Source organism: Dendropsophus ebraccatus, chromosome 5 (assembly GCF_027789765.1).
Source record: "Dendropsophus ebraccatus isolate aDenEbr1 chromosome 5, aDenEbr1.pat, whole genome shotgun sequence".
NCBI classification, from domain to species: domain Eukaryota; kingdom Metazoa; phylum Chordata; class Amphibia; order Anura; family Hylidae; genus Dendropsophus; species Dendropsophus ebraccatus.
The window spans coordinates 142,846,072-142,918,160 of record NC_091458.1 but is presented as its reverse complement, the minus strand read 5'-3'; the positions used below and the strand labels follow the sequence as shown (position 1 = coordinate 142,918,160).

Genomic DNA, 72,089 nt, shown 5'->3' with positions numbered 1-72,089 from the left:
GAGCAGTGGGGATTGATTTTCAGGGGTTCTGCTTAGGCAGGAAGTAGGCACACGCCATCCACTGCCATCATATACAAGCCTGCCCTGTGCCCTCTGTATGCTTGCCATCAGCATACACCCTGTGCTGACATCCTGTTTCTGCCAGGCTCTGCTGTGCCCTACAGCAGAGACTGGCACTGTCCTGGGACCCCATTGCACAATCAAGGCCAAGAGTGGCATATTGACCTATGGAAGGTATGTCCCCTTCCAGCCGTGGCATGGCTATTCCCCTTTTCTCAGTGTTTGGCAGACACTGTTATTGAAGATGTATGCTAGGATTCATGGGGCACCATAGCAAAAAACAGTAATGTTTTTACTGCATGTTTTTACACATGCAGAACGAAAAATACAGCTGAGCGATAAGGTGGGGCGACTTCAGTGGCGTTACTGCTAAGTGTCGGCCAAACCAAAAGGGGCCAAATGTTGCTGGGCTTTTGCAGTCCAGAGGAACACACACTGGGCTTTATTTCCTAATTTGTATAAAACTTCTACAGCTTATATCTCAGTGCTGGAGTGATAGACTGAAATAAGAGTTATAACTCCTGATTCAGAAGAAGCCCTGTACGCTGCGTTTATTTTATTCAGCAAAAAGTTGCTGACAGGTGAACTTTAACCCCTTAGTGACCGCTGTGCTGCCTTTTCACGGCGGCCACTAATGGGCTTTATTCCGATGCATACGCCTTTTAACCCCTAAACGACCCTGGGCGTAACTGTACGTCCTGGGTGTTTCTCCCGCTATGAAGCGCACTCCGGAGCGGAGCGCGCTTCATAGCAGGTAGGGGCCGGCTGCAATCAGCAGCCGGCACCTCACCATTAATGACAGGCTGCAGCGATCGTGCTGCAGCGTGTCATTAACTCCTTAAACGCCGCAGCGTTTAAGTGTAAGTGACAGGTGGAGTCCCCTGTCACTTACCGATCGGTGAAACAGACCGCCGGAGGTCTCTCACCTGCCTCCATGCGGTCTGATTGGCGCTCTGGTCACTGGCTCAATGAACAGATCGTCGATAACACTGATCAATGCTATGCCTATGGCATAGCAATGATCAGTGTGTGTAATCACATAAGTGTATGTAAAAGTCCCCCAAAGGGACTACAAATGTGTGTAAAAAAAAAAAAAAGTTAAAAACACTATTACACTACCCCAAAACCCCTCCCCCAATAAAAGTTGAAATCACCCCCCTATCCCATTATATAAATAAAACATATAAAAAAAAATAAATAAACATATAATATACCGTAGCATGCGTAATTGTCCGATCTATTAAAATATAACAAGCGTCATCGCGAACGGAGTACATGAAAAGAGGGAAAAAAGTATGCGGGTTACCAATTTTATGTTACATTTTATATATATATATATATATATATATATATATATATATATATATATATATATATATAAATTATATAAAATTAATAATAAATTAATAAAAAGTGATCAAAACGTCCGATCTTCACAAATATGGTATTAATAAAAACTAGAGATCATGGTGGAAAAAATTACACCCCACACAGCCCAATAGATAAAAAAAAAATAAAACCGTTATAAGCGTCACAATAGGCCCATTTTATTAATTAATTGCCAAAAAAAAGGATTTAATTAAAAAATATATATATATCATTAGAGAATCTGTGTAACCTGCATATGGTTGTGTTCGGACTGACCTATAGAATAGTGGTATCATGTCGCTTTTACTGTATAGTGCATTACGTAGACACAGAAACCCCCCAAACGTTATCATATTGCATTCTTTTTTACGATTTTATCAATTTATATGTTCATAAATAATATATTTGGGATTCCGTCATACATGTTATGGTAAAATGAAAGACGCTATTACAAAGTACAACTATTCCTGTAAAAAACAAGCCCTTACACAGGTAGATAGAAAACTGAAAGTTCTAGAGCGCTTAGAAGAGGAGGAGGGAAAAACAAAAACACTAAGATCAAAATTTGTGCGGTCCACTGGGTCATTTTGTGCCTGGTCCTCAAAGGATTAACGGCGTACGCATCGGAATGAATTCCCGCCCGGCGGCGACAGCAGTGCGAGGGATCAGCTGTCAGTGTGACAGCTGACCCCCCCGAAACTGCTTGTGAATCCACAGTGAGAGGAGATGAAAACATGTCCCCCCCCTGTCCCCAGAATTAACCCTAGTGACCTGGTCACTGACCCTCCCCTCCCTTGGCGGCCATCTGATCCAAGATGGCCACCGCCATCACTGTGAACAGACTCTGTTCACAGTGATGGATTCCTAAAAATGATCAAAGCCCCATTCTCTCCACCACCTGAGGTGGTGGAGAGCATGGGGTAATGATCGGGGTCCACCCGGTGTGGTCCCAGTACAAGCGATCAGCGTTAAATACTATATACCGCTGATGGCTTGTTCCAAATGCTGCTGGCACTTTTTTACCCCTGTCACCAAAGTCAAGTGCCCCTGATTACCCGTAACCACCCCTGATTACCCGTAACCACCCCAGATTACCCATAACCACCTCAGATTACCCGTAACCACCCCAGATTGCCCGCCACCACCCCAGATTGCCCGTCACCTCCCCAGACTGCCCGTAACCATCCCAGACAGCCCGTAACTATCCCAGACAGCCAGTAACCATCCCAGACAACCCGTAACCACCCCAGACAGCCCGTAACCACCGCAGATTGCCACAGACTTCCCGTAGCTACCCGAAATTGCCTGTCACCACCCCAGATTGCTCGCAACCTCCCCAGATTGCCTGTCACCTCCCCAGATTGCCAGTAAACACCCCCATATAGCCCGTAACCACCCCAAATTGCCCATAACCCCACCAGATTGCCTGTCGCAACCTCAGCCAGTAAACACACAGAGATTGTCCATTACCACCCCAGATAGCCAGTAAACACCCACATATTGCCTGTAATTAAAATGACACTCTTTCCCTTCTGAGCCCCGCTGTGTGCCCATACAGTGGTTTCTGCCCACGTATGGGGTATCGTTCTACTCAGGAGAACCTGCGTTACATATATTGGGGTGAGTTTTCTCCCCTGTTCCTCGTGAAATTGAGAAATTTCAAACTAAACAAACATATTATTGGATTTTATTTTTTCATTTTTACTGTCTTCTTTTACTTTCCTCCAATACCTGTGGGGTCAAAATGGTCACCACACCCCAAGATGTATTCTTTGAGGGGTGTACTTTCCAAAATGGGGTGACTTCCAGTATACAAGCCTCCTAAATCAACTTAAAAAAAGAAATGGTCCCTAAATAAAATCAGTTTTGGAAATTTAATGAAAATTTGATAATTTGCTGATACATTTCTAAGCCCCGTAACACCCTAAAAAAGTGAAATATGTTTATGAAATGAAATCAGAATAAAGAGGACATATTGATAATGTGACTTACTAACTAATTTTTGTCATGTGACTTTTTTTTTTTTTAGAAGCAAAGAATTTCAAAGTTTGTAAAGTGCAAATTTTTTATATTTTGATGTTTTTAAAAAAAACACACAAGACAGTGATCAAATTTTGCCACTAACATAAAGTACCATATGTTACGAAAATCAATCTCAGAATCGCTAGCATATGTTAAAGCATCTCTGAGCTATAAGCGCATAAAGTGAGACAGGTCAGATTTTGAAAAAGGAGCCTGTTCATTTTAAGGTCCAAATAGGCTTGGTAGCTAAGGGGTTAAAGTGACTGTACTACCAGGCCCAGGCTGAAGCACTGGAGGCGGGCCGACCCACCCTTAGTGGGATTAAACCCTAGCCCCTCTATGATAGGGTTCCATTGATTCTAATGGAGTCACGTCATGGAGGGGCTGGAGTTTCTTCCCACTGGGCGTGGGTCGGCCCGCCTCCAGTGCTTTTGCCTGGGCCTGGTGGTACAGTCACTTTAAGATTTTCCTTCAACCAAGGGAAATATGCCACAGCATTATTCCTTCTTCCTTAAACTTGGCACAATGCTGCAGTCCGGCAAGTAACTTCCTGCTGGCAATCACCACGTCCAGTGGTGCTTGGCATTGTGCTCAGTGATTGAAGGTTTGCATGTAGATACTTGGCCATGGTAACCCATGCTGTAACGCTCCCGACGGGGGTGGAAGCACAAGTTTTGTCAGATAAAGATTGACACTCTGTTGGTGACTTTTATGCACATACTGTAGGCCTGGGCTTACTAACCTGTGTGAAACAACCACCAATTTAATTTGCCCATATGAACCAATCCCAGCTCAGCTTTGCTGAACACATTTAGTTAAAGTTATACTTAAGCTGTTATTGATGTGTGGTGTCCCACTATTAGTGCCTTAGGCACCTGTTGCAAAGTCCTCATTCCAGGTGAAGTAGTCTGCAGTTTCACCACTAGGTGCCAGTGTTATTTATGAGTCTTGTTGTTCCATGCACAGATAAAGGAAGGTAATGAATGGGTTGTTGTACTATGTGTTCTGTGCCAACCCATAGGAGGTGCTTTCTCTTCCTCTACTTATCCCTGCTCTCCACACACCCTTATCCCTGGAGGAGGAGTTAGTTAGCTCCGTGTGGGAGGAAGTCAGTTCAGTCAGTCTAGTCTAGACACGAGTGTGTATGGATTCATCTAGAGACAACCAGTTCTTTATTTACTACCACTACATTCAGTATGCAGTGCTAAGCACTTTAAAGGGAGAGGAGTCCAGGAACACCCTAACTCACGCCGAGAACACATCTATATATTTACCCCTAGGCACTCGTGGTCCGGTGCCTGGGGCGGCACCAGGGAGTAGGGGGAAAAAGAACTTTCCTATTTATTTATTTTTTTCACCCTTCCACCTCCCTCTCCGACATTCTTTCAAGGGGGGGGGGAGGCGTCACAGATATGGGCAAAGAGTATGTAGTGAGAGAGAGGGTCAGGAGATAAAGCACCTCGCAAATCGTTCGCATTGAATAAGACATCGTTCGGTCGTTTGCAATAGATACGAACGCAATAGCGAATAAATAGCGAAGACAAAACTATCGCAATTACGATCATAAGCTCCATGGAAATGAGTGAACGTTTTCAGGTCTTTCGCAATAGCGGTCGTTTGAGCTCGTTAATTGTTAACGATTATGCAAACGATAATCGTCCGGTGGAATAGGGCCCTAATGGTCCTTTTACACGGAACGATCGTTCGTTTTTGCACAATAACGGTCGAATTCGAACGATAGTCGTACGTGTAAACGCAGCGAACGATCAAAAGACGAGCAAAAAATCGTTTATTTTGATCTTTCAACATGTTCACAAATCATCGTTGATCGTTCGCAAAAAATTCGCAGATCGTTCAGTGTAAACAATCTTTCAACGATTTCACCTGTGTGTGAGAGGTTTAAACGATCGCATAGCGAATTTTCCATACGATGTATCGTTCCGTCTAAACGCTGATCGTTATAAAAAAAAACATTGTTCATTTAAAATCGTTAATCGTGCGATCGGGCGAATTATCGCACCGTGTAAAAGTACCATTAGTTCTACAGGAGCTGTGACAATGTCGGATATACAACTCCAAGCGTCGTCTGGCTGTTGTCTGTGCCCCCCCTTTCCCTCAAGATTCAGATTTGAATGAGACAAAGGCTTCATAGACAGAACGACAGACCACACTGGGAGTTGTAGTCCTACACTGTGTACAAAGTTCTGCAGCTTATATAATTATATAATATACTAGAACATGTACCTGTCAGTGTGTTAATTTGATTTGTTCTAAGGTCACCCAGGAGGCAAATCTATGCCCTTGTTTTTTGTGTTTAAGGGGAAATCGCCAGGAGCCCTATATATCCCTTTATACTTTATATACACCGACAGTTCTGCACTGTTTATGTAAATTGTAGGTTAGAAATAAACTAAAAACTTTAAACATCCTAAATACCTAATAGCCAAACTGAGATGTCATCATGTGATCAGACTGTATACAGAGCCTGGTTATATACAACATTGGCAGTTTTATATACAGAGCCTGGTTATATACAACATTGGTTATATGCAACATTGGCAGTGTTATACACTATACAGCCTGGTATACAACAATACCAGTGTTATACTGAGCCTAGTTATATACAACATTGGCAGTGTTATATACAGCCTGGTTATATACAACATTGGCAGTGTTATATACAGTCTGGTTATGTAAAACATTGGTAGTGTTATGCTGAACCTGGTCATATACAACATTGACAGTGTTAGTGGAGGTCCTGTATACATGTTGTATATAGTTGGTGGAGGTCCTGTATACCTGTAGTGTATAGTTCTGGGGTCCTGTATACAATTAGTGTGTAGTTTGGGGGTAACCCCCCCCCCCTGTGAGGACAACACAGAAGAGGTTTCAAAGTCTCTAATACTGTATACACTCCCCCCCCCCTGCAGGTAGCCCCCGTACTGTATACACTTGCCCCCTTGCAGGTACTCCTATACTGTATACACTCCCTCTTTGCAGGCAGCCCCCATATTGTATACACTCCCTCTGCAGGTAGCCCCCATACTCTATACACCCCCCCCCTTTGTGGGTAGTCCCTATACTGGAAGTAAGCTGGAGCGGTGCAGCGTCCAAAGCCGTGAGGAGAGAGCTGTCCCCGGCAGCAGCAGCACAGCACTGAACACACTGGATGGGAGCTTGCATGATCTAACAGCGGTCTGTGCGGGTAGGATGATGGGTGCGTCTGTCAATGTAAGTTACACTCCGGCCGTCGAGGGGGTTAATCTACATAATCGCAGCGGGATGTCAATCCCGCTACGAGTATGTAGTGTCATAGGATTGAATTACTCTGGATCCACAGCGGATTTTGCTGCGATCCGGTAGGTGTGAAGGCATTCTTACTGTATTTATTTCTGTGGATCTGTTGTGAGGCAGCTGGCCCTAGCAACCAATCAGATTCTAGCTAACTTTGAAAATGAAAATAGTAATCCTATTGGTTGCTAAGGCTTCCAACTGCCGTTTTTGCTGGAGAGCTGCAGCGCTAATTATATCACCGGTGTGCAGGGTGGAGATTCTCCCATTCATCTTTATGGGGCGCCCTTCCCCCTCCCCTCCTGTACTTCTGGCGGGGACGGGACCTTTGCTCTAACCTTCCTGGGCACCCAATGTATCTGTGTGCCAAATTTGGGGTCAAACGGTTCAGGCGTTTAGAAGTCTATACGAGACAGAGACAGACAGACAGAAAGAAAGACAGACTTTAATTTTTATGATATATATAATTATATAATAATTGCCCCATAGGGAAAAAAACTTCAGAAGTAAATAAAAATATTTGGTATTCCCACATGGGGAACTTCCAGGGTATGAAAAAGAATAGTATTCATCCTGTGTGGTGAACAAGTACTTAATGAAAGAATTATTTTTATTTTATGGTATGGTATGACGGTATTATCCAGTCACAGTATGATAGTATTGGTCAGGTCTGGTGTGGTGCAGTTATCCAGTCACAGTATGGTGGTATTAGTCAGGTCTGGTATGTCGGTGTTATCCAGTCACAGTATGGCGGGATTGGTCAGGTCTGGTATGGCGCAGTTATCCAGTCACTGTATGGTGGTATTGGTCAGGTCTGGTGTGGCAGTGTTATCCAGTCATATTATGGGGGTGTTGGTCAGGTCTGGTGTGGTGGTGTTATACCGTCACAATATGGTGGTATCAGGTCTGGTATGGTGCAGTTATCCTTTCACAGTATGGTGGTATTAGGTCTGGTATAGTGGTATTATCCAGTGACAGTATGGTGGTATTATCCAGTCACAGTATGATGGTCTTGATCAGGTCTGGAATGGCGATGTTATCCAGTCACAGTATGGCGGTATTGGTTAGGTCTGGTGAGGCAGTGTTACCCAGTCACAGTATAGTGGTATCAGGTCTGGTATGGTGGTATTGTCCAATCACAGTATGGCAGTATTAGTCAGGTCTGGTATGGCAGGTTTGGTATGGTGGTTTAATACCCATGTTCCATGCACCTGACATATATATGGACATCAGTGTCAATACAGTCCCACGAAGATTTAAACGCTACATGATTCCGGAAGTTCCGAAAATCTATTCCGCTGCACACGGTCCATATGTATGGCAGGTGCCTGGAACGTGGGAATAAGGAGTGATCAATTATTAATATGATTGTTCATAAACTAGGTCAGTAAAAATGGGGCGTCTTCAGGTTTAGTGCCTAGGGCAGCAGGAGCTGTAAATACAGCCCTGGCGGTACCGATAGTCTGGGTGGGTCATATTTAGTTTACTAATCTTTACTGGGCCAACTGACATAAATTCCTGCATTTGGTATTTAGTGGCTGAATTTGTAGCATTATATTTAATATGGAAACAGGCACAATCCTTCCCAGGTTACTTTACCAAATCAAGGCCCTGCAGATCAAGTTTACTACGTTTTTCTCGGCCCACAAGCTGTCCCCGTTTAGCTAAGACCATATTGTATCATTCCAGTCGGTCTTCCTAATCTCTACCACTATTATGCTGCAGCCCATCTTTCCACGACCCTTAAAGGGGTTATCCAGCGCTACAAAAACATGGCCACTTTTCCCCCTCTTGTCTCCAGTTCAGGTGTGGTTTGCAATTAAGCTCCATTTACTTCAATGGAACTGAGTTCCAAACCCCACCCAATCTGGAGACAAGAGAGGGGGAAAAGTGGCCATGTTTTGTAGCGCTGGATCAAAGGATTAAGGATCTCTTGAATCCCTGTCCTTTGGGGTCCTAGAGAGCTCTACAGCTTCATGACTTTCTTCTTCTCTACCCTTCCCATATCCACAGGATATTGCCCGATTCTCTGTCAAGGGTCTGGGGATAGATTAAAATGAAAATGTTTCAATATGCCATGATTTTATATAATCCCATAATCAATATATATATATATATTTTCCTTAATGAATATATCAGATATGCTTTTTGCTTAAAACAGCTCAGTGCAAGATTATGCCTCCTCCATAAACCTACATTTCCTGTGTGGTTGACAAAGGAAGTTTGAAGGCCTGCTGAAGAAACTAAAATTCAGGAAGTCGTTCATATGAGACATTGCTATGCAACAATATATTGCACACTTATAATATAACAAATATGGATAGAGATCAAATGTATCCAATCATGTTTTGTCAAATATATCCGTGTGACTTAATAACCACATCTTTTGTCATCGCATATAAGAAGAATGTGAAACTTATTAAACTAGGAAATACCCACTATTTGTGTCCAGAGTATCTGTATCGAGCTCCTTCTGATGCAGGGTTCTGGGGGCGGCCCGGTACTTCTTCTTAGAATTAATCAGGACAGAGACAGTTAATTGAAGCAAGGGGGACTAAAAATAGGACTACCACCTTGACATTTGGTGCCGAAACCCGGGAACTGATTTATGGAAATGCAAGGCCCCAGGGCCTGGGGGACCCCCGGTTGCCTCCTGGAACGATTCCAGGGACTGTCTGACACTGGAGCCTGATCACCTCCACTAACACGGTAAGTCTGCTGAATTTATGAATCTGTAGCTTGCCTGTGTCGGACGGTCTCTGGAAGAGGCTGAGGGTGTGTGACTCTGTCCCCCTCCCTGTGGTCACCTTCTTTAACCCCTTAGCGACCCATGACGTATCTGATACGTCATGGTGCCGCTCGGGGTGTTCAGAGCGGGGTCCCGCCGGGACCGCGCTCTGAACGGCGCTGATCCCGGCTGACACGTGCAGCCGGGCAGTGCCTCTATTAGCCGGCGCGGGTCCCGTTGCCGCGCCGGCTAATTAAGCCTCTAAGTGCAGCTGTCAAACCTGACAGCTGCACTTAGAGGCTTCAGACCTCACGTCCCTGGTGTCTAGTGGCACGGATCTCCCCCCCGCGATGCGATCGCGGAGGGGAGATCCGTTCTTCTGCCCGTGCCGGGCCTCAGCGTCGGAATGACGCTGATCCCGGCTAGGCAATAGATTGCTATGGCCTGCAGCAGGCCATAGTAATCTATGACCGATCTAATCGATCTTTGCTGTGTATATACACAGCATTGATCTCTATGAGAGATCAGTGCTGTCTATATACAAGTCCCCCAGGGGGACTTCTAGTTACAGTATAAAAAAAAGTAAAAAAGTGTTTTTATTAATAAAAAATCCCCTCCCCTAATAAAAGTCCAAATCACCCCCCTTTTCCCATTTTATAAATATAAATTAATAAATAAATAAATAAACATATTTAGTATCGCCACGCGCGTAATCGCCCGAACTATTAATTAATCACATTCCTGATCTCGCACGGTAAACGGCGTCAGCGCAAAATTGTGCATTTTTGGTCGCATCAAATCCAGAAAAAATTTAATAAAAAACGATCAAAAAGTCGTATATGCGCAATCAAGGTACCGATAGAAAGAACACATCATGGCGCAAAAACTGACACCTCACACAGCCCCATAGACCAAAGGATAAAAGCGCTATAAGCCTGGGAATGGAGCGATTTTAAGGAACGTATATTTGTTAACAATGGTTTGAATTTTTTACAGGCCATCCGATACAATATAAGTTATACATGTTATATATCATAGTAATCGTAACGACTTGTGGAACATGCATAGCAAGTCAGTTTTACCATAGGACGGACGGCGTAAATGCAAAACTCCCTGAAATCAAAACAAATTCGTTTTTTTTTTTTAATTTGACAGCGCAAATGATTTTTTTCCGGTTTCGCAGCATATGTTATGGAAAAATAATGCCTGTCATTGCAAAGTACAATTGGTTTCGCAAAAAATAAGCGCTCATATACGTCTCTAGGTGAAAAAATGCAAGCGCTATGGACTTTTAAACTTAAAATGGAATAAGCAAAAGCGCAAAAACGAAAATAGGCTTTGACCTTAAGGGGTTAATGACAAGGTATCTCTCCCACTATCAAGTTCCAAGAACCCATACATGTATTTATATGCATGTATAAATTGTCGTTACCAATTAACTGTCGTCTGATAACTTGAGTGAGACCCTAGCAGCACGTGGTTTCTTTTACTGCTTTAGCTCTAGCTTTTTCTAATTTGCCAGAACTGATATTGTTGCATAGATATAGATATATTGATGACAGCACAAAATATTTCTTTCACTGCAGAGATCGAAATTGTGACTGTAAGGCCCCGTTCCCACTGAGGAAAGGTAGCGGAATTCCGCGACGGAATTGTCCGCCGCGGAATGCCGTTAGCCTCCCGCTCATAATGGGAGTCTATGGGAGGTGCGCGCTCCTGCTCTGTACGCGCTGAAGAATGAACATGTTCATTCTTCAGCGCGGACAGGGCAGGAGCGCGCGCCTGCCATAGACTCCCATTATGAGCGGGAGGCTAACGGCATTCCGCGGCGGACAATTCCGTCGCGGAATTCCGCTACCTTTCCTCAGTGGGAACGGGGCCTAAGTTGTTGTGTCATCCTTTATTCCAGCCAGCAGGTTAGCCCTGGATATGGCACATTGGATAAGATCAGTTCTGAAGATTGATATTTTGGGCGGCTGCAAGCTAGATTATAAGTAGGACTACCACCTTGACAGCTCCGCCGTTGTGCTGGAGGAATTGTGGGGAAGAGGGTTCTCTCCTCCACTTTTTGGGGCTGTCCAAAGCTTGTCCCTTTCTGGAAAGAAATCTGGCGGATAGCCTTTACCTTTAGGGATTACCAGATACCCTTCACGTTTTCAAAATTCCTCTTAAAACTTACTGCCAGTCTGTACCCTATGGAGGTGCCCTGATACTCCATCAATTTCTATGTGGTTACAGAAGGTTCAGGACATTAGGCGAATGGAGAACCTCATAGCCCAGCTGAACAATCGGTCTCCCAGCTTCTGGTATTACATGGACCAATTTGTGGAAACAACCGAATATGCAATCCTCCTGGCTCAGTAGGTTGGTTTCCCTACTCTGAACCCCCCACCCCTTTTCTCCTCTTCTCTCTCAGCCCTCTCACTCCTTTTAAGGTTCTCTCTCCCCTTCGTTGTTGGATAACTGCTAAAAACTAAAGGAAAAGTCCGGCCAAAATAATTTTTTTATATGTTATTACTTATGGAAAGTTATACAATTTTCTAATGTACATTAATTATGGGAAATGCTCATATACTGCTATTTCCCTTAATTTAGTGTATCAGGAAGTGTTAGAATTATCTCTGAAGCAGTGACGTCACAACGAAAGGTGTAATTCCTATGGAGTGTCCAGCAGGGGGCGCTCTATATATAGAAGTCAATGAGTACCATTGACTTCTATATATAGTGCGCCCCTGCTGGACACTCCATAGGAATTACAGTGTATGTAATGTAATGTTATGCACTGTACTTTTGTGACTATATGAATACATTTATGGAATACTTTGGGGAGCAAGTGTCCTTGCTCCCCAAAGTATCCCATAAATGTATTCAATAAATACATTTGCTGGGCACTGAGCAGGGAGGGAGAGAGGTTCCATCTACCTCCCTGCTCGGTGCTGGGAACATAAACAAAGTACTACTCCCCCATTATCTGCAGATAATGGGGGAGTAGTACCTTTTGCTATCCCTATCACCGCCCGCTCTGCCGCTCACACAGGGGCTGCTTATCATGCCCCCCGCCGCTCCCCCTCCTCCTCCCGGCTTCAAATTTAGGCCGCTGATTCCCCGCCTCCCGCGCCGGCCCCGTTCCTCACACTATCTGTCCGCCGCTCTCTGCTCTTGCATGCCGGCCGCGTCAGCCCGCCCCCACCCCAGCCGGGGACACCAGGAAGCGCCGTGCTCCCGGCCGGGCATGCAAGAGCAGAGAGCGGCGGCCAGATAGTGTGAGGAACGGGGCGTGCGAACGGGCGGGCGGGAGTCAGCGGCCGGCCGGATGGTAAGGAGCGGCGCAGGCGGCGGGGAATCAGCGGCGCGATAGTATATTTGAAGCCGGGAGGAGGAGGGGGAGCGGCGGGGGGCATGAAAAGCAGCCCCTGTGTGAGCAGCGGCGCGGGCGGTGATAGGGATAGCAAAAGGTACTACTCCCCCATTATCTGCAGATAATGGGGGAGTAGTACTTTGTATATGTTCCCAGCACCGAGCAGGGAGGGGGGAGGTAGATGGCACCTCTCTCCCTCCCTGCTCAGTGCCCAGCAAATGTATTCATTGAATACATTTATGGGATACTTTGGGGAGCAAGGACACTTGCTCCCCAAAGTATTCCATAAATGTATTCATGAAGTCACAAAAGTACAGTGCATAACATTACATATACTGTAATTCCTATGGAGTGTCCAGCAGGGGCGCACTATATATAGAAGTCAATGGTACTCATTGACTTCTATATAGAGAGCACCCCCTGCTGGACACTCCATAGGAATTACACCTTTCGTCGTGACGTCACTGCTTCAGAGATAATTCTAACACTTCCTGATACACTAAATTAAGGGAAATAGCAGTATATGAGCATTTCCCATAATTAATGTACATTAGAAAATTGTATAACTTTCCATAAGTAATAACATATAAAAAAATAATTTTGGCCGGACTTCTCCTTTAAGAAAGCAGGCACAAAAATCTGGTGTAGACAGGGGAAACATAATAAAGAAGCAGCGTCACCGGCTCTGGCAGCCACCAACGTCCTCCAGCTCCTGCTATGTCATGTCCCGACTCGGTAACGCACCATTCAGGCAGTCATTGACTGGGGAGGGACACCACTGTAGTCACTTACTGTCTGAATCCTGTATGCCTCCCCCCCCCCATAATCACATGACCTGGTGCATTTTCGCTGCATTTTCCCAGATCCCCAGCACACAAGTGGTCACTGGCGCATCGAGGCGCTGGAAGACTGTTCTGGGTCATGTATGTGCGTCAGGTGGGGAGCTCAGGGCTCTTGTGGATGGAGCTGCAATGCTGCTTCCAGCCACAGGAGACTGGCCCTGCTGCGTGGGCCTGTAGCAATTGAGTGGTCTGCCTCCATGGTAGCTACACCACCGTTGAGCTGGTATTTTCTGACAAAACATGACCAAGCAGGGATCCTGGAGAAACAGCAGACTCGCGTCTGTCAGAACTGCGGGGGAACCGGGAAGGGTAAGCATAGCTCCCCCTACCATATTTTCAGATTTAGCTGGAGTACCTTCTTCCTGCTCGTTTGCCTAATTGGTGAGGGTCTCAGAGTGTATGATATACAGTAGCACATAATAAAGATTACAATAACTTTTTTTTTTTTTTAAGGCATCATTGGTGCAGGTTTTCAACCACACACAGAAATGATTTCTGGCATTCATAAGGTTTCTTGCTGTAGCTCAGTGCTATCCCTTCCATATGTACCTATAGGATAGGAGGGCATTTCTATCACAAACACAAGGTAAGCACCGGATTTATACCAGACGCCTTCATAAATGGTCAGTGAGACACTAGGGGACTTATTTGTCCAACTAGTGTAAAGTAGATCTGGCTCAGAAGTGTAATGTCCTACATGGGGCGACGTCTAAGGAAATAAGGACAGATATAAAGCAGATTCTCCTGTGTGTGCACATTGAATGCAGCCAGTCTCCAGCCTCCATGTCCTTAACAACTCCGAACTAGACTAGATGGACCACGTGGTCTTTACTGCTGACAATCTTCTATGTTTCTAACTAATATTCACTATACACAAATAAACACTGCTAACAATACCAACAACTGTGATAAAGAGGGGTCAGCTATAATGATATAGGGGGGTCAACCACAGTGATACAGAGGGGTTAGCCATAGTGATATAAAGGGATCAGTCATAGTGACACAAAGGGGTCATACATAGTGATAGCCATAGCCTACATAAACAAACAGCCTGTTGTAGCCATAGTGCGCGCACACACCGCCTGCTATAGCCATAGCACACACACAGCTTGCTGCAACCATAGCACACACACAGCCTGCTGCTGCCATACCACACACACACACTGCTGTAGCCATAGCACACTGAAGAAAAAGCAAGAATTATTACTCACCGATAATTCACTTTTTATGAGTCCATCATGACAGCACCACATGGAGGATGTCACCCTTGACCTAACAGAAACAGGAAATACAGAGAGAGGTTAAAAGGGCACTTCCCCAATCCCACCTCAGTGTTATTATAACGAAACCATAGGATCAACAACACATAGGGAGGGAAATCTAAGGGTGCTGTCATGATGGACTCATAAAAAGTGAATTATCGGTGAGTAATAATTCTTGCTTTATACATCGTCCACATGACAGCACCACATGGAGACATACCAACTTAGACTTTCAGGGCGGGACCACAGCGTGTAGCACCTTTCTCCCGAAAGCCATGTCTTGGGAAGTACCCACGTCCAGCCGGTAATGCCTGAAGAAGGTATGAGGCGAGGACCAGGTAGCAGCCTTGCAAATTTGTTCAAGAGAGGCTGCTGATTTGGCTGCCCAGGAGACTGCAGTGGCTCTGGTAGAATGAGCTTTGAGACCCGATGGAGCTTCTTTCCCTTTGGCCGAGTAAGACTCACAGATGGCAGTCTTGATCCAACGGGCTATAGAACCTTTGGAGGCTTTTTTACCTTTGTTAGGACCTTGGAATTGGACCAACAGGTTTTCATCTTTCCTCCACGGTTTTGTGGTTTCCAGGTACTGAAGAATAGCACGTCTTACGTCCAGGCGATGAAATGACTCTTCCTTCTCATTTTTCGGATTGTCACAGAATGAAGGAATAACAATATCCTGGGACCTGTGAAAATTGGTCACAACTTTTGGTAGAAAAACAGGATTTAATTTAAATACTATTTTGTCATCTAGAATGGTACAGTAGGGTTGCATAATAGATAAGGCTTGAATCTCTCCTACTCTCCTTGCTGTTGTTATAGCAATAAGAAAGGCGGTTTTGATGGTAAGTAGTTTTAAAGAGATCTCATGTAAGGGCTCAAATGGTCTGTCTGAGAGGCCCAAGAGAACAGTATTCAAGTCCCAAGGCGCTGTTAGATTTTTTATCTTCGGCTTGATTCTGGATACTGCCCTGAAGAATCTTTTGATCCACTGATGCTCTGCAATTCTGGTATCATAAATGCATCCCAAAGCCGAGACCTGAACCTTCAAAGTACTTAAGGAGAGACCCTTGTCTAATCCAGCTTGTAGAAAGTCCAATATTTTAGGAATGTCTGGTTGTGTCAAATCCGGAGGCGGATCTCCACACCAGGAGCAAAACTTCTTCCATTGTTTAAGGTATATGGCAGATGTTATCTCTTTTTTACTTTTCATAAGAGTATTTACTACTCTAGAGGACAAACCTCTGGCTGTGAGGATGGACCTCTCAGTAGCCAGGCAGTTAAATGGAGGTTTTGAAGGTCCGGATGATGAAGAGGTCCCTGGGATAGGAGATCTGCTCTGAGAGGAAGCGGAAAGGGATCCTGAATTGACATGGAGGATAGGAGACTGAACCAACTCCTCTTTGGCCAGTGGGGAGCTATGAAGATAACCGTGGTATTGCTGGAGCGTATCTTTTGTAGAGCTCTCGGGATGAGAGGTAGAGGAGGAAACGCATAAGCCAGATGAAAATTCCAGTCTTGTTGGAGAGCATCCAATGCTGTTGGATAATCCCGAAGGTTCAGGCTGAAGAATTCTTCTGTCTTCCTGTTGGATCTTGAGGCGAACAGGTCCACCTGTGGAAAACCCCATCTGTCTGCAAGTTGATAGAAGATCTGGGAACAGAGTTCCCATTCCCCAGGGTGTATTATTTTGCGACTTAAAAAGTCTGCCAGTTTGTTGTCCACTCCCCTTAGATGGACTGCTGAGATAGATCTCACCTTGCCTTCTGCCCAAGAGAAGATTTTTCTGGATAGCAGCTGCAGAAGTTTGCATCTTGTCCCTCCTTGGTGGCGAAGATATGCTACCACCGTCGAGTTGTCCGAATAGATCTTTATATGGTTGTTGAGGAGCAGGTATTCCGCCATTTTCAAAGACTCCCAGACTGCAGCCAGCTCTCGAAAGTTGGAGGACTGGGCACTGATTTCTTCCGACCAACGACCCTGAAAGTGGAAGCCCTGAATGTGAGCACCCCAACCTGATTGGCTGGCATCCGTGGTCATCGTGACTACTGGATCCAGACTCCAAGGGCAACCCTTCTGTAGATTGGACTCCTTCAGCCACCAGAGGAGCGCAATCTTCACCTTTTGTGAAATCGTCATACGTTTGTCCAATGTTAAGGGGGATCTGTTCCACACATGAAGTATATCGCCCTGTAGGATGCGAACATGGTGTTGGCACCAAGGTACTGCTGGGATGGTTGCGGTCATAGAACCCAAGAGCGACATGGCCTTCCGGATTGTGGTGGATTTTTTCTTCCTGAAGGAGGCAATGTTTGTCATTAACATATTCACCTTGTCTTGAGGCAGGAAAGTTTTCTGCAGGTTTGAATCCAGGATCATTCCCAGGAATCTCTTCCTGCAGGCTGGTGTTAAATCTGATTTGTCCAGGTTTATTATCCAGCCGAGATCCTGTAGGATAGAAATAGTTATCTGAATCTGTATAGAAAGGATAGATGGAGATGGAGCGACTAACAGGAGATCGTCCAGATATGGAACAATAGTTATCTCTTGTTTCCTTAGATAGGCTACTACTTCCAACATAATCTTTGTGAATAGCCATGGGGCTGATGAGATTCCGAACGGTAGGGCTTGAAATTGATAGTGGACTAGTTGATGCTGTGTCTGAACTGCGAATCTGAGGTATTTCTGATGCGCAGGGTGAATGGGTATATGGAAGTAAGCATCTTTCAAGTCTAGGGTTGCTAGTGATGCCCCCTGATGTATAAGGGGAATGGTAGTTTTCACTGTCTCCATCTTGAATTTCTTGTGTTTGATAGATCGGTTTAGAGGCTTGAGATTGATTATTGTCCTGTAAGTCCCATTGGGTTTTGGGACTAGGAAAAGGGTTGAGTAATGACCCAAACCGATTTCCTCCTGGGGAACAGGGATGATTGCCCCTAATAGTAGCAGATCCCGAACCCCCTTCATCACACGATCCATCATTAGTTTTGATTTGAAGTGGGTTATACAGAATTTTTGGGGGGGAAGGGAGGAGAAGTCTATTAAGTACCCACTTTTCAGGATGTTTAGGATGAACTGGTTGTTTGTTATCTTCTCCCATTGACTGTGGAATAAGGATAGCCTTCCCCCCACTCTGGAGCTGTCACTTGTTTTTTCCCTCAGTAGAGGGATTAAGGAGGAATCCCCTGCCACGTCCTCCTTTTGGGTAGGCCCATCTTCCTCCTTTGCCTTTACCTTTAAACTCGTCCCTTCTGTGGGTGTACTGTGTATAGTGACGAAAAGGTTTCTTACCTTTCTCTTGTTTTGGTGTAGGGAAATCCTTTTTCTTATCAGCCGCCTTATCCAAGATCTCTTCAAGGAAAGAGCCGAAGAGGAGATCACCTTCAAAAGGAATCTGACACAGCTTTATTTTAGACGTTGCATCACCCTGCCAATTCTTTAACCAAAGGGCCCTTCTGGTTGCATTAGAGAGGGCAGCTGATTTGGCGGCAATTCTGACTGATTCGGCAGAAGCATCTGCCAGAAAGCTTGTTGCCAACTTCAGCATAGGAATAGATTTAAGGATCTCCTCCCTCGAGGTAGTACCTCCCAGGTGGCCCTCTAACTGCTCCAACCATATGAAGAGCGCCCTAGATACATTTGTAGCAGCTATGTTAGGATTAATCATGGCTGCGGAGGCTTCCCAGGACTTTCTTAGTAGTCCCTCCATTTTCCTATCCATTGCATCTTTTAGCTGAGAGGCATCTTCAAAAGGAAGCATTGTCTTTTTTAATATCTTGGATACTTGAAAGTCTACTTTAGGGATATTAGCCCATGTTGCAGTATCCTTTTCATCAAAATTTAATCTGTTACTGAATTCTTTAGGTATAAACAGCCTTTTTTCAGGCTCCTTCCATTCAGTTTTAATAAGATCTTTGATATTTTCGTGAATGGGAAAAAACTTTCTTTTTCTTGGGTTTAAGGCCTCCGAACATAGTATCCTGAATAGATACAGGCTGTTCAGAATCATCAATACCCATAACGCTTCTTATGGCTCTAATTAGGGTTTCTGAATCCTCAGAGGAGAAGTAAAACTTCCCAGACTCCTTAGGAGTGGAATCAATAGGAATTTCACCCTCCTCAGAAGCTTCCTTCTCTTGCTCAGAATCAGAATCTGATATAACATATCTGCGCTTCTTGGGTGGAGGAGCAGGGGGAGGGGTAGCAGAAGCTGAAGTAGAAGTAGTGGTAGAGGGGTTTGTTTTAGATATAGATTTGATCTCCTGACGGATAACCTTGCGCAGTTCCTCTGAGATGGATATACGTGAGGAGGGATGCAGCTTATTGTAGCACACTTTACATAGTTGTTTTGCATAATCATCAGGTATCTTATCATTACAGCCCACACATCTTCTACTTTTTGGTTTCTTTTGTGTCTCTTTTTCTCCCTAAGAGAAAGCAGAGAGCCAAAAACACAATTATAGGGAAAGGAATCAGCATAAAAGGATTGCTTCCTATGTAAAAGAGACCCCAAGGGGTTAACTCACGGAGCCGGCAGTAGCAGTAGACTCAGCAGCCTCTCCTATAGCAGCAGGAGAATCCATGGTGGCAAGGAGAGAGAGAGAGCTGGACTGGTACATCTCACCATTAAATACTGCTGGGCCCGACTGAACTTGGCGTCACCTGGCGCTACCGCCGAACTTCCGGTCCGCCTCCGATAGGCGTTTTGAATTTGGCGCCCAAAGACGTCATGCCGCGCTCCCGGCAATCCATGCGGGACGCGTGCGCCGGCGTCTGACGTCATCCGCACGTCACATCCGCCACGCGCGTAGGCCCAGGCGCACCGCAGCGTGCGAGGGGAAGCGGCAAACTGGATAGTCTCCCTGCATCAACCCGCTTTGAGCGCCGCAGGGAGACTGGGACCACGAGGGATCCACAAGGGACCCCTCACTGAGCCATGACCGGACCTTGGAGGGGAACAGAGGAACACCCCGGACCACCACCTGAGGCTATCGTCCCGACCCGTGACCGGGAAGGATCACAGGTAACTTCTGTATTCCTTTTGATCCTGACAGGAACAGGAAAAACACTGAGGTGGGATTGGGGAAGTGCCCTTTTAACCTCTCTCTGTATTTCCTGTTCCTGTTAGGTCAAGGGTGACATCCTCCATGTGGTGCTGTCATGTGGACGATGTATAAACACACAATCTTCTCTCAGAGAGAAAACTACACACTGAGGACAGAGGCTACTGCTACACTATGTATGGCTTCTCCTCCTCCTCTTACATATTACATAGGATTTCTTCATCGGCTGCTCATATACAATCATTCAGCATCCAGGAAGAGAACAGCACAGATCTTCCCCCACAAAATGGACTCTTCCAGCTCAGAAACAAGCTGCCAAATAGAGACCAGATTACTGATATATGGAGGAAACTATATGTGAGAAAGTGTTTTTCTGGTTGTTATAAATAAGGGGCTTAGATTGCTAGAACATAAACTGAATTAATGATGAACATTTATAAAATCCATATGAAAATTAAATTATAAGATTTAAAAAAAAAAAAATGTTTAAACTGGAGTCGGCACATTTTTTCAGACTCCAGACAAAACTATCTCTGACTCCAAGTCCACAGTCCTGATTTATTCATATAGTTTATTAATCTGTAAACATTACATGCCATAGTGTTTTCACATTTACTCTGGGAAGTAGAAAAGGGCATATTGGGTCATATAAAACAACATAACAAATACTGAAGTGATAGTAAAAAAGGGGATTTCTTGTTCAGGTAAATATTTGCAGTTATTCTTTGTGCACTATTCTGTATGACAGATAAGTAACACTGTCTATTATTGTGCTGATTACTGTCAGTTACCCTAAAGTGGTCAGTTTGTCGATTAAATCATCAATCGTGTAGACAAGGAGCTTTATGTCGTCTTTCTCGCTCATGCGATGTAGGCCGTGTTTGCGGAGAATGACATCCACATCATTACTGAGTACCCGGTCGGCAATCTGCATAGACACATGCCATGGCACATCCTCATCTTTCATGCCATGAATCAGCCGTAGAGGAGACGTTATGGGTATAGGGCTATTTAACAAGCAGTGGTTTTCAGCTTCTTTGATAAAGGAGTATGGTATTGTATAGAAACCTTCTTCACTGTATTTTGAAGCAAATTTGAATTCCCCGTTCTCTTCTGCAGATTTCTGTTCCTGAAAATAGAAAGAAATATTCAGTGTATTTATCATTTACATATTGTAAATTCTTTTCAAGGTTTCACTCTTTGTTGGTTCTTTGTGTCATATTTTGTGTTCAAAGTTCTTAAAGGAGAACTCCAGAAAAAATCCAGGGCAGACAGAGGGGTGTTGGAAACATAAGAAATGATAATTGCCCATCTCTGTGCCCCGACAGCGTCACCGCTCACGAACCAGCCTCCTGTATCTTCTGATCACTGCAGTCACTAGCTGGCTTGGTGGGTACTTCCCTCTGACTGGGAGAAAGATCAAGCTGGTGACATCAAGGCTACGGGTACACGGGCATGGGTTCTGGATTATGTTCCGGCCCCCCCCCCCCAACTGACCATCTATTTGTACTTTTCATATAAGTTATTACGGAAAGTTAGACAAATTCCTAATGTACATTAATTATGGGAAATACACATAGTATTATTTTCCTTAAAGCGACTCTGTACCCACAATCTGACCCCCCCAAACCCTTCAGATAGCTGCTTTTCAACCAAGATCTGTCCCGGGGTCCGTTCGGCAGGTGATGCAGTTATTGTCATAAAAAAAATATTTTAAAATTGCAGCCACGTGCCCTACAGGCATATCTGTGCTGTAACTTTGCACCACCCCCTCCCTCCCTCCTCCCCACCCTCTTCATCATTAGGAATACCACTGAAACATTTACTTCTGTTTGAACATTGCACAGGTGTCTCAATGATCCAGCCCATGTGCTGTGGTAACACAGGTGGTGAATAATAGGCAATCTGGCTGGAGCATTCCTAATGATGAGGAGGGCGGGGAGGAGGGACGGAGGGGTGGTGCAAAGTTAGGGCACAGATACGCCCGTAGGGCATGGAGCTGCAATTTTAAGAAATGTGGTGCATCACCTGCCAAACGGACCGCAGGACAGATCTTGGATTAAAAGCAGCTATCCGAAGGTACAAGCTGTTTGGGGGGTCAGATTGTGGGTACAGAGTCGCTTTAATTTTGTAGATCAGGAAAGCTTCAGATTCTCTAAAAAACTGTGACGTCACAAATCAGGTGGAGTGTCCAGCAGGTAGTTAGATGAATGGGCACCTCTCTCCCCCCCTGAGCACATGATGGGAGGAGTAGTACAGTGTGTATCTGTCCGTTGGCACCGACCAAGGAGGGGGGAGAGGTAGGTAGATGCACGGGCACCTCTCTTCCTCCCTGCTCGATGCCGTCCATTTCGGGAGCAAGCGTCCTTGCTCCCCAATGTATTTCATAATCGTATTCCATCAATAAAGGATAGTGTACTGTAACAACTCACTTACACTAAATTACATACAGTTCCATAGACTTCTACATATAGTGCGGGGGCGCACTGGACACTCCATATGAATTACACCTGATTAGTGATGTCACTTTTTATAGAGAATCTGAAGCCTGCCTGATCTACTAAATAAAGGAAAATAGCACTATATGTGCATTTCCTATAATTAATGTACATTAGGAATTTGTCTAAGTTTCCTTAATAAAATATAAAAAAATAAGTTTTGGCCGGAGTTGTCCTTTAAAGGAAACCAGTCACCCCCTGTGCCGGGGTGACAGGCTCCTGTGAGCACGCGCTCACAGGAGAGTCTGATGCCCATAGAGAATGACGGAGCATTGGACTCTCCATTCATTCTCTATGAGCATCTGACTCCTGTGAGCGCGCGCACCGGGCTTCGGGCGCTGAAATCTCAGTCACCCGACCGGCTCAGGAAGCGGGACCCGGCGCGATGAGGTATGTATAGGGGGATCTAACAGGGGGTCAGGAGCCTGTCACTCCGGCACGGGGGGTGACAGGTCCCCTTCAATAATAAGAGGTGTTCCCAGTTAATAAACATTGTGTATGTAAATGCGAGAAATTATATTACTGATAGAAAGCACATAATGACACAGTTTTTTTGTATTCACAGATTGTATTATTCGGTAAAGGATATTAATAGATGGAAAAGGGGGAATTCTGCTGGCTGCTACAAATGTGGGGCTGATAGTGTAGCACTTGAACATCACTGGTGGACATGTGAGGGTGTGAATAAATTTTGGTTGGAGATTTTCTTAGTTATGACACGTATATTTGATTTGGAATTAGAAGATGAATATATAGGTGCAATATTGGGGGTGTTTGAAGATCAACATATGGTGAAGAGTACAAATATGGTCATTTATAAATTACTCCTTGCAGCTCAGGTGATCATACTGCAGAACTGGATTTCGCCCAAAAATCCAAAGGTTAAGGAATGGAAAGAGCTAGGTTCCACAATTTTAAGGAATGAACTCTGGCACAATAACCATATGAAGAAAAATAAAGATGTGAAGTTAAAAGAACATGTGGCTCATTGGGAAAAATACTGGAATGATAATATTAATTAGGGTTGTTTTTTTTTCCTTTTCTCCCTGCCAGCTGAGAGGGGTGTGATAAGGGTGGGTAGAGAGGTTATGGAAGAATAATTGCTTTACGGTAATATAGAGAATAGATTCTGTTTTTCCAATTTAGAAATAAGAAGCTAGGAGGTGTAGAAATTGTAACTTGTGTGGTACTCTCAGGGCGCCTATGATGTTGTATCTATAAGGGAAGAATGATGAGACAGGTGGGGCGGCGGCAGAGTCGCGTTCCGGTCGGGTCAGGGGGTGGGCTGGTTGGCCGGGGCGGTCCACCACTGGATTATATGGCCAATAATTAAGACCAATTTAGGGTGTGACGGTTGGTCAGGATAGGAGTGGTTATTAGGCTACTCTCCGACTTTCTATGTGTTATGAAGCTAACTATAGCCTAATGCAGAGGTGTAGCTAGCCTTTCCTGCACCCTGGGCAAACATTAGTTTTTTTTTTTGTTGTGTCAGTTCCCATTTAACCTAACACAGCATGATTCCCTGCATAGAGAGACAGCAATTTATGGTCCCACGTCTTCTATCATAGCCAAAACCACTGTGTAACCCAAGGGTGTAGTAGTTTAGGGGGGGGGGACTACTGAAGACTCTAGAGGAGAAGAGCAGAGAAGGGGGATGTGCAGTGTCCCAGAACAGAGGTTCTCTCTAATTTCTCCTAAAAGTGTATATTGGTGTCAGGATTTGTCTGTATTCTATTGTTCCTGTTCTGGAAACTATAATGGTCACTGCAAACTGCTGGTATTATGTGGCCCCCAGTGTTCAAGTCTAGTATTTCTCATGCATATGTATCTGCCTATGGTTTAATGGAGTGATAATGTAATAGGCTTTGTGACACGTGACTTTCCCCTGTTGCCATGGCAACCCCAATAGCCATCGAGCTTTGGCTGGGGATGCTATGTCACTTCCTGTCTACCTCAGTCTTTTCCTCTACCTTCAAGAGGGAAGGGTGTGTGCGCCTTCTCTCCACCTCAGGCTTCTGCTGTTCAGCAAGATCTGGGTGCCGTTCTCAGTCATTACTCTCCTCATCATTCGTCCTCATCAACAGCAAGTATTTCAGTTAGCTTATTCCGCCCAGTATCATATCTCCAGCACTACTACTCCCATCATTCAGTTTCTTCTTGCTCACAGTAACGCTACCATCACAGCCTATTGCAGCATCACCGATTTCACAGTTATACTCAAGTCTGCCTCAATCCTGGTTGCATCCAGAGAGACTTTTGCTATTAGTTACCACCGTTACAATAAACGTTGTTTTTGAACCCTGGCATTGGTCTAGTTATTGGTGCCTTGACTAGGAAATATATAATTTATCTTTTATTCACATATATGTAGAAAAATAATATACAAAATACTTTAAAAACAGTATAGGAGCTGATACATGAACAGATCCCCAGGAATTGGTGGTAGTAGATACATAAACACAATAAATATCCACGATACAAAAAATGTATACAGTAAATGGTGTTAATAATCTACATAGGCAGAGCACTGGGCATTGGGCATATTATATGAAGTGATATGTAGAACAAATACAAAACCAATGTCTATAACCATAAATACTACCCATAGAAGTTGTCCTTAGTGCAATGACCACCTTAGCTTTATCGAGGGTGATGTCACAAGTGGCAAGCTCTCCTTATTTATATCACAGTCAACCAATCATGTACATACCCCACATGTGTTATATATAGATATAATCAATCGCGATTATGTGTCTGCGGTATCATCAATATTGTGGTATCATCAATATTGTGGTAGAATGTATACCATAGTTGATGTTTCCAGATATGTGGACATGTGACCAGAGTCTGGTCACCTGATTGCACATGTGATCCATGCCAGTACAACGTCCGGAATACTTCCGGTCCATGACGTTGAGTGTGACCAGCCGGGGTGATCACGTGACATTCCATCACATCCGGTTTGGCGTGTACTATGTAAGGATCACTTGTGAGTATTGTAATTCTAAGTAGGTGGGGGTTTATGTACGGTGCTCGGTTATATATACTCATATATGTTTATGTATTTATACATGTAGGTATATATATATATGTGTTGACTCCGGTCATGTGATTCCACGTGACTCGGAGATGACGTCACTTCCCGGTTGCCGAGGCAGACACATAATGGCGATTGATTATATCTATATATAACACATGTGGGGTATGTACATGATTGGTTGACTGTGATATAAATAAGGAGAGCTTGCCACTTGTGACATCACCCTCGATAAAGCTAATACGCGAAACGCACGTCGGGTGAGTGGTATGGTGGTCATTGCACTAAGGACAACTTCTATGGGTAGTATTTATGGTTATAGACATTGGTTTTGTATTTGTATTTGTTCTACATATCACTTCATATAATATGCCCAATGCCCAGTGCTTTGCCTATGTAGATTAATAACACCATTTACTGTATACATTTTTTGTATCGTGGATATTTATTGTGTTTATATATCTACTACCACCAATTCCTGGGGATCTGTTCATGTATCAGCTCCTATTCTCTTTTTAAAGTATTTTGTATATTATTTTTCTACATCTATGTGAATAAAAGATAAATTATATATTTCCTTGCATTTGGTCCTGCATTTGTTTTTTGGTGGTATCATCCCACCTTCTTTTTGGTTTGGTGTATAGGGTTTGCAAGAGGACCTGTTTATACATTTGGATCACATATAGGTATGCATAGTGCCTTGACTAGGGACAACAAGGAATTGCTCGGGCCCCGCATGGTCAGGATCCAGTGGGTTAGTCAGCTCCCCTCGTGCCAATACCGTGACCAAACATCTGGCAACTGGCTACCCGGGTCCTGCCCAGTACTACCATCCTCAGCGGGAGGCCCCAGCGCAGATGGACACACTGGAAATGGGGGGCACAGGTGAGAAGCATTTTCTGTATGTTTAGGGGGAAGAGTTATTCTATGTACTTCTCCTCACACAGCCCACCCTCTACATTATAATGTTCAGCAGCCAGACAGTAATCACTGTCGCAGCTGCTGCAGCTCCTCTTCATTCTCATCCAGGCTTGCTTCTCAGAGAGAAACAAGCAGAAGCGCGGGCAGGTAACATATTAGCCCAGCACCGGTGAGTTAAGTGGGAAGGGGCTTTAAATACTCGCAGTGGAATTAGAAAGCTGCTGCAAGTATGTACATCCATAGAAAATGACAGGAACTCACAGCGTGAAATCCGCTATGATTCCCTGTAATGTCAGTTTGAATGGGTTTACATACTTGCAGAGGAATTTTTACTTTACCTGTCCGTGCTCCGGCTTGCTTCTGTGGCTCCTAACTCCTCTAGGTCCCGCTCAGCCAATCAGTGGCTGGGGTGGGACAGCGCACTGATTGGCTGAGTAGGACCTACAGAAGCCCCAGAAGCATCCGGAGCACAGACAGGTAAAGTATTCTCCTACTGTATTCTCACATGGACAATGCACACAGAGCACATTCATATGCACATACAGTACATAGTACACAGACAATACAGAGTCAAATACATACAGTATACAGTACACACACGGACAATGCACAGTCACATACAGTACATAGTACACACACACAGAGCACATACATATATACATACAGTACACCGACAGACTATAAATACTGACATACATACTTTTTGTACACACATACTTCAATGAGGGCCCACAAAATAAAAGGAATCTTCTTCTCCAGGACCTGCTCCCTCTTCCTGCCTTGCGGGCTTAACCACACAAAGTGGTAGTATCACCAGTTGTTTATTTTTGGATATTGTTTTGGGATTGGAATCCAGAATAAAAACATAACTTCTGGGTGGGTGGGTGGTGGGGAATACTTTTTCACGTGATTTTAAAGTACATTGTTAATAAATGATTAAATATTTGTTGTTTTCATACAAATCACATAGAGAAAAAATTACAAAACAATAAGAATATGTGCAATGTAGAGGCAGCCATCCAGGCCCGCGCGCCAGCCCTACATAGCAGGAGGGATTTGGTACCTCCGTACCTCTAATGGTAGTTGGTTAAATACTGTAACAAAATGGTCTGCAGCAGGGGCGACCCCAACAAGAGCCGCAATCTTCTCAGGCCGGGCGAGAGCAGCAAGAAGCATAATCCATCCTCCCATGCTGGATCCAACTAAAATCTATTAGAACATACACACAGGTTAAAAAGGGTGCAACCACGTATTATTTTAAAAACATTGGGCCCTATAAACATGGAGCACTAATCTGCAGAACTGCGTAATAAAGACAAAGATTAGCCGATAAGAACAATCATTGGTTGACCACGTTATTTATTCCAGCCTAAAAGACATCAGCCTTTGGGCCTATGTTCAGTGTTTCGTGGCCAACAGCTGATAACAGTGTAAAAAAATAAACTTTATACATACCTGTCCATGCTCCCTGATGTCCTCCTGCAAGCTCCCTGCAGTGGCCGCTGGAACTTCTGAGCTGGTCTCTGAAATGACAGATCGCTCACTCAGCCAATCAGTGGTCATGACGGGACAGCACAGCAGCCAGTGATTGGCTCAGCGAACTGTCACTTAGGGCAAGGGCTGCACAGACATTGCTTACTAATATATATATATATATATATATATATATTTTTTTTTTTTTTTATATATATTCCAAGAATTCCGCAGCACAACCTTAAGAGGTACGTCCTCCTTAACCTGACCCAGGGATAGAACGGCGACGTCACGGGGAAGCAGTTGCCGCAGTCAGTTTTTTGAACCCCGGCCCGGTTCCCCTGTACAGCGCTGTTCTTTCCACGATTACCAGCAGGTGCTCAAGCACTGGAGGTATGCCGGCGTGCCCCCAGTGGGAGGGAATTCCCTCCCCTCTATGATGTGGCTCTGTTAGAATCAAAGGATCAAAAAATCAAAGAAGTCCATAATCCGTAAAAAATTTAATGCAACGTTTCGGTCTCGTGATGAGACAAAAACATTGCATGTAATTTTTTATGGATTATGGAATAAAAACACTTTGGACTTTCTTCACATTAAGGGTGCGTTCACACCTACAGGATCTGCAGCAGATCTGCAGCAGATTTGATGCTGTGTTCAGTTATTTAAATATAATCTGCTGCAGAAAATCAGCTGCAGATCCTGTAGGTGTGAACACACCATTAAGGTTGTGCTGTGGAATTCTTGCACTATTTATGGGGAGACGTGGATTCGGTCTCCAGCTTCCGGCACCCTGAACACTGCTTATACAGAGTGCACTCCATTGTGGAAATATATATATTAGCGCCCTTGCTGAACGATTATCAAGCTGTGTAATGGGGGGGGGGGGGTATTTCTCAAAGGACACGTCACAGATGTGTCAACGGTTTTTCTTTTTAAGTGACAGTAACATTTTTTGAAATTCTTGAACATTTACCTTTTATTAAATTTGCTTAAAGGGTATCTGTCAGGTCTCTACCAGGTGGAGCTGCAGAAAGGTGTGGCACTTTACATTCCAAGGAAAATACTACAAGCAGATAGCTGTGGCACTTCAGCTTCTAAGGAAAAATGCTATTTTATAATTTTATAACTTTGCAAATTGCCATAAGCAAAGACAAAAGCATCACTTGTTTTATCTCCCTACCTGCCTGTGTCTGCAGCTTTGTACCTGGTACAGACCTGACAGATTCCCTTAAAATTCTTTCATGAATGTTGAAATGCTAAAACAGAGTCCCTTCAGAGAGAGTTCCTTCAGAGTCCGGATAATCTAGGCGACTCCAGAAGAGTTGGGGCAGAAGGATGATGAGACATTGTGTATACACATAATAGGCTGGATAAAAGTAGAAATAGTAAAATAATTTTATACAAGGAAAGCCTAAACCGACCAACCTGGGGTCCTTCAGACACATCATCTAGAATGGACAACACGTCTTTCTTCCATTTTCCTATGGTGCACTCCTTCATATTGCCCTCAGAGTTTCCACATCCGGTGTAATCAAACCTGGCAGAGGAAATGCGGTTACAGCCATTGTCATCACAGCGCTATCCTGCTCATCCTACATCTGTATCACAGCGCTATCCTGCTCATCCTACATCTGTATCACAGCGCTATCCTGCTCATCCTACATCTGTATCACAGGGCTATCCTGCTCATCATACATCTCCATTACATCGCTGTTCTGCTCATCCTACATCTGTATCACAGCGCTATCCTGCTCATCCTACATCTGTAGCACAGGGCTATCCTGCTCATCCTACATCTCCATTACATCGCTATTCTGCTCATCGTACATCTGTATCACAGCGCTATCCTGCTTATCCTACATCTGTATCACAGCGCTATCCTGCTCATCCTACATCTCTATCACAGCGATATCCTGCTCATCCTACATCTCCATCATAGCGCTATCCTGCTCATCTTACATCTCCATCACAGCCCTATGCTGCTCATCCTACATCTGTATCACAGGGCTATCCTGTTCATCCTACATCTGTATCACAGGGCTATCCTACATCTGTATCACAGGGCTATCCTGCTCTTCCTACATCTGTATCACAGGGCTATCCTGCTCTTCCTACATCTGTATCACAGGGCTATCCTGCTCATCCTACATCTCCATCACAGGGCTATCCTGCTCATCCTACATCTCCATTACATCGCTATCCTGCTCATTCTACATCTGTATCACCGGGCTATCCTGCTCATCCTACATCTCCATCACAGCGCTATCCTGCTCATCCTACATCTTCATCACAGCGATATCCTGCTCATCCTACATCTGTATAACAGCGCTATCCTGCTCATCCTACATCTGCATCACAGCGCTATCCTGCTCATCCTACATCTGTATCACAGGGCTATCCTGTTCATCCTACATCTCCATCACAGGGCTATCCTGCTCATCCTACATCTGTATCACAGGGCTATCCTGTTCATCCTACATCTGTATCACAGGGCTATCTTGCTCATCCTACATCTGTATCACAGGGCTATCCTGCTCATCCTACATCTCCATCACAGTGCTATCCTGCTCATCCTACATCTGTATCACAGCGCTATCCTACATCTGTATCGCAGGGCTATCCTGCTCATCCCACATCTCCATCACAGGGCTATCCTGCTCATCCTACATGTGTATCACAGCGCTGTCCTGCTCATCCTACATCTGTATCACAGGGCTATCCTGCTCATCCTACATCTGTATCACAGGGCTATCCTGCTTATCCTACCTCTGTATCACAGGGCTATCCTGCTCTTCCTACATCTCCATCACAGGGCTATCCTGCTCATCCTACATCTCCATCACAGGGCTATCCTACACATCCTACATCTGTATCACAGGGCTATCCTGCTCATCATACATCTTCATTACATCGCTATCCTGCTCATCCTACATCTGCAACACAGCGCTATCCTGCTCATCCTACATTTCCATCATAGCGCTATCTCCTCTACCTATGTGATGATACTATTAGCCGTGCACCTATGTGATGATACTATTGGCTGTGCACCGATGTGATAATACTATTAGCCGTGCACCTATGTGATGATATTATTAGCTGTGCACCTATGGGATGATACTATTAGCTGTGCACCCATACATACTATTCACCTTCTTATCGTCAGTTACCCAGTTAAAGGGGATATCCAGCGCTACAAAAACATGGCCACTTTCTTTCAGAGACAACACGACTTTTGTCTCCAGGTCAGGTGCAGTTTGCAATTAAAGGGGTATTCCCCCCAAAATTATTTTTGCATTAATACGCTGCCCACCCGTAGCTTTCCATCTTTCCAATATAAAGTTATTACGGATTCTGCACAGTTTTGCTGTTATCTAGCTGCATTCACCCCCATGGATTGCAGAGAATCATCAGACCTCAGTCCACACCGACACGCTCCCTGCTCCTGGCCCCCACCCTCCGTGTCGGCATCACGTGTCCTCAGTCCCAGCACAGTGAAGTGACTGAGAACACTGATGCGGTGGCTGCTGTTAGAGAGGGAGACAGTGATCAGCGCAGCTGTGACTGCATCCCTCTCTAACAGCAGCCACCGGGTCACCCCCAGCCCAGAGCTCACCCCCTGTGTCCAGAGCCTCCCGGCAGCGCTCACCCGCATCACACAGCCCCCCCGCCCCACAACCAACCGCCCCCCCCCCCCATCACCCCTGGCAACCCCCACTCACCCGCAGCATAGCCTCCGCACTCACCCGCGGCCCCCCCCCCCCGCGGCAAGCTCCGCCCCCACGATCGCCCACGGCAAGCTACGCCCCCGCGACAAGCTCCGCCCCCGCAATCGCCCGCATCTCTCAGCACTGCTACACCGGCGTCCCCGCCAACTCAGCTCTGCTACACCGGCGTCCCCGCCAACTCAGCTCTGCTACAAGGGCGTCCCCGCCAACTCAGCTCTGCTACACCGGCGTCCCCGCCAACTCAGCTCTGCTACACCGGCGTCCCCGCCAACTCAGCTCTGCTACACCGTCACTTCCAACTCAGCTTTGCTACACCAACACAGCCATCTCAGCTCTGCTACACTGTCATCATCTCCTTCATTGTCTCAGCTCTGCTACTTCACCATCATCAGGCAGAAGCATTACATGATGGGAAATGTAGTTTCCTATCTTGGATATAGACCATGTTTTAGAAAAAGTTGTAACTCAGGAACGGCAGCAGCTAGAAAGATGGGAGACGGCTCAAAATACTCAGGGGGACTTGGTGAGTAAGGCCAGCTAGGTTTGGGAGCATTTCATTTTTTTAGCTCTTGGGGGGAATACCCCTTTAAGCTCCATTCACTTCAATGAAACTAAGCAGCAAAACCCCGCCCAAGCTGGAGACAAGAGCGGTGCTGTCTCTGGAAGAAAGTGGCCATGTTTTTGTAGCGCTGGATAACCCCTTTAAATAAAAGTCTCCTTTAGCAGGTAAACTTACAATTTTGTGGTGGTTTTTATTGGTACATAAATTCCTATATATAATTGCAGATTTTATACCGTATAAATGAGTGTCCCAGAGATTTGCAGAAGTCCTCGAGGGCCACGGCTTTCTGAGCGTTCATATCGGAGGCAAAACCAGGCAAGAAGAGGACTCCAGGGCTTTTGCCTTTTAGTTTATGGTAAGCCAGCTTGGGCAAATCCTTACGTGTGAGATACTGCATAGAGGACTTCAGCCGGCAAGCTAAGAGCAAACAAAAGGAAACAGAGACATCAGACAGAGACATGTAAGAGATACATAATACAGACAAGAGACATGTCACAGAGACATCATACAGAGAGACGTCACAGAGACATCATACAGAGAGACGTCACAGAGACATCATACAGAGAGACGTCACAGAGACATCATACAGAGACACGTCACAGAGACATCATACAGAGACATGTCAGAGAGACATCATACAGAGACATGTCAGAGAGACATCATACAGACAGAGACATCATACAGACAGACATCAGACAGAGACATCATACAGACTATGATGTCTCTGTGACAGACATCATATAGACAGACATCATACAGAGACATCATACAGACAGAGACATCATACAGAGACATCATACAGACAGACATCAGACAGACATGTCAGAGAGACATCATACAGACAGAGACATCATATAGACAGAGACATGTCACAGAGACATCAGACAGAGACATCATACAGACTATGATGTCTCTGTGACAGACATCATACAGACAGACATCATATAGACAGACATCATATAGACAGACATCATACAGAGACATGTCAGAGAGACATCATACAGACAGACGTCATACAGACAGAGACGTCACAGAGACATCAGACAGACATGTCAGACACATCATACAGACAAACATGTCACAGAGATCATACTGACATGTAAGACATATCAAACAAGCAGAGACATGTCACAGAGACGTCATACAGACAGACATCATACAGACAGAGACATGTCACAGAGACATCATACAGAGACATCATACAGAGACATCATACAGGCAGAGACATGTCACAGAGACATCCTACAGAGACATCATACAGACAGAGACATGTCACGGAGACATCCTACAGAGATATCATACAGAGACCTTTTTAGAGACATTATACAGACATGTCACAAAGACATCATACAGGCAGAGACATGTCACAGAGACATCATACAGGCAGAGACATGTCAAAGAGACATCATACAGACAAAGAAATGTCATAGAGACATCACACAGACAGAGACAACATACTGAGATGTCACAGAGACGTCATACAGACAGACATCATACAGACGTCATAGAGACATGTAATAGAGACATCATACAGACATGTCATAGAGACAGCATACAGAGAAAAATGTCACAGAGACATCATACAAACAGACATCATACAGAGACATGTCATAGAGACATCATACAGAGAAATGTCACAGAGGCATCATACAAACAGACATCATATAGATATGTCATAGAGACATCATACATGTCAAAATTTTTGATTGATCTGGGTCTGAGTATTCACAACCGTACCAGTTGGGAGAACGAGCGGGTAGAAGACTGCTCATTATGTCTATGGAGCCTGACTCAATAAACTGTCACAGAGTGGACTGTGCTGCAGCGTAGTCCTTTGCCCACTCGTTCTCCCAATCAGTACAGGTGTGAACACTCACTTTTGACATGTCTCTATGACACGTCCCTATGATATCTATGACATTTCTCTGTCCATGATGTACAGTTAGGGCCAGAAATATTTGGACAGTGACACAAGTTTTGTTATTTTAGCTGTTTACAAAAACATGTTCAGAAATACAATTATATATATAATATGGGCTGAAAGTGCACACTCCCAGCTGCAATATGAGAGTTTCCACATCCAAATCGGAGAAAGGGTTTAGGAATCATAGCTCTGTAATGCATAGCCTCCTCTTTTTCAAGGGACCAAAAGTAATTGGACAATGGACTCTAAGGGTGCGTTCACACAGAAAGATTTATTTGACAGATTTTGGAAGCCAAAGCCAGGAATGGATTTGAATAGAGGATAGATCCCAGTATTTCCTTTATGACCTGATCCCTGTTAATAGTCTGTTCCTGGTTTTGACTTTAAAGATCTGTCAGATAAATCTGTCTGTGTATACGCACCATAAGAGCTGCAAGGCATCTCCCTCGTTAACCTGTAATCAATGAAGTAGGTAAAAGGTCTGGGGTTGATTCCAGGTGTGTGGTTTTGCATTTGGAAGCTGTTGCTGTGACCAGACAACATGCGGTCAAAGGAACTCTCAATTAAGGTGAAGCAGAACATCCTGAGGCTGAAAAAAAATAAAAAATCGATCAGAGAGATAGCAGACATGCTTGGAGTAGCAAAATCAACAGTCGGGTACATTCTGAGAAAAAAGGAATTGACTGGTGAGCTTGGGAACTCAAAAAGGCCTGGGCGTCCACGAAAGACAACAGTGGTGGATGATCGCCGCATACTTTCTTTGGTGAAGAAGAACCCGTTCACAACATCAACTGAAGTCCAGAACACTCTCAGGCAGTAGGTGTATCTGTCTCTAAGTCAACAGTAAAGAGAAGACTCCATGAAAGTAAATACAAAGGGTTCACATCTAGATGCAAACTATTCGATTTGCCGAAAAACACCTCAAGAAGCCAGCTCAGTTCTGGAAAAGTATTCTATGGACAGATGAGACAAAGATCAACCTGTACCAGAATGATGGGAAGAAAAAAAGTTTGGAGAAGAAAGGGAACGGCACATGATCCAAGGCACACCACATCCTCTGTAAAACATGGTGGAGGCAACGTGATGGCATGGGCTTTCATTGGCACTGGGTCACTTGTGTTTATTGATGACATAACAGCAGACAAGAGTAGCCGGATGAATTCTGAAGTGTACCGGGATATACTTTCAGCCCAGATTCAGCCAAATGCTACAAAGTTGATCGGACGGCGCTTCATAGTACAGATGGACAATGACCCCAAGCATTCAGTCAAAGCTACCCAGGAGTTCATGAGTGCAAAAAAGTGGAACATTCTGCAATGGCCAAGTCAATCACCAGATCTTAATCCAATTGAGCATGCATTTCACTTGCTCAAATCCAGACGGAAAGACCCACAAACAAACAAGACCTGAAGCCTGTGGCTGTAAAGGCCTGGCAAAGCATTAAGAAGGAGGAAAGCCAGCGTTTGGTGATGTCCATGGGTTCCAGACTTAAAGCAGTGATTGCCTCCAAAGGATTCGCAACTAAATATTGAAAAAAAAAATATTTTGTTTGGGTTATGTTTATTTGTCCAATTACTTTTGAGCTCCTAAAATGAGGAGTGTTTGTAAAGAAATGTGTACAATTCCTACATTTTCTATCAGATATTTTTGTTCAACCCTTCAAATTAAAGGTTACAATCTGCACTTGAATTCTGTTGTAGAGGTTTCATTTCAAATCCAATGCGGTGGCATGCAGAGCCCAACTCGCGAAAATTGTGTCACTGTCCAAATATTTCTGGCCCTAACTGTATCTAAGCGTGAGAAGCACCCTTCTGTCTCCGTACACATTAAATGGAAGCTACGACAATATATCCATAGGTAATGGATGCCTATAGGGTCCATGTGTAATAAAGGCCATTAGGGCCCACGTGTCATGGATGACTAAAGAGCCCATGTTTGATGCAAGGTTGAAAAGAAAGACATACATTTGTGCTGATCAGGCTTCCAGGGACGCTGCACAGACCTCACAGCCGGCTCTCCTATCATGTTGGGGGTTCCTGGCTCCGAAGCTTCATGTTCCAGTAAAACACTGCTTAATCCTGTGCACGGAGCAGGGGGAGGGCTGGGAACTAGTCATCTGGGTGGTGCCCTAGTAACCACTCTCTCTGCCAGTGCACTCTGCGGGGGCGACCGACAAAGTGGCCTCTAAGTGTATGTTTACACTGAGTAAAATCAGCGGAATTCTGCAGTGGAGAGTCCCGCCTGCCTCAGTGTCTCTATGGAAAGGCTGGCATGCCTCCGCTTCCGTCGCTCTCCGCTCAAAGAATTGGCATGTCAATTCTCTGTGTGGAGAGTTGCGGGAGCGGATTTTACTCAGTGTGACATGAAGGTACAGAGCCAGTTACCCCCGACATGATAGGAGAGCCGGCTGTGCAGGGTCCCTGGATGTCCAATCAGCGTTCACACATGCAGGATCTGCAGCAGGTTTGGTGGCGCAGTTTTGAAATTGCAGATTCAAAGTAAATCTGCTGCAGATCCTGTGCGTGTGAACGCAAGGAGAAAAATTTCAGGCTCCAAATCTGACAATCAGAATAAATCCCTGGATGAATTTCCGTCCTCCACGATCTAGTCCCTACACCTGTAATATTATTTCTCACTAGAAATGGATTGAGGCCTCTTTTAACTCCTTTACTGAGTTTCCTATGACCACATCCTCTGGCAAAGCTCCTCACTGCTCATACAGTAAAGAATCCCTTTCTGTGCTGGTGTATTATCGGTTTTAATTCCTGCCTGCGCACTCCTGCTTTGGTCTCTGGGTACCTGCTCACTGACAGCCCAGTGATTGGCTTAGCACGCTGTCAGTGAGCGGAGACCCGGAGACTGAGGTAGGAGCACTCCAAGGGAGTGCAGGCAGAAGGGGGCGGTACACAAGCCGCTCTTGAAGGGGGCGGTACACAAGCCGCTCTTGAAGGGGGCGGTACACAAGCCGCTCTTGAAGGGGGCGGTACACAAGCCGCTCTTGAAGGGGGCGGTACACAAGCCGCTCTTGAAGGGGGCGGTACACAAGCCGCTCTTAAAGGGGCGGTACTAAAGTTGTTCTAAAAGAGACAGCACTACAGTTGCTCTTTAAAGGGTGTAACCTAAGTCACTTTTAAAGGGACAGTACATAAGCTGGTCTTAAAGGGACAGTATATAGGTCCCTCTTAAAGGGTTGGCACCAAAGTTGCTCCTTAAAGTGACTGTACCACCAGGCCCAGGCTGAAGCACTGGAGGCGGGCCGACCCACCCTTAGTGGGAAGAAACTCCAGCCCCTCCATGACGTGACTCCATTAGAATCAATGGAACCCTATCATAGAGGGGCTAGGGTTTCCTCCCACTAAGGGTAGGTCGGCCCGCCTCCAGTGCTCCAGTACCCAAGTTGCTTTTGAAAGAAGGGGAATCAAGGGTTAAAGTTTTTCTTAAAGGGAAGTCACTGTTTAAGGCGCGCTCTTTTCAAGCATTATAGGGGAGATTTATCAAAGAGTGTAAAATTTAGACTGGTGCAAACTGCCCACAGCAACCAATTACAGCTCAGCTTCCAGCTCTGGTGAAAGGAAAGAGGAGCTGTATTGGTTGCTGTGGCCAGTTTGCACCAGTCTAAATTTTACACCCTTTGATAAATCTCCCTCTATGTATTTCCCTGGAAATGCAAATCTAGTGTTAACCCCTAGACGACCCTGGACGTAGGGTTACGTCATGGAAGTCTGTCCCCAGACGACCCATGACGTAACCTTACGTCATGGGTGTTATTCCCGCTATGAAGCGCGCTCCGGAGCGCGCTTCATAGGAGGTGGGGGCCGGCTGCAGTGAGCAGCCGGGACCTCACCGGTAATGACACGCTGCAGCGATCGCGCTGCCGCGTGTCATTAACCCCTTAAACGCCGCGATCGCGGCGCGACTGCAGCGTTTAAGTGTAAGTGACAGGGGGAGTCCCCTGTCACTTACCGATCGGGACCCCCGCAGTGTGACTGCGGGGGTCCCGATCGTTGAAACGGACTGCTGGAGGTCTCTTACCTGCCTCCATGCGGTCCGATCGGCGATCTGCTACACTGAGCCTGCACAGGCAGGCTCAATGAGCAGAGCGCCGATAACACTGATCAATGCTATGCCTATGGCATAGCATTCATCAGTGTATAAACCAAAGTAATGTATGTACAAGTCCCCCAAAGGGACTTCAAAAGTGTAAAAAAAAAAAAAAGTTCAAAACACTATTACACTACCCCAAAACCCCTCCCCCAATAAAAGTCTAAATCACCCCCCTTTCCCATTATATAAATAAAACATATAAAAATGAATAAATAGATAAACATATAATATACCGTAGCGTGCGTAATTGTCCGATCTATTAAAATATAACAAGCGTCATTGCGACCGGTAAACGGCGTACACGAAAAGAGGGAAAAAGTGCGCAGATTACCGATTTTATGTTACATTATATATTAAAAAAAAATCAATAAAAAGTGATCAAAACGTCCGATCTTCACAAATATGGTATTAATAAAAACTAGAGATCATGGCGGAAAAAATGACACCCCATACAGCCCCATAGGTGAAAAAATAAAACCGTTATAAGCGTCACAATAGGCCCATTTTATTAATATTTAATTGCCAAAAAAAAGGATTTCATAAAAAAAAATATATATAACATTAGAGAATCTGTGTAACCTGCATATGGTTGTGTTCGGACTGACCTATAGAGTAATAGTGTCATGTCGCTGTTACCATATAGTGCATTACGTAGACACAGGAACCCCCCAAACGTTAACATATTGCATTCTTTCTTACGATTTCACCTATTTATATCTTCATAAATAATATATTTGGAATTCCATCATACATGTTATGGTAAAATGAAAGACGCCATTACACAGTACAACTATTCCTGTAACAAACAAGCACTTACATGGCCCTGAAGATAGAAAACTGAGAGTGCTGGAGCTCTTAGAAGGGGAGGAGGGAAAAACGAAAGCACTAAGATCAAAATTTGCGCGGTCCACTGGGTCATTTTGGGCCTGGTCCTCAAAGGGTTAAACATGGCCGTACCTACATTATTGCAGTGGAATTAAAATCTGCAGGCCCATAGAGTAATGGATGGCCATAGACTACAATGGTACTTAAAACAACCCTCGGCTAACCATCAGGGCCCGTTCACACTGCGGAAAACAGGCGGAAATTCTAAGCAGAACCCCCACCGCAGACTCCACTCAGAATCCCACCTGCCTCACTGTCTCAATCTTATGTATAGGGCGCCTGAGCTCAAAGAATTGACATGTCGCCCATTACATAGGATTGAGGCAGTGAGGCAGGCGGGATTCCAAGCAGGGTCCGCGGCAGGGACTCCGCTCTGAATTTCTGCCTCTTCCACAGTGTGAATCGTCCTCTCACCAAGCAGAAAGGTGCTGAGACCTAACATCACATCTGCCATTTGTGAACAGACCCCTAACAGGAAGGAAGTTACTGAACTCTATTGGAGTGGATTATTTCCGTCTGTCAGGGCAGTTCACACACATCCTGGGGATCAGACTGTGCCTACAACTGAATGATCTGCATCGTCTCCTGTTTATCACCCACTGCCGGTTTTGGTGACAGAAATACTGTGTGAACATGGCCTTAGGCAGATCTGATTCCGGGTGTCGGGCTTGTGGCTGTAATCCACCCGTAAACGTGCAGGAAACAGTTCCATGAGAGAACCGCACAGGGTAAATCTATCTCATGTGAGCACTGCCTGAGAGCTGTGTGCAGGTGGTAGGAGGAGGCTCTGGCGGCCGCAGGGGGCGCTCTCTCACCTGTGGGGTGTACAGAGGCTCTGGGCTGCAGGACTGTCGCTCCGTGCCTGCACAGTCGCAGCACCCAGAGGTGACGTCCGCTCAGCGCACTGGACGCCATAGTTTATCGGGAGCTCCGCCCACCGCGACCAACCCGGAAGCCTCTCGGTGTGGTGGTGGCGGCTAGAGCAGCACGTGACATAACCGAGGAGCTCGGGGGTCACGTGACTGGCAGCTGCGGTGAAGCGGTCACCGGTTTACCGTAATCCACAGAGCCGCCCTCTGACACGCGTCCCGTGTCATGTCCACAGCGCCTCCATAGTGCCTTCACCGATTCACAGCCACGTTCTTTTCACTCCAATTAGCAACCGCCAGGTGGCGCTAGAGTCCGCTCTATGACTTTGTCTCCTCCTAAGGCTCTGCAGTCAGGGCATGCTGGGGGTTGTAGTTTTGCAGCGTTACTAGTGGTAGGGTCGTGTACCTTGTACAATAGGTCTCTAGGTTAACCAGGGATCAGTGACTCTGGATCAGTCCTTTATGAGGTTTCGCAGTTCTGATACTTTGGTCTTGCTTCTCAGTTGTGATAAGGCCGAACATGGCGGATTGGTATGGTAAGGCCAGGCGTGGCGGATAGTTACGGCAAGGCTAGAGAATAGGAGGATAGTTATGGTAGGGCCAGAAATGGCGGATAGTGATGGCAAGGCTAGATAAGGTGGATTGTTATGGTAGGGCCGGAAATGGTGGTTAGTTATGGCAAGGCCAGAGAGGGTGGATAGCAATGGTAAGGCCTTATTCACACATTCTGTAAAAGTGTTTGTGATCAAAGACTACTTTATAGCCGATTGCTTTCTATTGGGCTTTTTACACATTCCCTTTTTTTTACAAATCTGTTCCATGAAAAAAAAAAAAAGGACACGTCATAACTTTACTGAGATCACGCCATGGATTGCTCCATAGAAGTCCACAGGATCTGTGTTTTTCCCAGATTGCACAACTCCTTCATCCATGTACACTACCGGTCAAAAGTTTGGGGTCACCCAAACAATTTTGTGTTTTCCATGAAAAGTCACACTTCTTCACCACCATACGTTTATAAAGGTTAGAAATAATGACTTGTATTTGAAATAACATTGTTTTTACATCACACTTTGCTTTCTTCAAAGAATCCACTTTTTGCAGCAATTCCAGCATTGCGCACCTTTGGCATTCTAGCTATTAATCTGTTGAGGTAAGCTGGAGAAATTGCACCCCACGCTTCTAGAAGCAGCTCCCACAAGTTGGATTGGTTGGATGGGCACTTCTGGCGTACCATACGGTCAAGCTGCTCCCACAACAGCTCAATGGGGTTCAGATCTGGTGACTGCGCTGGCCACTCCATTACCGATAGAATACCAGCTGCCTGCTTCTGCTGTAAATAGTTCTTGCACAATTTGGAGGTGTGTTTAGGGTCATTGTCCTGTTGTAGGATGAAATTGGCTCCAGTCAAGCGCTGCCCACTGGGTATGGCATGGCGTTGCAAAATTGAGTGATAGCCTTCCTTATTCAGACTCCCTTTTACCCTGGACAAATCACCCACCTTACCAGCACCAAAGCAACCCCAGACCATCACATTACCTCCACCATGCTTAACAGATGGCGTCAGGCATTCTTCCAGCATCTTTTCATTTGTTCTGCGTCTCACAAACTTTCTTCTTTGTGATCCAAACACCTCAAACTTGGATTCATCCGTCCACAACACTTTTTTCCAGTCTTCCTCTGTCCAATGTCTGTGTTCTTTTGCCCATCTTAATCTTTTTCTTTTATTGGCCAGTCTCAGATATGGCTTTTACTTTGCCACTCTGCCCTGAAGCCCAAAATCCCGCAGCCGCCTCTTCACTGTAGATGTTGACAGTGGTGTTTTGCGGGTACTATTTAATGAAGATGCCAGTAGGGGACCTGTGAGGCGTCTGTTTCTCAAACTAGAGACTCTAATGTGCTTATCTTCTTGCTTAGTTGTGCAACGTGGCCTCCCACTTCTTTTTCTACTCTGGTTAAAGCCTGTTTGTGCTGTCCTCTGAAGTGAGTAGTACACACCGTTGTAGGAAATCTTCAATTTCTTAGCAATTTCTCGCATGGAATAGCCTTCATTTCTAAGAACAAGAATAGACTGTCGAGTTTCAGATGAAAGTTCTCTTTTTCTGGCCATTTTGAGCATTTAATTGACCCCACAAATGTGATGCTCCAGAAACACAATCTGCTCAAAGGAAGGTCAGTTTTGTAGCTTCTGTAACGAGCTAGACTGTTTTCAGATGTGTGAACATGATTGCACAAGGGTTTTCTAATCATCAATTAGCCTTCTGAGCCAATGAGCAAACACATTGTACCATTAGAACACTGGAGTGATAGTTGCTGGAAATGGGCCTCTATACACCTATGTAGATATTGCACCAAAAACCAGACATTTGCAGCTAGAATAGTAATTTACCACATTAGCAATGTATAGAGTGTATTTGTTTAAAGTTAGGACTAGTTTAAAGTTATCTTCATTATAAAGTACAGTGCTTTTCCTTCAAAAATAAGGACATTTCAATGTGACCCCAAACTTTTGAATGGTAGTGTACATCTGTGAAAAACACAGATGTGGTGTAATATAAAACGCTTTAAACAGATACGTGAAAAAACACGGACATGAATGGAATCACAGATGGTTTTTCACAGTTGTAGTTACTGGATTTCATCCATCGACCTTTAAAGCGTAAGTATAGTTTAGAAAAAATGACATTTCTCAGATAAAAAGCCCACGTGTTACCCTTTAAAATGAGCCATAAACTGTGTTGATAGTGTGTACACTCGCTGAGATATCCCCAGTTGTTTGGCTCAGAAGAATAAATGAATTTTTATCCTGGCTGACAAAGTGGGCGTGGTCTCTCATCTCATCTCCTCCCCTGCCCTGCCCTCCGCACTAGTTTATTTCTGAATTGTGTTATGCCGCGTTTACACGTAACGATTATTGGCCCGATCGTACGATTAGCGATGTCGGATTTACCTTTTTTTTTTTTATAACGATCAGCGTTTAGATGGTACGATATATCGTACGAATATTCGCACTGCGATCGTTTAAGCCTATCTCACACATTGGTTAAATCGGCGAATGACTGTTCACACAGAACGATGTGCGAATTTTTTGCGTACGATGAACGACGATTTGCTGACCTGATGAAAGATCACGATGTAAGATTTATCGTGCGTCGTTCGATCGTTCGCTGCGTTTACACGTACGATTATCGTTCGAATTCGACCGTTATCGCACAAATTTGCACGATAATCGTTACGTGTAAACGCAGCATTAGAAACCCCATAAGGTAGCTTCACACACACCGTATCACAGCGGATCCGCAGCTGATTAGATCTAAATAACTGAACACAGCATGAAATCTGCTGTGGATCCAGTGTGTTTGAATGCACCCTAAAGTACATCATTTTAAACTTTACCCCTCAAAGAATTCAAAACAAGCCATAGGACCTTTATTAACCCTTTTAGGTGGTCAACTGACATAAAAGTGGAGGAGAATTGTATAAACTTTTCAGGGGAGATTTATCAAGCACAGTGTAAAGTGAAACTGGCTCAGTTGCCTCTAGCAATCAATTAGATTCCACCTTTCTTTCCTCACAGACTCTTTGGAAAATGAAAGGTGGAATGTGATTGGTTGCTAGGGGCAAATGAGCCAGTTTCACTTTACATCGTGTTGAATAAATCTCCTTCAACTTTTTTTTTTTTTTTTTTTTTTTGTGTGCAAATTTTTTGAGAATGAGGGGGGATGGAGAGGGGTGGCGAGGTGGAGAAGAAAGGGCGGGGGGGCGTGTAAGAGGTGATGAGGGGGCAAGGTGGAGGAAGGGGGAAGTGGGCATAATAACAGGGATGATAAGAGTGAGAGGGATCGTGAGAGTGGATGATGACAATCAGATGGGATGACAGTGAGATGAGATGATGAGAGTGAGATGGAATGACAGTGAGAGGGGATAATGAGAGTGGATGATGACAGTCCGAGGGGAGGATGACAGTGACAGAGGAAAATGAGGAGGAGGGAGCCGGGCTCACTGGGGCGCGGTAGCAGGGCAGAAAGTGTCATTGCTCTGACCCAGGTATATGGCAGCAGCCCTACGGGCTCGGGCACACCTTTGGCAGGGCTCCAGGACCTGTCGCCAGGCATCAGAGCGGCACTTGCATAGTTGGCAACAGTCCCGAGTATGACGTGGTAAGCCCCGCAATTCCCACGATGGGGGCGGGGCTTACTGCGTCATACTCGGTACAGTTGCCAACTATGCACTGGGTGTCATGAGAGGGAGGGGGGAGCAGCAGCAAAGGCGGCATTGCAGAGGGCCCAGTAACATGGCGGCCGGCGCCGGAGGGGTGCCCGGGGCACAGCTGGCTCAGGCACACCCCTGCCGGACACCGGTCGTCATGAATCAGCAGTGAAGACTGAAGGGAGGACCGGCCACACTGGAGGGGCAGCCATGAAGACAGCAGCCACAGTGCTAGGGCTGCAGGGAAGGGATGAAGTGAGGGGGCGGGACTTGGGCGGGGACCTATCTGAGAATCCGTACAAATCTGCTGCTGAGACAGAGGACGGATTCTCAGGAATGTAGGACAGTTTTGAACAAGTAGCTCAGAGCCAAACACAGCTCTGAGGGAATAATCATCTGCATGTATTTCCAAAACGATTCACTTTTCCTTATTACAATAAATTGCAAAAATTATCATCATGACCTAGGCTAACTAAAAACAAAAAATACTTTTAAAATCACTGAACATGTGAATAAGGCTAAAGGCGACAGATAGCTCCACTGTGTTACACGAGAATATCACCTGATGCAGTGAAAAAAGTAAAATCCGTGGTAAAAATCCCACAGTTGAATGAAGATATAGTGGAGAACTCAGCCTTTTGGGAGAATGTTTTTTTGTTTGTTTTTTTTCCCCCTCTACATCTGGGTTTTATAACCTACTTACATCGATGATCCCCCATGTCTGGATCAGCCCTATGCACAGATTTTCCCTTACAGAAATGTCTAATTGGTGCAGGGGGCCTATTCCAGCACCAAAAATACAATTTTGAGCATGCGAGTAAAAGCAGTGGAATATCAACCGGAGCAGATGCAGTTTGTAATGCAGTCTGTCACATTCATTCAATGTAAATTGTCAATACTTTAAGAGGCGGAGAGAGATATCACATTGAATGAATGTGACAGGCTTCGGCATCCGCCATCAAAACGATATGTACACTAAAATAATAAAAACTACACATTTTGCCAGACAAAAAAAAAAGTGATTTTTTTTTTTATTTTTTTTTTACTTTTTATATGAACACCAAAATTGTGTCTAGTGAATTTACAGTACAAACGAATCATTTTGTTAGCTTGACAATCTGCTTATTACCCAACTGCCTTTGAAGTCTATGCTGCTCTGCCCCAGGTGCATAGAAAGGCTGGATACAGTCCTGGGAGAAGTTTCCCAGGACTAGATCCAGCTTTTCCAGGCACCTGGGGTGTAGCGTATGGACTTCTATACATCACATCCATGTTTTTCACAGATTGCACGAATGTCAGATCTGTGCCATCTATGAAAAACACGAATCTCATATCCTTCTATGAAGAAATCTGTGCAGTGATCTTGACAGTTATCACAGGTCCTATTTTTCACGGAACAAATTGGAAATCCATTACAAAAAAAAATGAACATGAGAATAGCCCAATAGAAAGCAGTGGGTTATAAAACGGTCCATGATCACGGACAACTTTACAGCCTAAATACGTGACAGTAGAGGCATTCTGCTGGTATATTTTGCAGGATATCCTGTACATGTCAACCAAAGGAGAACATTTTATTTGCAAAAAAATACAAAACACAAATGAACTTTCAGACAAAGAAGAGAAGACAAACACCTGACAGCTCAGCCCTGCAGCACAGAGAACCAACACATCATGCATTGTATGTGAAGAGGACCTGTCACCCTCCTGGCCTGTCCGTCTTAGCTAATACATGTACCATTCCTCTGTTATTCTTACTAAAAATGTACGGCCCAATAACCAACTGGGTGCTACTAGTCAGAGGTGTGTCCCTACGGTCTGATTCTATCCTATCAGAACTGACAGTGCTACATGTAGGAATACCCCCCAACTGGTAATTGTTTTTTTATTATTATTATTTTTATTCCCCATGAAGTCACAGGTCTAGTTAATCTTTTCTTATAGCTCTGTGATGTACTGTTCCTCTGTTGTTCTTATAAGACATTAATATTAGACATGTATGACTATAAAAAAAAAAAAAAAACTATTACCAGTTGGGGGGTATTCCTACATGTAGCACTGTCAGTTCTGATAGGATAGAATCAGACCGTAGGGACACACTTCTGACTAGTAGCACCCAGTTGGTTATTGAGCCGTACATTTTTTGTAAGAATAACAGAGGAACAGTACATCACAGAGCTATAAGAAAAGATGAACTACACCTATGACTTCATGGGGAATAAAAATAAAAAAATAAAATAAAAAAAAAAAAAACACAGGTGAAGCATGGTGATAGGTTCCCTTTAAGAATTATTATTGAACAGGTAGATGTTTTTAAGCAGTTGTCCAGGATCCTTTTAAATGAATGATCTACCTGTGGATCCAACACCTACAGAGATTGCCATCATCCCCCTATGGCCTGTATGCAGCTGCGGAAGGTGGCAGGGAGGCCGGATACAGCCCACTGTTTTATGCCATTTGTGTAACTCCCATTGATGTAAGGGTTTTTAACCAATCCATTTTTAAATGGCTACTTTTAATGTACATGTACAGAATAACATGGTCAGCTATATTCTTATTTTTTAATAATGGAAGTCAATGAAAAAACGGATCCACACAATTTTATAAAACGAATACCGTATTTTCAGGCATATAAGACAAGTTTTTGACCCCTAAAAATGTTGTCAGGGGTCATCTTATACGCTGGTTATGGTCACCCCATACAGTGGGGGAGGCCTCAAAAATAGCCCGCATCCCCACCGTATGGGGCGACCATTTAAAAAAAAAAAAAGTTAACTCACCTAGACCCGTTCCCAGCCTCCGCACGTAGTCTTCTCCATTCCCTTTCCCGGCGCAGCCAGTGTGACATATACTGACAGCGCTGGGGATGCCCAAAGCTCTCCCGAGCAGCCAAGTGTCTAATCGGAGACGCTCGGCTGCTCGGGAAAGCTTGGAAGATGGGAATTGGATAAACTGCGTGGCTAGCAGTGCTTCCTGAGCACCGCAAGCATGCCAGAGGGGGACAGGGAGCCTTTGTTCCTAATAGGAATACCCCTTTCAAACTGGCTTACACCACTGCATGTACAGCAGCACACATAGGTTTATGAACAGGCTTCTCATAGGGGTCCACAGTAAAGATCAATGAAAAATCTATGACAGCCCCAAATCATAAAGATATGAAAATATGTTTGAGATGTAATGTGTTTGCAGTGTCACTTTAGGTTACAAGCATCCACTAACCAGCCAATGCAAGTGTCCATTCTACAGAGGTAGAAAATAGCAGAGATCAATCTATTTCCCGTGTGTGTGTGTGTGTGTGTGTGTGTGTGTGTGTGTGTGTGTGTGTGTGTGTTTTGAAGCTCATATATAGACAGAAATCTGTACAATTAATCTGTAATGTAAACTCCACATCCTGCAAGGTTATTAGTGTTTTATAACCACATTTCCTTCAGAATCTTGTGTGAACATTCTGTGGAGGGAATCTTCATCATGTAAGCTTTGTAGTGTTCCTTTTATCAGACTCTTTGTGTCCCAGGAGACATTGGTTCTGTCCTGAAGTGGTGCAGCATTCATCTGTCGCTCCCCTGTAAACCTGTGACAGATTACTCGGTTCCCTTGTGTATCCTGTGTAAACAGCTGACTTTCCATCAGTCCTGAAGTAAGACGGTCTTCCTTACTATAATCCTCCTGGGGATACGTATAGACTGAGGACACATGATTCTTGTGCTTAGGATGACAGCCAGCAGCCCTGGGGCTCACAGTAGGGTCTACAGAAGAGTCTTGTGATCTGAAGACTGAGGAGAAGGAGCAATCCATATTCTCTGCTTTATCCAGCACACGGCTCAATTCATAGTTTTCATTGTTTCTTGAACTCCCAGGTTTCTCTGTTTTTCTGTGGATTTCATATAAGGCGGCACTTTCCTGATTTTCAACAGGTTTACAATCACTATAGGTTTTCATCAAACACATTGCAGCTCCTGGCAAGATGGAAAATATATTATATACATGTATTATCATTACATACTTACAAAAGTATACATGGCTGGCTAGGATAGACAATTCAGTCTCCCAGACCGCAAGATTCGCTTAATGCCCTTTATACTCAGTGCCAAAACCCACTACTGATATCCCATAGGGATGGAGCACTGCGCTAACCTGGTAATAGGCAGATAGCAGGCAAACTATTGAGAACATAAGGAGGCAAAATATGGGGGTTGTGTATACTATGAAGGTAATAGGCTGGGGGGGGGGTACATTAGAAAAAAATTGTAAAGAATATATTGTTTGTACATTTTATCATGTTCATACAATTAAAGTGGTTGTGCAACCTCTATTCCTCTTGCTTCAAAACTGGACGTTGAGAGATGCTGCTGACACATCTAACCTATGGGGTAATATTTAATGTAAGTGACAGGCCACATGCTCAATACTGTTTGGACACCGGCCTGGTAAGCAGCAGCATATGTCACCACTGTAGCAGAAGGGGGGATGCACAACCCATTGTGAGGAGGTTCCTCTGCGCTTACCAACCACTGAAGGTTTCATCAAATTCATTGCTTCTTGAACTTTTGTTTTCTCTCGCTCAGGAGCCAATGTATTAATATCAGTAGCACAAGACTGTTTGTTTCTATTGCCTAAAAAAAAAACAAAAAAAAAAAACACAACTTATTCTGTAGAGAAATGGAATAGTAGCCTCTATATAGACAAAAAAAACAAGTGCAACAGCAACAGACAGATGCAAACGCTCACCACACGCTCGCCCCGGTGTACACATGATAAAAACCTGCTCTATAGATGTCACCACGTGTACCATGTCACCATGTTAAGGTGTCCGCAGAGACATGGTCCCTACTCTAGCATTTTCACACTAGCAATGGCCTCTCCTGGGCTGAACAAGCCTACAACTGGGCAGATAGGAGCCAAATGATCTCCTTTTATAGCACCCTTGGGTCATGGGTGGAGTGCAAGCCAACAGGAGGTAGCCACACACCTCACATTCAACAGGAAAAAAAAAAAAAAAAAAGGAAAAATGGCAGCACTTCTATGCCTCTGTTTACACTGCAGGTTGTACGCTTCTTGTGGCTTATGTACAGACTATCCTATAGACATACAAGTAACATGCACAGTTTGTGGTGGTAGGTTTCACTGTAGTGTTGACCGTGTAGCCATGGCCCTGTCTGTATACCGGAACACTGATCATTACCTGCTGGGGAGAAGAAGGCATACATTGACGTCTGCTTAGTGCACAGCTGGGGCAACACAGTTTGTGTAAACTCAACCAGCACAGAATCCATGGACGCTCTTCTAGATAGTGGATGAAATCTGGAGGATGTGCAGGGGATCACCGCCTAAAACAAACAGATTGTATCATTTGTAATCACTATAGATAAACCTTTACATGATATTTAAGAGTCATTAAGAATGATACAGAGGAAAGTTTACATGATAATACATCAGGCTTCACAAGGCTGAAGTTGGTTTCTTATTCGTCCAGTTTCTTATTCGGGGCTGAAGTTGGTTTCTTATTCGGCAGTTTCTTATTCAGAGGATTTTTCTTTTTCCTGTTTTAGCCATTATTCTTACAGAAAATGTATAATATTCATAACCTACCCGTAAGTGAGGAGCCCTGAGGAGATTGGTTGAAAAAAAGGCCAAAAGGAGCCCATGGTTGGCATAAAAATGGGCATCAAAGTGAAAACACAAGATTATGATTTAAAAAAAAAAATTTACTTTGGGCCACTGATCTTACACTGCATACACACACACACACACACACACACACAGAGGGATTCCCCGCATCACATCCAAGAGAGTCCAGCCTGGCCCAAAGTGGTTTTGGGTACAAAAACTGGCATCAAAGTGGGCCGACAGGCATTTTTTATGATTTGAATAAGTAACAGGTGTTTTCAAAGGGTTAAATGAGTTCTGGCCACTGATCTCACACTAAATACGGAGAGAGGGATGCCCCGCATCACACTGATAACACGCAGAGATGCGGCCGGGGATGGGGGGTAAAGCACATATTCACAGCGGGATGTCAATCCCGCTGCAAGTATGTGCTATCATAGGGGTGAATGATACTGGATCCGCAGCTGATCTCGCTGCGAATCCGCAGAAGTGAGATCCGCTGCGGATCCGGTAGGTGTGAAGGCACCCTAAAACAGGAATAACAAAAATCCTCTGAATAAGAAACAACTAAATAAGAAACCAACTTCAGCCTCGTTCAGGCTTCATAAAGACCAGTGAGTTGACGCTCAGGTTACAGTGACACATCCAGGGTCATTCATAGGAGACCAGTAATCCATCCATACCAGAGCCGCCAGGATTGTGTGTGACAAGGATCACAGCCCCACAGGTGTGCATATGGGGCCATAGAACGGAGTGGGGCCACACGGGGATGTGTGCGTATGGGGCCATAGAACGGAGTGGGGCCACACGGGGATGTGTTTGTATATGGCTATAGAACGGAATGGGTCCACATGGGAATGTGTTTGTATATGGCTATAGAACGGAATGGGTCCACATGGGGATGTGTATATATGGAAGGGGTAGGGAACCTTGGCTCTCCAGCTGTTGCAAAACTACAACTCCCCTCAAGCTAAAGCTTTGGCTGTCCAGGCATGATGGGAGCTGTAGTTTTGCAAGGTTCCCTACCCCTGGTATATGGCCATAGAACAGAAGTCATCATCATGTGGACGTGTGAATGTGCCCTTAGGCTGTGTGCATGTGAAGTATTTGGTCAATATCATTTTTGTCACTATTGTCTATAGGCTGGGTCAGGTCAGAGACTACTGACAGCCCTACAGAATGTATACAAGAGGCCTTATTCACACCCGAGTATAATGTGTCCGTAATTGCAGCTGTGTAAATACGGACAGGGTACGGTCCCATAGGTTTACATCGCCCTGTTCACAAGTCTATAGTTTTATGGATCCGTGACCTTAAAGGGGTACTCCAGCACTGAAACATATATAATGCTGCTCTAAGACATAATAGACATCTGTAATGCACAAAGCCTCCTAATACCATGTGCTACACCCCCTCCCCCTCCCGGTACCGGCCGTTACACTGCACCCAGCCCCCCTCCCGGTACCGGCCGTCACACTGCTCCCGGTCCCCCCGGATTACCTGATGGGATTTCTTCTTCAGCTGTGACGCGTCTAACCAAACCCCGCACTCCTCTGTCTGCGGGAGGGTTCGGGCGCGCTTCCTGCTCTTCATCGCCTCACAGAGATGGCGGCAGAAGATTAGGAGGAATACGCAACTAGCCCTGTACTGCGAGACTTTTCTAATGGTAGATGCTAGAATGTATCCTCTCCTTTGAGGTGTGATGTCACCAGGAGGGGCGGGGCCTCGACCGGAAGTAGGAAGTAGTGAGCTGCTGCACCATTCACTGTGCAGAAACAGAGTGAAGGAAGCTGCAATATCCATAGTAGCATGGAGGGGTATACAGGGGGAAAGGACTGGTGTGTGGGGTCTGTATACAGGGGGAGAGGACAGGCGTGTGGGGGGGTCTGTATACAGGGGAGAAGACTGGTGTGGGGGGTCTGTATACAGGGGGAGAGGACTGGTGTGTGGGGTCTGTATACAGGGGGAGAGGACTGGTGTGTGTGGAGTCTGTATACAGGGGAGAGGACTGGTGTGTGGGGTCTGTATACAGGGGAGAGGACTGGTGTGTGGGGTCTGTATACAGGGGGAGAGGACTGGTGTGTGGGATCTGTATACAGGGGAGAGGACTGGTGTGTGTGGAGTCTGTATACAGGAAGAGGACTAGTGTGTGTGGGGTCTGTATACAGGGGGAAAGGACTGGTGTGTGGGGTCTGTATACAGGGGGAAAGGACTGGTGTGTGGGGGGTCTGTATACAGGGGGAGAGGACTGGTGTGTGGGGTCTGCATACAGGGGGAGAGGACTGGTGTGTGGGGTCTGTATACAGGGGGAGAGGACTGGTGTGTGGGGTCTGTATACAGGGGGAGAGGACTGGTGTGTGGAGTCTGTATACAGGGGGAGAGGACTGGTGTGTGTGGGGTCTGTATACAGGGGGAAAGGACTGGTGTGTGGGGTCTGTATACAGGGGGAGAGGACTGGTGTGTAGGGTCTGTATACAGAGGGAGAGGACTGGTGTGTGTGGTCTGTATACAGAGGGAGAGGACTGGTGTGTGTGGTCTGTATACAGGGGGAGAGGACTGGTGTGTGGGGTCTGTATACAGGGGAGAAGACTGGTGTGTGGGGGATCTATATACAGGGGGAGAGGACTGGTGTGTGGGGGGTCTATATACAGGGGGAAAGGACTGGTGTGTGTAGTCTGTATACAGGGGAGAGGACTGGTGTGTGGGGTCTGTATACAGGGGAGAGGACTGGTGTGGGGTCTATACAGGGGAGAGGACTGGTGTGTGGGGGGGGGGGTCTGTATATAGGGGGAGAGGACTGGTGTATGGTCTGTATACAGGGGGAGAGGACTGGTGTGTGGGGGGTCTGTATACAGGGGGAGAGGACTGGTGTGGGGTCTGTATATAGGGGGAGAGGACTGGTGTGTGGGTACTATATACAGGGGAGAGGACTGGTGTGTGTGGGGTCTATATACAGGGGGAGAGGACTGGTGTGTGTGTGGGGTCTGTATACAGGAGGAGAGGACTGGTGTGTGGGGGGTCTGTATACAGGAGGAGAGGACTGGTGTGTGGGGGGTCTGTATACAGGGGGGGAGCACTGGTGTGGGGGGTCTGTATACAGGGGGAGAGGACTGGTGTGGGGGGTCTGTATACAGGGGGAGAGGACTGGTGTGTGGGGTCTGTATACAGGGGGAGAGGACTGGTGTGTGAGGTCTGTATACAGGGGGAGAGGACTGGTGTGGGGGGTCTGTATACAGGGGGAGAGGACTGGTGTGGGGGGTCTGTATACAGGGGGAGAGGACTGGTGTGGGGGGTCTGTATATAGGGGGAGAGGACTGGTGTGGGGGGTCTGTATACAGGGGGAGAGGACTGGTGTGTGAGGTCTGTATACAGGGGGAGAGGACTGGTGTGGGGGGTCTGTATACAGGGGGAGAGGACTGGTGTGGGGGGTCTGTATACAGGGGGAGAGGACTGGTGTGGGGGGTCTGTATATAGGGGGAGAGGACTGGTGTGGGGGGTCTGTATACAGGGGGAGAGGACTGGTGTGGGGGGTCTGTATACAGGGGGAGAGGACTGGTGTGGGGGGGGGGTCTGTATACAGGGGGAGAGGACTAGTGTGTGGAGTCTGTATACAGGGGAGAGGACCGGTGTGTGGAGTCTGTATACAGGGGGAGAGGACTGGTATGTGGGGTCTGTATACAGGGGGAGAGGACTGGTGTGTGGGGTCTGTATACAGGGGAGAGGACTGGTACATGGGGTCTGTATACAGGGGGAGAGGACTGGTGTGTGGGGTCTGTATACAGGGGGAGAGGACAGGTGTGTGGGGTCTATATACAGTGGGAGAGGACTGGTGTGTGGGGTCTGTATATAGGGGAGAGTACAGGCGTGTGTGTGGGGTCTGTATACAGGGGGAGAGGACTTGTGTGTGGGGGGGTCTGTATACAGGGGGAGAGGACTGGTGTGGGGGGGGGGTCTGTATACAGGGGGAGAGGACTGGTATGTGGGGTTTGTATACAGGGGAGAGGACTGGTATGTGGGGTCTGTATACAGGGGGAGAGAACCCCTGTACACAGACACCCCACACTGGTCCCCTCTCCCCCTGTATACAGACCCCACACACTAGTCCTCTCCCCCTGTATACAGACCCCCCCACACACACACCAGTCCTCTCCCCCTGTATACAGACCCCCCCCCCCCGTATACAGACCCCCCCACACACACACCAGTCCTCTCCCCTGTATACAGACCCCACACACACCAGTCCTCTCCCCTGTATACAGACCCCACACACACCAGTCCTCTCCCCCTGTATACAGACCCCACACACCAGTCCTCTCCCCTGTATACAGACCCCCCCCACACCAGTCCTCTCACCCTGTATACACCCCCCCACACACACCAGTCCTCTCCCCTGTATACAGACCCCCCCACACCAGTCCTCTCCCCTGTATAAAGACCCCACACACACCAGTCCTCTCCCCCTCTATACAGACCCCCCACACACACCAGTCCTCTCCCCCTCTATACAGACCCCCCACACACACCAGTCCTCTCCCCCTCTATACAGACCCCACACACCAGTCCTCTCCCCTGTATACAGACCACACACACCAGTCCTCTCCCCCTGTATACAGACCCTACACACCAGTCCTCTTCCCTGTATACAGCCCGCCCCCCACTCCAGTCCTCTCCCCCTGTATACAGACCCTACACACCAGTCCTCTCCCCCTGTGTACAGACCCCACACACCAGTCCTCTCCCCTGTATACAGACCACACACACACACCAGTCCTCTCCCCTGTATACAGACCCCCCACACACCAGTCCTCTCCCCTGTATACAGACCCCACACACACCAGTCCTCTCCCCTTGTATACAGACCCCACACACCAGTCCTCTCCCCCTGTATACAGACCCCACACACCAGTCCTCTCCCCCTGTATACAGACCCCACACACCAGTCCTCTCCCCCTGTATACAGACTACACACACCAGTCCTCTCCCCTGTATACAGACCCCACACACCAGTCCTCTCCCCCTGTATACAGACCCCCACACACCAGTCCTCTCCCCCTGTATACAGACTACACACACCAGTCCTCTCCCCTGTATACAGACCCCACACACCAGTCCTCACCCCTGTATACAGACCACACACCAGTCCTCTCCTCCTGTATACAGACCCCCCACCACCAGTCCTTTCCCCTGTATATAGACCCCCCACCACCAGTCCTCTCCCCCTGTATACAGACCCCACACACCAGTCCTCTCCCCCTGTATACAGACCCCACACACACCAGTCCTCTCCCCCCTGTATACAGACCCTCACACACCAGTCCTCTCCCCCTGTATACAGACCCCACACACACCAGTCCTCTTCCCTGTATACAGACCCCACACACCAGTCCTCTCCCCTGTATACAGACCCCACACACACCAGTCCTCTCCCCTGTATACAGACCCCACACACCAGTCCTGTTCCTTGTACAGACAATGGTGTATTACACCAAAGGTTTCCTGGCCGTTACGTCTGATAATCATTTGGTGTAATAATCCATGTTATCAGCTGATTGTGGTCTTCAAACTGGTCGAGTAATCCAGATCACGATAGTGCTGCTGTCTACAATGGGCAGCTTGAACAATCTAAGGATTTTTTGGGCTGCCCCTCCCGCAGCTGCCCGCAGTTCCCCCAGTCACTGTCTGTGTGTGTAATAACACAGAGAACGAGCGGGGAACAAAGGGGAAGCGAGCACTGACCTAACACATCGCCGCTCGCTTTCACCTCTTAATCATGTTGTGTAATATGACGCGCTCAGAGGAGAGGATACGCTCAGAGGAGAGGATACATACTAGACTGTATACCCTGCAGTGAGAAAAGAGAACATTCTAGACCAGAGGTGTCAGACTCAGATCCTCCAGCAGTTGCAGAACTACAATTCCCACCATGTCTGGACAAGTAAGGCATGATGGGAAATGTAGTTTATAACAGCCGAGGGATGAAGTCTGACACCTGTGCTCTAGACCTTTCAAAACTGCACTTGCTAGAATGTATGCCCTCTCAGAGGAGAGGATACACCTAGTGGAGATGCCCTCTCAGAGGAGAGGATACACTCCAGACATTTCAGTACTAAACATTCTAGAATGTATGCCCTCTCAGAGGAGAGGATACTCGATGGACTTTACATTACTAGGCTATGTTCACACATAAAACACAGCACTCGGTTTTGGTCGAAGAAAGAATGACCGAAATACTATGTGTGAACATAGCCCTAAACATGCTAGGATGCATACCCTGCAGTGAGAAACTCAGAGGAGAGGATACATTCTAGACACTTCAGTACTGAACATGCTAGAATGTATCCTCTCCTCTGAGTGTATCCTCTCCTTTGAGTTTCTCACTGCAGGGGATACATTCTAGCATCTTCAGTACTGAAATGGCTAGAATGTATCCTCTCCTCTGAGTATATCCTCTCCTCTGAGTTTCTCACTGTAGGGGATACATTCTAGCATTTTCACTACTGAACATGCTAGAATGTATCCTCTCCTTTGAGGCTCTCACTGTAGGGGAAACATTCTAGCATGTTCAGTACTAAAATGGCTAGAATGTATCCTCTCCTCTGAGTATATCCTCTCCTTTGAGGCTCTCACTGTAGGGGATACATTCTAGCATCTTCAGTACTGAAATGGCTAGAATGTATCCTCTTCTCTGAGTATATCCTCTCCTCTGAGTTTCTCACTGTAGGGGATACATTCTAGCATTTTCACTACTGAACATGCTAGAATGTATCCTCTCCTTTGAGGCTCTCACTGTAGGGGAAACATTCTAGCATGTTCAGTACTAAAATGGCTAGAATGTATCCTCTCCTCTGAGTATATCCTCTCCTTTGAGGTTCTCACTGTAGGGGAAACATTCTAGCATCTTCAGTACTGAAATGGCTAGACTGTATCCTCTTCTCTGAGTGTCTCACTATAGGGGATTCATTATAGTGCCTAGAATGTATCCTCTCCTCTGAGAGGGTATATATTTTAGACATTTCAATACTAAACATGATAGAATGTATCCCCTGCAGAAACTCAAAGGAGAGGATATATTCAGAGGAGAGGATACATTCTAGCCATTTCAGTACTGAAGATGCTAGAATGTATCCCCTACAGTGAGACACTCAGAGGAGAGGATACACTCAGAGGAGAGGATACATTCTAGCCATTTCAGTACTGAAGATGCTAGAATGTATCCCCTACAGTGAGAGCCTCAAAGGAGAGGATACATTCTAGCATTTTCACTACTGAAGATGCTAGAATGTATCCTCTACAGTGAGAAACTCAAAGGAGAGGATACATTCTAGCATTTTCACTACTGAAGATGCTAGAATGTATCCTCTACAGTGAGAAACTCAAAGGAGAGGATACATTCTAGGCTCTACCCTTTTCTAATCTCCCGCGCCGGGTCCTTGCAGTGAGGTGTCCTGCATACTGCCTGCTCCGCTATCGCTGTAGGTGTCCTGCATACTGCCTGCTCAGCTATCGCTGTAGGTGTCCTGCATACTGCCTGCTTCGCTATCTCTGTAGGTGTCCTGCATATAATGCCTGCTCCGCTATCGCTGTAGGTGTCCTGCATACTGCCTGCTCCGCTATCGCTGTAGGTGTCCCGGCTACTGCCTGCTCCTCTATGGCTGTATGTGTCCCGCGCCGGGTCTCCCCAGTGCCTGCACCAATGTGCCCTAAAATACAACCAGACACAGTAAGGGCACCTGTGGTGTCACAGCAGACTGATGATTATGTAGTGCCAGGAATCCCGCCATGGTAAATCATGTGATCAGCAGCAGTAATGGCACAATGTCACTAGTCGAAAAGACAGAAATGGCTGCACATCGCACCTGCGGTTGACACGAAAGCTTGTTCAGCTACATTAAAAACCAACATCAGAAGTTAGTATATAATTTGATCAAACCATATTGCCTCATGTACTATGTGCAGGTCTTCTGATACACATGAGTCCCTAACCAAAAAACATCACTGTGCCGGTCAGCGAACACAATCCCCGCAAAACGTGCGCAAGCAGAGAAGGGGGACCACGGAATGGCCTGCAACCCCAATGTCACAGGACCAAACCCCAAAGGGCCCCCCGAACCCCGCAGGCACCATCGGCGGAAGACGCCAAACAAAAGTGTGAACAAGCTCTTACCTCTGACCATTGCTCCTGCAGGTAGAGTGGGAGAACACTAGAAGGTCCTTCCCATATGTACACAGGTGCTTCCTGCTAATTTTGATTACATGGGTCTTACAAAGGAGGAGTGCCAGCCAAAATATAAAAAGGGACAGAATACATAAAATATGCACAAGCCAAAAAGACAGAAATGGCTGCACATCGCACCCATGGTTGACACGAAAGCTTGTTCAGCTACATTAAAAACCAACATTGGGGTTGCAGGGCCATTTTGCTCATGCTCGCTTTGCGGGGTTGGCGGTCGCTGACCAACTTAATGTGGAGTTAGTGTATGGACTCCTGTGAAACAGGAGACCTGCACGTGGTACATGGGGCAATATGGTTTGATCAAATTTTATACTTACATCCGGGCAATGGTTTTTAAATGTAGCTCAGAGGCATTAGTATCAGCCATAGGTGTGATGTGCAACAACTCTTTTCTCTCCATGTCGTACAATGTCACTAGTGTCGCCTCAGTAATGGCGGGATGCTCTGCTCACTCCTGATCAATGGGGGTCTGGGCAGTGAGACCCTGACCCATTAAAACATTAATGTGTACGTAATTACGTGTATATAATTCTGCCGACCCCTTAACCCCTTCTGCTGCCGCCTGGCTCCAGCTCTATATACATTACCTCTCCTCGCTGCACGGGGTCCCGGCGTACTGCTCTCCCACCAATCAGATTGGCCCAGGCGGGAGAGCAGTACGCCAGGACCCCGTGTAGCGAGGAGAGGTAATGTATACAGAGCGGAGCGGGAGCCGGGCGGCAGCAGAACGGGTTAAGGGGCCGGCAGAATTACATACAAGCAGCGGTCGTTCAGACAGCTGCAAGTATGTAGTGCCAGTGAACTGCCAGGACCTAACAGACACGCAGCGAGATTTACGCTGCGAGTCTGTACGTGTGAACTGACCCTAAAAGCGAAGTCGCCAGTGGTTGTGAAAAAGGCGGATAGCCGAAACTCGTAAACTTGGACCTGTACTTTATTTTTATTTTTTTATTTTTTTTGTGAGTCCATTCTAAGTGAGCCATTTAAGTGTGAAAAAATGAATTAATACCAGAATTGAAACTAGATTTAAACCAAAGGTAACACTCTTCCATATTCTCATCTCTGATCCCTCTCCTAGCTCACAATGTTTATTTTGGCACTCACCTTTGCTTCCATTATCCTCAAACTCTGCTTTAACCCCCTCTCTACTCTTCTCCCCACACCAAGTAACAATCTTTTTATTTCTCCAGCTATTTTACCTGGTGATCTCACCCCTCCTGTTATCCTCTTTCCATACACTAAAATTGTTACTGCTCTCCATGCTCCATGCTGCATGCTCTTAATATCCATGCCCTCTCACCTTCTCACACCTACTGTCTCTGTCTCTGCTACTTCTCACTGCTGGAGACATTTCACCCAACCCTGGCCCTCCCCACCACATCTCATCTACCCCACTGCCCTCCTTTCGTCCAATGTCCTCTAGATCACGGATTTATCTTGTTTGTCAAATTTTTCTTATTTTACTTACTCTTTTGAAATATATAATTTAAGACATTATTACACATAAATGATGAAATGAGAAGGCAAATATATATTATAAACATCATTCCCATGGTATTATTTTGTCATTAACCCCTTAGTGACCGCCGATACGGCTTTCTACGGCGGTCACTAATGGTCCTTATTCTGCTGCCATCAGCTTTTTACGGCGATGGCAGAGAATAAGGCTGCGGGGCCGGGACGGCCCCCACCCCATCCCCCCGGCTACCGGAGGTAGCTGAGGGGTTGGGGCAGTGTGTGGGGTCCGTCCCGGCCCCCCCCCCCCCTTACCGACGATCGCCGCTATTAACGTTATAGCGGCGGCCGTCGGTAAAGGGGATTACCGGTGCCGCCGCCGCCTTTCATCTCCCCCCGCCGTGAATCTACGGCGGGGGGAGATGAAATAAGTGTATATCAGACCCCAGATCAGACCCCCCTAGTGCCCCGATAACTAACCCCCCTCCCCCGGCGGCCATCATTTCCAAGATGGCCGCCGCCATCACTGTGAACCGACTAACGTCGGTTCACAGCGATTAAAAAGTTAAAATGAATGAAAGCCCCATGCTCTCCGCCACCGGAGGTAGCGGAGAGCATGGGGCAGTCATCGGGGACCCCCCTGTGGGGTCCCGGTACAAGCGATCAGCGGTATATACTATATACCGCTGATCGCTTGTGCCATGTGCTCCAGGCACTTTTTATCCCCTGTCACCATAAATGATTGGTGACAGGGGATAAAAAGTGATGTCCCCCCACCCCCCAAGTCGCCCCCCACCCCCCCTGTCACCCCCGTCCCCCAGTCACCCCCCCCCTTCCCCATATACGTTACCTGCTCCTGGAGCTCCTTCCTCCTCGACGTCCTGGCTGGTTATGAAGTGCGCATGCGCTTCACAACCAGCCAACTCTGAAAATTTAAAGTGACAGAGACCAATTTGGTCTCTGTCACTGAACTATGATTACTGAGATAGAAAATATCACAGTAATCATAGTAATACAGTGAAAATGAATGTATAAAGTACAAAAAGTGACAAACATACAAAAAAATAAAACACACACTTTTTATTATAGTAATAATTGCAGTTTACTCCCAAATTACCCCTAACCCCTCCCCAGATTACCCGTAACCACCGCACGTTGCCCGTAACCACCGCACGTTGCCCGTAACCACCGCACGTTGCCCGTAACCACCGCACGTTGCCCGTAACCACCGCACGTTGCCCGTAACCACCGCACGTTGCCCGTAACCACCGCAAATTGCCAGTGACCCCTTCCAGATTGCCCGTAACCACCCCAAATTACATGTACCCACCCCAGATTACCTATAAGCACTTCAGTTTATCAGTAACAATCCCAGATTGTCTGTAACCCTTCCAGGTTGCACATAACCCCCCCAGGTTCCCCGTAATCATGCCAGATTACATGTAACCCCCCCAGATTGCACGTAACCACCGCGCGTTGCCTCTGACCACGCCACGATGCCTCTGACCACGCCACAATGCCTCTGACCACCGCACGTCGCCTCTGACCACCACACGTCGCCTCTGACCACCACACGTCGCCTCTGACCACCACACGTCGCCTCTGACCACCCCAAATTGCCAATGACCCCCTCCAGATTGCGGTGCCCATGTCAGATTACAGGTACCCACCCCAGATTGCCTATAAGAACTTCAGTTTATCCATAACCACCCCACATTGCCCGTAACCACCCCACGTTGCCCGTAACCACCCCAGATTGTCAGTAAGCACTGCAGGTTGCGCGTAACCACCCCACGTTGCCCGTATCAACCTCAGATTGTCTGTAAGCACTGCAGGTTACCCGTAACCAGCCCACGTTGCCTGTAACCACCCCAGATTGTCTGTAAGCATTGCAGGTTGCCCGTAACCACCCCACGTTGCCCGTATCCACCCCAGATTGTCTGTAAGCACTGCAGGTTGCCCGTAACCACCCCACGTTTCCCGTAACCATCCCAGATTGTCTGTAAGCACAGCAGGTTGCCCGTAACCAGCCCACGTTGCCCGTTACCAGCCCACGTTGCCCGTAACCACCCCACGTTGCCCGTATCCACCCCAGATTGTCTGTAAGCACTGCAGGTTGCCCGTAACCACCCCACGTTTCCCGTAACCATCCCAGATTGTCTGTAAGCACAGCAGGTTGCCCGTAACCAGCCCACGTTGCCCGTTACCAGCCCACGTTGCCTGTAACCAGCCCACGTTGCCCGTAACCAGCCCACGTTGCCTGTAACCAGCCCACGTTGCCTGTAACCAGCCCACGTTGCCTGTAACCAGCCCACGTTGCCTGTAACCACCCCACGTTGCCGTAACCACAGCAGGTTGCCCGTGACCACCACACGTTGCCCATAACCACCACACGTTGCCCGTAACCACCCCGCGTTGCCTGTAAACACCCCACGTTGCCTGTAAACACAGCAGGTTGCCCGTGACCACCCCATGTTGTCCGTAACCACCCCAGATTACCTGTAACCACCTCAGGTTGCCCATAACCACCCCTGGTTGCCCGTAACCACCCCACATTACCTGTAATCTCATTTTTTTTAATTTTATTTTAGTAACTGCGCTATTCTAATAACCATTACTAGCTGCGGTTTTGCTCCTGTAAATTGGCGCTCCTTCCCTTCTGAGCCCTGCTGTGTGCCCATACAGTGGTTTATGCCCACATATGAGGTACCGTTTTACTCAGGAGAACCTGCGTTACAGATTTTGGGGTGAATTTTCTCTCCTGTTCCTCGTCAAATTGAGAAATTTCAAACTAAACCAACATATTATTGGAAAAATTCGAGTTTTTCATTTTCACTGGCCAATTTTGAATACTTTCCTCTAATACCTGTGGGGTAAAAATGGTCACCACACACCAAGATGAATTCTTTGAGGGGTGCTCTTTCCAAAATGTGGTGACTTTTGGGGGGAATCTATTCTGCTGACACTACAGGGGCTCAGCAAACGCACCTGTCGCTCAGAAACTTCTTCAGAAAAATCTGCACTGAAAATGCTAATTGGCGCTCCTTCCCTTCTGAGCCCGGCTGTGTGCCCATGCAGTGGTTTATGCCCACATATGGGGTACTGTTCTACTCAGGAGAACCTGCTTTACATATATTGGGGTGACATTTCTCTCCTGTTCCTCGTGAAATTGAGAAATTTCAAACTAAAGGAACATATTATTGGAAAAATTCGAGTTTTTCATTTTTACTGTCTACTTTTGAATACTTTCCTCAAATACCTGTGGGGTCAAAATGTTCACCACACCCCAAAATAAATTCTATGAGGGGTGCACTTTCCAAAATGGAGTGACTTATTGGGAGATTTTACTCTGCGGACACTACAGGGGCTCTGCAAACGCACCTGGCACTCGGAAACTTCTTCAGCAAAATCTGCATTGAAAAAGCTAATTGGCGCTCCTTCCCTTTTGAGCCCTCCTGTGTGCCCATACAGTGGTTTACGCCCACATATGGGGTACCATTGTACTCAGGAGAACCTGCGTTACAAATTTTGTGGTACTTTTTTCCTCTTGTTCCTCGTGAAATTGAGAAATTTCAAACTAAAAGAACATAATATTGGAAAAATTTGAGTTTTTCATTTTTACTGTCTACTTTTGAATACTTTCCTACCTGTGGGGTCAAAATGGTCACCACACACCAAGATGAATACTTTGAGGGGTGCACTTTCCAAAATGGAGTGACTTATGGCAAGATTTTCCTCCGCTGGCACTACAGGGGCACTGCAAACGCACCTGGCGCTCGGAAACTTCTGCAGCAAAATCTGCATTGAAAAAGCTAATTGGCGCTCCTTCCCTTCTGAGCCCTCCTGTGTGCCCATGCAGTGGTTTATGCCCACATATGGGGTACCATTGTACTCAGGAGAACCTGCGTTACAAATTTTGGGGTACTTTTTTCCTCTTGTTCCTCGTGAAATTGAGAAATTTCAAACTAAACGAACATATTATTGGAAGAATTCGAGTTTTTCATTTTTACTGTCTTCTTTTGAATACTTTCCTGTAATACCTGTGGGGTCAAAATGGTCACCACACACCAAGATGAATTCTTTGAGGGGTGTACTTTCCAAAATGGGGTGACTTATGGGGGTTTTTCTCTCTGCTGACACTACAGGGGCACTACAAACGCACCTGGCGCTCAGAAACTTCTTCAGCAAAATCTGCATTGGAAAAGCTAATTGGCGCTCCCTTCCTTCTGAGCCCTGCTGTGTGCCCATACAGTGGTTTACGCCCACATATGGGGTACCGTTGTACTCAAGAGAACCTGCATTACAAATTTTGGGGTGCTTTTTGTCTCATATTCCTTTTGAAAATGAGAAACTTTAATCTAAACGTATATATTATTGGAAAATTTAAATTTTCAATTTTTTTACTGCCTAATTGTGAATACTTTCCTCCAGCCCCTGTAGGGTTAAAATGCTCATTATACCCCTAGATTAATTCTTTAAGGTGTGTAGTTTCCAAAATGGGGTCACTTATGGGGGTTTTCAGGATACCAGACTTCTAAATCCATTTAAAAAAAGAACTGGTCCCTAAAAAAAATCAGTTTCACGAAAATGTGATAATTTGCTGATAAATTTCTAAGCCCCATAACACCCTAAAAAAGTAAAATATGTTTACCAAATTATGCCAGAATAAAGAAGACATATTGGTAATGTGACTTAGTAACTAATTTATGTGCTACGACTTTATTTTTTTAGAAGCAGAGAATTTCAAAGTTCATAAAAAGCTAATTTTTTTAATTTTTCATGATATTTTGATGTTTTTCACAAAAAACACACAAAGTAGTGACCAAATTTTGCCACTAACATAAAGTGCCATATGTCACGAAAAAACAATCTCAGAATCGCTAGCATACGTTAAAGCATCACTGAGCTATAAGAGCATAAAGTGAGACAGGTCAGATTTTGAAAAATTAGCCTGGTCATTAAGGCCCAAACTAGCTGCAGCACGAAGGGGTTAAAGAGTCACTGTCGTATTTTTTTTTTTTTTTTGCAGAAATCAATAGTCCAGGCGATTTTAAGAAACTTTGTAATTGGGTTTATTAGCCAAATCTGCCATTATCTGCATGTAAAAAGCCTTTTCCCAGGTCCCCCCCTCCTTCCTCTTTTTCATCCACTCTGAAAAATCTGAAATTTGTGACTTGTTGCAGGAGACGTACCCTGTCTGTTCTAGGGAGAGGGGAGGGGGGAGGAGGAAGGAGGGAGTTAGCTGGCAGCAGAAAGCAGATAACAGAGGATTACAGGCACGGAGCTGGGTGACAGCTGTAATCCGAGCTCAGACAGGTCACTGGTGACTGTCACAGGAGATATCCCGTGAGGGATTTGTAGATTAACTCTTTGTTGTCCTGTTTTGGTCTTTTCTTTAGCTCTCTCCATAGGAGAACAATGAAGACAGGGGGGAGAGCTTCAAACTGCTTTTTCATGATAAAAATGCATTTTTCGGATAATAAACCCAATTACAAAGTTTCTTAAAATCGCCTGGACTATTGATTTCTGCAAAAAAAAAAAATTCACGACACTGACACTTTAACCCTTTAACCTCTTAAGGACATAGGACGTACCGGTACGTCCTATGTCCTCACTTGCACTTCAAAGCGGGGCCGCGCGGCGGCCCCGCTTTGAAGTGCCGCGATCCCGGGTGCCGCGTGTAGCCCGGGACCGCCGCTATTAGCGGGCACGGTCTGATCGCCGTGCCCGCTAATTAGCTAATCGGAGGCAGCTGTCAAAGTTGACAGCTGCCTCCGATTACCGGAGGCAACGTTTCCCTGGTGTCTAGTGGGGGAGATCGCTCCTCCGGGACCTTGTCCCGGAGGAGCGATCTCCGTTACTGATGCCGGCCGGGGACGCGTCCAAGATGGCGCCGTCCTCGGCTCGGCACTCGTTTACTTCCGGCTGCAGCAGCCGAAAGCAAACGAGTGCCGATCTCATGGATCTCTGCAGCATATCTATGCTGCAGAGATCTCAATGAGAGATCAAAGTGTATATACTAGAAGTCCCCCAGGGGGGCTTCTAGTATATGTGTAAAAAAAAAAAATGTTAATAGTAATGTTAATAGTAAAAAGCCCCCTCCCCTAATAAAAGTCTGAATCACCCCCCTTTTCCCAGGTTTTAAATAAAAGTAAACAAATAAATAAATAAATAAACATGTTTGCTATCGCCGCGTGCGTAATCGCCCGAACTATTAATTAATCACATTCCTGATCTCGTACGGTAAACGGCGTCAGCGCAAAAAAATCCCAAAGTGCAAAATTGCGCATTTTTGGTCGCATCAAATCCAGAAAAAATGTAATAAAAAGCGATCAAAAAGACGTATATGCGCAATCAAGGTACCGATAGAAAGATCAAATCATGGCGCAAAAAATGACACCTCACACAGCCCCATAGACCAAAGGATAAAAGCGCTATAAGCCTGGGAATGGAGCGATTTTAAGGAACGTATATTGGTTAACAACGGTTTGAATTTTTTACAGGCCATCAGATACAATATAAGTTATACATGTTATATATCGTTTTAATCGTAACGACTTGAGGAACATGCATAACAAGTCAGTTTTACCCCAGGGTGAATGGCGTAAAAACACATTTCCCCCAAATAAAAGAAATGCGTTTTTTTTTTCAATTTCACCACACTTCGAATTTTTTTCTGGTTTCGCAGTGTACTTTATGCAAAAATTCAGCCTGTAATTGCAAAGTACAATTAGTGACGCAAAAAATAAGGGGTCATGTGGGTTTCTAGGTGGAAAAATGCAAGTGCTATGACCTTTTAAACACAAGGAGGAAAAACCGAAAACGTAAAAACGAAAATGGGCCATGTCCTTAAAGGGTTAAGGACATGGCCCATTTTCGTTTTTACGTTTTCGGTTTTTCCTCCTTGTGTTTAAAAGGTCATAGCACTTGCATTTTTCCACCTAGAAACCCACATGACCCCTTATTTTTTGCGTCACTAATTGTACTTTGCAACTACAGGCTGAATTTTTGCATAAAGTACACTGCGAAACCAGAAAAAAATTCAAAGTGTGGTGAAATTGAAAAAAAAAACGCATTTCTTTTATTTGGGGGAAATGTGTTTTTACGCCATTCGCCCTGGGGTAAAACTGACTTGTTATGCATGTTCTTCAAGTTGTTACGATTAAAACGATATATAACATGTATAACTTATATTGTATCTGATGGCCTGTAAAAAATTCAAACCGTTGTTAACCAATATACGTTCCTTAAAATCGCTCCATTCCCAGGCTTATAGCGCTTTTATCCTTTGGTCTATGGGGCTGTGCGAGGTGTCATTTTTTGCGCCATGATGTGATCTTTCTATCGGTACCTTGATTGCGCATATACGACTTTTTGATCGCTTTTTATTACATTTTTTCTGGATTTGATGCGACCAAAAATGCGCAATTTTGCACTTTGGGATTTTTTTGCGCTGACGCCGTTTACCGTACGAGATCAGGAATGTGATTAATTAATAGTTCGGGCGATTACGCACGCGGCGATACCAAACATGTTTATTTATTTATTTATTTGTTTTCTTTTATTTAAAACCTGGGAAAAGGGGGGTGATTCAGACTTTTATTAGGGGAGGGGGCTTTTTACTATTAACAACACTTTTTTTTTTTTTTTTACACATATACTAGAAGCCCCCCTGGGGGACTTCTAGTATATACACTGTGATCTCTCATTGAGATCTCTGCAGCATAGATATGCTGCAGAGATCCATGAGATCGGCACTCGTTTGCTTTCGGCTGCTGCAGCCGAAAACGAACGAGTGCCGAGCCGAGGACGGCGCCATCTTGGACGCGTCCCCGGCCGGCATCAGTAACGGAGATCGCTCCTCCGGGACAAGGTCCCGGAGGAGCGATCTCCCCCACTAGACCCCAGGGAAACGTTGCCTCCGGTAATCGGAGGCAGCTGTCAACTTTGACAGCTGCCTCCGATTAGCTAATTAGCGGGCACGGTGATCAGACCGTGCCCGCTAATAGCAGCGGTCCCGGGCTACTCGCGGCACCCGGGATCGCGGCACTTCAAAGCGGGGCCGCCGCGCGGCCCCGCTTTGAAGTGCAAGTGCGGACATATGACGTACCGGTACGTCATATGTCCTTAAGAGCTTAATGGTTTGATCATGGTTTTTAGTATAAGCACCTGTTCAGACACAATAGAAAGATGATGTGTTCTTTTATTCTGTTGAGTGGTTTATTTATTTATTTTGGTTATTATAAGTTATTTGTTTATCTTGATCTGTAGACATCTATATCCTAAATACCTAATCTCCAATGAACTGATACAGGAATGAAACACCTTAAATACTTTATAACATTTGATGACAACTCATGAATTAACTGAATATGTCTAGTTACCACCCGCTCCAGGATGGACACTCCAGATTTTAGAAGTAACTGGAAGCAAAACTTTTTCATTCTCTCTCCCACATCAAGCTATATAAAACGGACTGATACCCCTCTGTTCACATTAGCTACTGAGGAAGAGGCCCAGGCTTGCCTTGAAACGCGTTTAGCACAATAACATATACTATTCCAGGCACATCTGGAGTTTAACCCAAAAATTATTTGAATCCAGAATCACCTACCCAAGATCGGTCATTGCAGTGCTTTGATTGACAGGAGATCTCCTGCGTAGTGGTTTTGCACATGGACTCAGTTTGGCTTTTACCTTCCAACAGCAAGGATCAACGCTGATATCCAGCGGGAACACCGTATCTATTGCAGCTCCATCTCCCAAAGCGGCCCCGGCTTTGAGATCAGCACGGTGCCGCTAGCAATCACATGCTGTGTATGGTAACCTGCCAACATTTGTATGCTGCATATGACAACTTGCCAACAAACGCATGATAAATATGGTAACTTGCTGAGAACCGCATGCTGTATGGTGAACGAAGCAACCACTAGCGCATTAAAAGCTATCCAATCGACTGCAGGTCCGGACGTACTACAGGTCACAAAGAACCTTTTAGACCGGCTGCGCAACACATTGACCTGATATCATCCAGACCTGGGATTCGGTGAGCAGTGTCTGACACCAATGATCTCCTTTTCCATCCATATATATATATGTATATATATATATATATACACGTTTATCCAGTGAAAAACAACTTTCTATGATGATGACATTTGAAAATACATTGCTCTAAATAACAAAAGAGACCATCACGATCTTTATATCCAACGTTTCTCTGTCGAAACATCAGATGTGCCACTGTGTTATACAACTTTGATTTATTGTTATTGTTACTTACTCATTGTTTTTTACGGGTGACTTAAACCACCAGATAGGATCACCCTGGGCTCAGTGGTTATTTTATAAATAGATTAATCTAATCCAATTTCATTGTTTTTATGATATATTATTGTTTGTTTATTTTATTTTATTAAATTCTCCATTTTGTTGTAGCACACCTTGAGGATTGGTCAAATTTTATCCTTTTTTCCATCCTCTAGATCACGCCGCCCTTCTAACACCATACGCATCCGTCCTGACCCCCCCTCCCCCTGTGCCCTTCTCTGCTGCACTCTGGAACACACGCTCTGTCTGCAATAAACCTACATTTATTCATGATCTCTTTCTTTACCGCAACCTCTTCTTCTTAGGCCTAACAGAAACATGGCTGTCCCCTACTAATACTTCTTCCCCTGCTGCACTTTCCCACGGTAGGCTCCAGTTTACTCACACCCCTTTGCCCTGGCAATAAACAGGGTGGCGGGTTGGTCTGCTGCTGATGGACAACTGCTCCTTTACCCCAACCCCTCCTCTCCCTGCCCTCACCCTCACCTCCTTTGAAGTACACTCTATCCGTATCTATTCCCCCTCTAACCTCCAAGTAGCCGTCATCTACCAACCACCAGGCTCCGCAACCACCTTCCTCGACCAATTTAACACTTGGCGACTTCAACATTCCCATCGACACGACCAAATCAGCTGCCTCTAAACTCCTATCCCTAGCCTCCTACTTCGGGCTCACACAGTGGTCCTCTATGGCCACTCACAAAAAGGGTCACACAGTGGACCTTATCTTTTCCCGCCTCTGCCGTATATCTGACCTCACAGCACACCTCTCCACATCTCTGACCTAACATTCTCATCTCTCCTCTCTTCATCTGCCCCCGCCGTCTAGAACCTTGCCCACCCTCACAGGAACCTCAGAAAACTAAACATTCAAAAACTCTCTGACTCCCTTCTGCCATTTTCCACAATACACTCTGAACAGGCCCGCTTCTGCCATGAGGCGGAATGAGTATTCCGCCTCAGGCGGCAGATTTTGCGGTCCTGCAGGGGGCGGCATGCCCGGCTGATAATCTGGCGGACCGGGCAAATGCCCACTGGGCCGCCCAGATTATCAGTTGTAGGGCCGCCTGCCGGGCCCCTCCAGAACATACACTACCGCCCCCACCTCCCTGGAACACCCAGGGGACGCGGCCGCAGGAGCTCTTCAAGGAGGATCTGCTGCTTTAAAAGTAGGGGGCTCCGCTACCGCTACCTGTTCTAACCAGTCCATTGAGCTTCCGGGACAGGTCACCTGATGCACGCCGGCCCCGTAAGCTCACAGCTCCAGCCGCGTGCGCCGCACCTCTCCCGCGGTCCTGTGCGGTCAGCTGTTACATGTATGCCACTGAGCAGGAGACTAGAGAGGTGCGGCGCGCGGGGCTGGAGCTGTGAGCTTACGGGGCCGGCGTGCATCAGGTGACCTGTCCCGGAAGCTCAATGGACTGGTTAGAACAGGTAGCGGTAGCGGAGCCCCCTACTTTTAAAGCGGCAGATCCGCCTTGAAGAGGTCCGGCGGCCGCGGCCCCTGGCTGTTCCAGTGAGGTGGGGGCGGTAGTGTATGTTGGTGGTGGGCTTGCCGCGGGCCCGCGCGCGTGGGGGGGGGGATTGGGGGCGGGGGGGGTTCGAGTGCCAGTGAGGGGGGCGGCAGCCTGAGGTTTGCCTCAGGCGGCACAGACCCCAGAATCGGCCCTGACTCTGAACGACACTGACACAGCTGCAGACTTCTACAATTACACAATAACCTCAGCCCTTGACTCTGTCGCCCCTCTCACAAAAAAGAGAACACGACGCATCAACAGACAGCCCTGGCACACTGACCTAACCAAACAACTAAGGCGAGTGTCCAGAGCTGCCGAGCGGCACTGGAAGAAAAGCCACTACGAGGAAGACTTCCAGACATACAGGCGAGCGCTCCTTGACTTCAAATCTGCCCTAACCTCTGCTAAACAGGATTACTTTTCTTCCCTCATATCTTCCTTATCTCACAACCCTAGGCAACTGTTTAACACCTTCAACTCTCTTCTCGCCCCCCCCCCCCCCCCCGCCACCCCCAACTTCTCTCATTTCTGCTGAGGACTTTGCCGCTTTCTTCTAGCAGAAAATCGATGACATCAGGGTAAGCTTCACCTTACAGTCCCCTCAGCTCCCCCTCATGCCTGTCCAGTGCTCATCCCCACTAACTCACCTCTCCACCATCACTGAAGAACATCTCTCCAAACTACTTTCCACATCATATCTCACCACCTGCGCACTTGACCCAATCTCATCCCACCTTATCCCCAACCTCTCCTCAGCACTTGTCCCAGCACTAACCCATCTCTTCAATCTTTCACTAACTTCTGGCATCTTCCCATCTCCATACAAACATGCAACCATAACACCCATCCTTGAAAAGCCACCCCTTGACCATTCCTCTTTATCCAGCTACCGCCCCATCTCACTTCTCCCCTTTGCCTCAAAACTCCTGGAACAACATGTCTACCATGAACTATCCTCCCAGTTTTCAACCACTCCACAGAAACTGCCCTCATCAAAGTGGCTAATGACCTGCTAACTGCCAAAACCTCACGCCAATATGCTATGCTCCTTCTCCTTGACCTATCTTCTGCCTTCGACACAGTTGACCATTCCCTTCTCTTACAAATTCTCTCATCCTTTGGCGTCACTTGCTCAGCCCTCTCCTGGATCTCCTCTTACCTCTCCAACCGCACTTTTAGTATTTCCCACTCCCACACCACCTCCTCTCTTCGTCCCCTTACTGTTGGTGTTCCCCATGGCTCTGTACTTGTGCCTCTTCTCTTCTCCATCTATACTTCTGGCCTGGGACATATCATAGAATCCATCCATAAAGGTACTACCTCTATGCTGATGACACTGGACCTCTCTGGTCCGGATTTCACCTCTTTGCTATCCAGAATTCCAGAGTGTCTATCGGCCATATCTTCCTTCTTCTCCTCCCGCTTTGTAAAACTCAACATGGACAAAACAGAACTTATCATCTTTCCCCCATCTCGCTCCACCCTGCCATCTAATCTGTCAATCACTATCAATGGCTGCACTCTGTCCCCTGTTCCTCAAGTCCGCTGCCTCGGGGTCACCTTTGACTCTGCCCTGTCCTTTAAACCCCAAATTCAAGCCCTGACCACCTTCTTCCGCATTCACCTGAAAAACATTTCTAGAATCCGATCTTTTCTCACCCCTGACACTACCAAACTGCTGGTACATGCTCTCATTATTTCCCGCTTGGACTACTGTAATATCCTCCTCTCTGGCCTTCCATCTAACTC

At 46.0% G+C, this 72,089-nt stretch overlaps 2 protein-coding genes across 2 annotated transcripts; both read right to left on the bottom strand.

Moving 5' to 3' along the window:
• Positions 1-20,542: 20,542 nt before the first annotated feature.
• Positions 20,543-40,241, bottom strand: ABHD10 (abhydrolase domain containing 10, depalmitoylase). Its single transcript, XM_069971506.1, has 5 exons — positions 39,936-40,241; positions 32,441-32,624; positions 29,346-29,457; positions 27,519-27,656; positions 20,543-21,120 (listed from the first exon to the last, which is right to left on the bottom strand). The coding sequence occupies exons 1-5, from the start codon at positions 40,033-40,035 to the stop codon at positions 20,779-20,781; spliced, it is 876 nt and encodes a 291-aa protein (XP_069827607.1). The 5' UTR covers positions 40,036-40,241; the 3' UTR covers positions 20,543-20,778.
• A 7,351-nt stretch (positions 40,242-47,592) lies between these two features.
• AUNIP (aurora kinase A and ninein interacting protein) lies at positions 47,593-51,577 on the bottom strand. The gene is made up of 4 exons (XM_069971505.1): positions 51,306-51,577; positions 49,381-49,525; positions 48,704-48,811; positions 47,593-48,154 (listed from the first exon to the last, which is right to left on the bottom strand). Exons 1-4 carry the CDS (start codon positions 51,396-51,398, stop codon positions 47,601-47,603), a joined length of 900 nt encoding a protein of 299 aa, XP_069827606.1. The 5' UTR covers positions 51,399-51,577; the 3' UTR covers positions 47,593-47,600.
• Positions 51,578-72,089: the final 20,512 nt, after the last annotated feature.

Excerpts from the sequence above, each read along its gene's own strand:
- ABHD10 (XM_069971506.1), bottom strand. The coding sequence starts at position 40,035 with ATGGCGTCCAGTGCGCTGAGCGGACGTCACCTCTGGGTGCTGCGACTG. Across the intron at positions 32,625-39,935 it reads AGCCTCTGTACACCCCACAG|CTTGCCGGCTGAAGTCCTCT; the intron begins GTGAGAGAGCGC and ends GTTTGCTCTTAG. Across the intron at positions 29,458-32,440 it reads CTGGGACACTCATTTATACG|GTTTGATTACACCGGATGTG; the intron begins GTATAAAATCTG and ends TTCCTCTGCCAG.
- AUNIP (XM_069971505.1), bottom strand. The coding sequence starts at position 51,398 with ATGAAGAGCAGGAAGCGCGCCCGAACCCTCCCGCAGACAGAGGAGTGC. Across the intron at positions 49,526-51,305 it reads TGAAGAAGAAATCCCATCAG|GCGGTGATCCCCTGCACATC; the intron begins GTAATCCGGGGG and ends TGTTTGTTTTAG. Across the intron at positions 48,155-48,703 it reads GATGAAACCTTCAGTGGTTG|GAGCTGCAATGTGTTTGATG; the intron begins GTAAGCGCAGAG and ends CCATCTTGCCAG.